The sequence below is a fragment of the Coptis chinensis genome, chromosome 5, assembly GCF_015680905.1.
Source record: "Coptis chinensis isolate HL-2020 chromosome 5, ASM1568090v1, whole genome shotgun sequence".
Taxonomy (NCBI): Eukaryota; Viridiplantae; Streptophyta; class Magnoliopsida; order Ranunculales; family Ranunculaceae; genus Coptis; species Coptis chinensis.
The window spans coordinates 10608439-10680527 of NC_141460.1; the positions used below are offsets into that span (position 1 = coordinate 10608439).

General features: G+C 38.0%; 3 protein-coding genes across 9 annotated transcripts; all 3 read left to right on the forward strand.

Moving 5' to 3' along the window:
• Nucleotides 1–20322: 20322 nt before the first annotated feature.
• On the forward strand, nucleotides 20323–31181 carry LOC147496636 (uncharacterized). 4 transcript variants are annotated; one of them, XM_086559580.1, is made up of 3 exons: nucleotides 20323–20673; nucleotides 28969–30223; nucleotides 30885–31181. In XM_086559580.1, exons 2-3 carry the CDS (start codon nucleotides 29553–29555, stop codon nucleotides 31033–31035), a joined length of 822 nt encoding a protein of 273 aa, XP_086415706.1. In that variant the 5' UTR covers nucleotides 20323–20673; nucleotides 28969–29552; the 3' UTR covers nucleotides 31036–31181. The 4 variants fall into 4 exon arrangements, with proteins under 4 accessions (XP_086415706.1, XP_086415705.1, XP_086415704.1 ...); XM_086559579.1 differs by having other exon boundaries at nucleotides 20323–20604; XM_086559578.1 differs by lacking the exon at nucleotides 20323–20673 and adding an exon at nucleotides 20681–21763.
• An 8058-nt stretch (nucleotides 31182–39239) lies between these two features.
• Nucleotides 39240–40275, forward strand: LOC147496637 (uncharacterized). The gene is made up of 3 exons (XM_086562621.1): nucleotides 39240–39338; nucleotides 39471–39581; nucleotides 39676–40275. Exons 1-3 carry the CDS (start codon nucleotides 39240–39242, stop codon nucleotides 40273–40275), a joined length of 810 nt encoding a protein of 269 aa, XP_086418747.1.
• Nucleotides 40276–43129: 2854 nt separating this feature from the next.
• RMI1 (recQ-mediated instability protein (DUF1767)) lies at nucleotides 43130–51333 on the forward strand. Of its 4 annotated transcripts, none has more exons than XM_086559583.1 (12): nucleotides 43130–43678; nucleotides 43766–43936; nucleotides 44081–44226; nucleotides 44991–45127; nucleotides 45636–45836; nucleotides 46016–46216; nucleotides 46416–46616; nucleotides 46789–46860; nucleotides 46954–47339; nucleotides 48391–48501; nucleotides 48575–48703; nucleotides 50741–51333. In XM_086559583.1, exons 1-12 carry the CDS (start codon nucleotides 43199–43201, stop codon nucleotides 50903–50905), a joined length of 2400 nt encoding a protein of 799 aa, XP_086415709.1. In that variant the 5' UTR covers nucleotides 43130–43198; the 3' UTR covers nucleotides 50906–51333. The 4 variants fall into 4 exon arrangements, with proteins under 4 accessions (XP_086415709.1, XP_086415710.1, XP_086415711.1 ...); XM_086559582.1 differs by having other exon boundaries at nucleotides 43131–43678; nucleotides 46687–46860; XM_086559584.1 differs by lacking the exon at nucleotides 46789–46860.
• The last annotated feature ends 20756 nt before the right edge of the window (nucleotides 51334–72089 follow it).

Below are 72089 nucleotides of genomic sequence, written 5' to 3' on the forward strand. Positions count from 1 at the left end.
GTCTTCCTCATAGGATACAATGGTTTAGCAGGCTGACTTGCACTCGAACAGGCTGCTCTCTAGAACGGCGGTATAACTCTCTCTGGCGGCTAAGGTCACAGCTAGTCGGTTTCCAAAACAGATAGCCGAAAACAAGTTTAGGCAATTGGCCAAGCCACTACCCACACACAGCCCAAGCCCGACCCGGCGCGTGCGCACGTGTGGCTTTGTGTGAGTCCTCCCTCTTAACACAAAAGCCTTTGTACCCTATGGGCACGCCCTTATGGTAGAGGAAGTCCTCATATACTTACATATATTGCTAGTGGTGGATAACCAATGTGGGACTATCTTCTATGCACAAAAATGGAGAGAACACTTTATGTTCTTCTCCTCCACTTTGCACACACACACACTTAGCACTTTGAAATACAAGAGATTCCAACACCATCCACATTCGCCTTTAAGCACTTCTCTCCAACTACAACACACAGGTAATTTTCTACATGTATATCTTATTTTTCATGAACACCCCTTAGGGATCCATTATTTCCAGTTCCTAGCTTACAATCTCTATATTTCTCTTCATATATTCATGATCTATCTAGAATTAAAGATCTAACTAGAAAAAAAATTCATAGGTCTCCTCCTTGATGTGCTTCCTAAGACTCTCGATCACACGTGGTAGAGCTTTTTAAAGATTTATCCAACTTGCTCCTTTCTTTTTTTTCTTTTTTTTTTCATCTTGTCCTACCAAAGTTAAATATATTGATAATAGAAAATTGATATACTGACCGTTTTTCTTGCACATAACCATTTTTTTTTTTCAGTGTGTGTGTGAGAGAGCAGAGGGGGATTGCAGACCTAGTTTTGTGTTGTTAGTGGATGGGTTGGAGAAGATGTTAGTAGATTAGATGAAGATGAAGAAAGATGGAGGATGGAGGATGGAAAACTAGGGTTAGAGTTCATTCCTTACTCTACCCAAAATTCATATATATATATAGCAAAGTTTGATACAATAGAAACACAAAAAAAACACATTCTATATCTATCGTACTGACAAGAGGGAGCGCACACCCTCAATAAGCCCATACACAAAGGGTACGCACCTTATGCTTTAACACCACCCTTCAAGCTGGAGCATACATATCACTCATGCCCAGCTTGCTGTAAAGACGAGCAGATACTGGACGAAATAGTGGTTTGGTGAAGATATCCGCCAACTGATTACTTGATGTTACATGAAGAGTAGATATCTCCTTTGCTTCAACTTTATGCTTGACATAATGACAATCCACCTCGATGTGCTTAGTCCTCTCATGAAATACCGGGTTGGAGCCAATATGAATGGCTGCCTGATTATCACAATATAGTGGCATAGGCATCTATACTGAGAAACCCAACTCATGTAATAGATTGCGTATCCACATTAACTCACCAGTACCTTGAGTCATAGCCCTATACTCAGCCTATGTACTTGACTTGGCAACAATTGTTTGCTTTTTTGCTCTTCCAAGTAACCAAATTACCTCCCAAAAAGGTACAATACCCAGTAGTAGATCTTCTGTCATAAACTGACCCTGCATAAGCAGCATCTGTATATCCAACAACATCAAGATTGCCATTTAAACGATAGACAAGTCCACGTCCCGGAGAACTTTTCAAGTATCACACAATGTGAATAACGGCCTGAAAATAAGGAACTCTGGGCACATGCATAAACTGAGATACTACACTGACAACAAAAGAAATATATGGACGAGTGATAGTGGCATAAATTAGATTTTCCCACTAATCGACGATATCCCTCAATATCTGCATACAACTCTCCCATATCTGACTGGAGTTTGTTGTTCGGATCCATAAGAGTTGCCACTGGGCGTGCTCCTAAATTGCCAGTCTCACTGAGCAAGTCTAGTACATACTTTCGCTATAAAAGATGAATTTCACCAGGAAACCTTGTGACTTCAATGCCTAAGAAGAAGTACTTCAACTCTCCAAGGTCTTTGGTTTGAAAATTCTTCGAGAGATTAACTTTGAGACGAGCAATGCCTTCTTTGTCAGAACCAGTGACAACTATATCATCGACATACACAACCAAGATAATGATGCCTTGCTCAATCTTCCTATAAAATACAGAGTGATCATACTCACATCGAGTCATGCCATTAGCCATTACCACCTAACTAAATTTTGCAAACCAAGCTCTAGGAGACTGCTTGAGCCCATATAAAGACTTCTGAAGGCGACATACTTGCCCCCCTTGAACAAGAAAACCAGGAGGCTGCACCATATAGATTTCTTCATGTAGGTCACCGTGTAAAAAGGTGTTCTTCACATCTAACTGATACAGAGTCCAGTTGTGATTGACTACAAGAGAGATCACAATACGCACAGAGTCTAACTTCGCCACAGGAGAAAAAGTCTCAGAGTAGTCAATACCATATATCTGAGTGAAGCCTTTAGCAACCAACCGAGCTTTTAAACGAGAGACAGACCCATCTGGATTGTGCTTGACTGTGAAAACCCACTTACAAGCAGCCACTTTCTTCCCATGGGGGAGAAGAGTAAGCACCCAAGTCTGATTGGAATATAATGCACTCAACTCCTCTTCCATAGCTTGCTTCGAGCCAGGATGAGATAAAGAGTCCCTGTAATTAGTAGGAATAAAGACAGAGAGCAACGAGATAGCAAATGCCTTGACAGGCGGTGGTAAATGATCATGAGAGATAAAATGAGAAATAGAGTACTGAGCATACCGATAAGGAATACATGTACTACTAGAAGGACGTTCAACTTTCCGGAGAGCAATAGGAATATCAAGCTCAGAAAGAGGAGCAGGCGGATAAGCAGACAAAGGCGCATGAGGTGGAGGCTGTGGAGAGCATGGAGGCGATAGTAAATGATCCTGGTGGGCGGCATCAAGGGGGCGCACGCCCTCAATTTGTGCTTCAGGAAGGGGCGCGTGCCCTCCAGGCATGAGTTTGATACCTGTGTCCTCTTCCAGTACTGGAGGAGAAGAATTCAAAGCTTCCTCGAAAGGTTCTTTAGACACCTGTCCCTGGAGAGAATAATACGGTACATGCTCAAAGAAGGTTACATCAGCACAACAAAAAACTTGCGAATGTGGGGATTGTAACACTTATAACCCTTTTGTGTACGAGAATACCCAAGAAAGACACACTTAGTAGCACGAGGGTCTAACTTGTCACAACCAGGTTGAAGATTATGAACAAAACAAACACACCCAAACACCCTAGGAGTAAGAGAAAAAGATGGTTGACTAGGAAAGAGGACAGACATAGGAGTTTTTCCATCTAAAACTGAAGAAGGCATGCGATTAATCAAATATGTGGCAGTAAGGACTACCTCAACCCAATAAAACTTTGGAAGGTTGTTTTGAAACATTAAAGTACGGGCAACTTCAATAAGAGGACGATTCTTTCTCTCAGCAACTCCATTTTGTTGTGGGGTGTCAACACAAGAGGTTTGATGAGTAATACCGTTATCAGCAAAGAAACGTTTAAACATAGCATAATCATAATCCCTAGCATTATCACTCCTAAAGACTTTTAACTTTGCAGAGTACTGATTAGTGATTTCAGCATAAAATTTCTGGAAAATAGAAAAGACTTGAGAACGATTCTCCATTATATAAACCCAACAAACACGAGAAAAATCATCAATAAAAGTAATAAAATACTTGGCTCCCAAGAGGCCAGTGGTTCTACATGGACCCCAAACATCGAAATGAACTAATTTAAAAGGATCACTAGAACAATTATTTAAACTAGTTTTGTAAGTAGCACGACAATGTTTAGCTAACTCACAAACTTCACATTGAAATGACTGGACACTGGAAGGAATACTAGAAACTAAACAATGTAGACTCTTTAGAGGAAGATGACCAAGCCGCCTATGCCATAGAGAAGGAGAGATATAGACTATAAGAGCTTGTTTCTGTTGATGCTGCCCAAAAGCACCTTGAAAGAAGTAGATGCCGCCTCGCTCATACCCCCCACCAACTAGTTCCTTTGTCTACAGATCCTGAAAAACAACACGAGTGGAGGAAAACATGACAGAACAATTAAGTGATTGTGTGAGACTATGAATGGATAAGAGGTTAAATGGAAAATTTTGAACAAGCAAGACAGAGACAAGAGACACGTGGCGAGTTAGCTAAATGGTGCCTCGACCAAGGATATTAGCCTTAGCACCATTTGCTAATGTAACATATGAGACTTTACTAGAATAATCAAGAGTAGAAAACAACTGGGGATTACTTGTCATATGATCAGAAGCTCCTGAGTCAATGACCCAAGAGTCGGTTCCACTAGTATGAAAACATATATTACCTGGTTCGACTAGAGTTGTCGTGGGGGTATTGGACGAACTCGAAGGACTGGCTAGAATAGCTTGTATTCTTTTCATTAGGGCTGCAAGATCTTCTTGCACCTTTTGGACTGAGTCTGTATCCATGTGATCAGAAACTGTGACATTGTTGGCTTTGGACAGTGATGGTCGTCTAAATGCTTCCCAACAAAAATTAGAACCATGGTTTGTGCATCCACAATGATCACATAGTAGCCAACCGCCCATACCACGACCTCGTCCACTCCCCTGGCTACGACCTCCTCCACGTCCACGACTAGTTCTGCTACCTCTACTTCGACCAAAGGAGAAATTATTGTTGTTGTTACTTGGAGGAACTATTAAGGCTGCACTATCAGTGGTTTTTTAAGGAGAAGTAATACGAGAAATACGAGAATAAGCTTCAGACAAAGTTGGGAGTTTTGATTCAGCTTGTACTTAGGACTTCACATCAGCAAACTCAGGACGTATACCAGATAGGAATTTAGAGACCTGGAATTCTTCTCTTTGTTTCTAGAACTGAATAATATCTATAGTCAACGGATGATAAATATTTAATTCTTCCCACTTACTGTGAAGAGAATTATAATACTCAGAAATAGACATATCTCCTTGATCCAGATCAAAAATATCTTCATACAACTGAAAGATACGAGATGTATTTTGGGATTGAGAATATGATTCTTGTAGATACTCCCAGATTTCCTTAGAAGTCTTTAAAAAATGAACAGTATTGTATACATCTTTTTCCATAGTATTCCACAGGAAGTTCTTAACCAAGGCATCATCTTTTGTCCAAGTCGCTTTTGATTTCTCATCTGTGGAGACAGGTGGATCTATAAGATGTGTTTCCTTACCTTTACCAATGAGGTATACAGTAACTGCTTCTGCCTATTGAAGGTAATTGTCAACACCCTCCAATTTCACAGAAGTCATACTAACAGAGAAAACCGGCGTGTTTCCAAACTCATCGGTCTTTGGAACAACTACTTTAGACATTGTAAATCAAACTTGAATACGAAGAGATAGATAATTGTGCAAAAGCGAGACAATGAGTTTAACAGAAAGCAAGACTAAAGCTTTAAGCTTTTAAACTTAATGTACCTCTAACCATGCTCCGATACCATGTTGTTAGTGGATGGGTTGGAGAAGGTGTTAGTAGATTGGATGAAGATGAAGAAGGATGGAGGATGGAAAACTAGGGTTAGAGTTCATTCCTTACTCTACCCAAAATTCATATATATATAGCAAAGTCTGATACAATAGAAACACGAAAATAGGAAACACATTCTGTATCTGTCATACTGACGAGAGGGAGCGCACACCCTCAATAAGCCCATACACAAAGGGCGCATGCACCTTATGCTTTAACATTTTGTGAACAGAGTGGAGAACTAATACTCCACTTATAATAGGTTCATTTCTTAAGTATATGTAATGTTTGAGAGTACTATATAGGTCTCTCACTTGATGTAATTGTAACATTTTTCCATTTTTTGCTATAATAGCAATTACCTTTCAGCAAAAAAGGTGTGTGTGTTCTTTTGACAGAATGTACGATATGGCTATATGATTTGTGGAAAATGGTCTAAAACAATTATAGAATTTAACACCTAATTAAAGAGGCAAAACACAATGATTTATAGTGGTTCGGTGCCAATGCGGCAACCTACGTCCACGGGAGAAGAAAGGTTTTATATTGCTTAATTGATTTTGGTTTTATGTTACAGAGGTGTTTATATAGCACAACATGAGTGCATATTCGTGTCTTTTGTTTCTAAAAGGATTGGAGACTTTCCTTTATAGAAAACATACGAATCTATCAAACTTCTATCAAAACCGACTAGGGTGCGACCCGCGCTCTTGCCTTGACGAACCTCCAGGCCATTTAGCGCGCCCCGCCCTCGACTTTGCCTGTCCAAGGGTGCAACCCGCGCTCTTGTCTTTCTTCTCCCACACTCCCCCTCAAGTTGGTGCGAAGATATCCAGTGAACCCAACTTGGAGAGAATATCATGGAACTTGGAAGCTGGAAGTCCCTTGGTAAAAATGTCTACCAACTGTTGGTCACTTCGAACAAAGGAGGTAGTGACAATGTTGGACTGCACATTTTCACGCACAAAATTACAGTCAACTTCAATATGCTTAGTTCTCTCATGAAACACCGGATTTGCAGCAATGTGCATAGCAGCTTGATTATCATAGTAAAGTGTAGTTGGCATATGTAAACCAAAACACAAATCCTTCAGAAGAGCGCGAAGCCATATGATTTCACTGGTGGTGGAAGCCATAGCCCTGTACTCAGCTTCAACACTAGAATGAGCCACTACATTCTGTTTCTTGCTCTTCCAAGTGGCCAAATTTCCTCCCACAAAGGTACAATAACCGAAAGTAGACCGCCGATCAACTAGACATCCTGCCCAATCAGCATCTGTATAAGTAGTAATAGATATATGCCCATTTTTCCACATCCAAATACTTCTGCCTGGCGACCCTTTCAAATACTATAGTATTCTAGAAACTGCATTCATATGTGAAGTCCTTGGGGCATGCATAAAACGACTAACCAAGCTCACTGCATAAGAAATATCTGGTCTGATAATAGTTAAATATATTAGTTTACCAACTAATCGCTGATACTGACCAATGTCAATAAGAAGATCTCTGGTGTGATCCAACTTGGCTCCACTGTCAGTTGGAGAATCAGCTGGTTTTACCCCCAGCTTTCCTACTTCACTCAAAAGATCCAACACATACTTTCTTTGATTAAGAAATATGCCTCTTTTTGAATAAGCAATTTCAATCCCAAGAAAGTACTTCATAATACCCAGATCCGGAAAATTTCTTGTGCAGTAGATCCTTGAGCTTAGAGATTTCGACATGGTTATTACCTGTGATAACAATGTCATCAACATAAATAAAAACAACAACCAAGCCTAACTTGCTAGACTTAACAAATAAGGAAAGATCAGCATCACTCCGCTTAACACCGGTCATAGCTAGAACATAACTGAGCTTGACATACCACGCTCATAGAGATTGTTTAAGTCCATAGATAGCCTTTTGTAACTTGCATACTAATCCAACCTTAACCTCCTTTGGATGTCCAGGTGGGATGCTTATATACACTTCTTCTTTAAGATCAGCATGTAATAATGCATTTTTAACATCCATCTGAAACAATTTCCAGTCTTGATTAACAGCTAGAGATACAAGAACTCTAAATGTGTTCATCTTTGCAACTGGTGCAAAAGTCTCCTTGTAGTCCTGACCATATGTTTGGGTGAATCCCCTTGCAACGAGTCGAGCTTTAGACCTTTCTAAGGAACCATCACTATTGAACTTGTTTCTGAACACCCAACGACAATCAACTATTTTCTTTCCATAAGGCAGCATAACAATCTCCCAAGTTTTATTCTCATCTAGAGCACGAAGTTCTTCTTGCATCGCCTTTCTCCATATTGGACAAGAGTTAGCTTCTCTAAAGTTCTTGTGTTCTTGTACATCATCGACTGTACTCAAGAAAGCATGATGAGATGAAGTGATATTGGCATACGTTATATACTCCAGTAGCGGATATGAAATGTCATGTAAGGAATAAAAATTCCTGTGAATCACTGGAGGATGCAGTTCTCAATCAGATTTATAGTAATCCTTGAGAGTTACTGGAGGCCGTCTCTCTCGTTCTGATTGTCGAGACACTGGAGGAGCTGGAGGTGCTGGAGGAGCACTGGAGCGCGCCCGCACCTCTTGTAGCTCATTTTGGGAGCGCGCCCGCACCTCAATCACTGGAAGATCATGAGCACCAGAGCGTGTACGTGCCTCGGTTAGCTCAGTCACAGAGCGCACTAGCGCCCTCTCTTTAGTAGCACCCATATCTTCAGTGGGTTCAATAACGTCTTCGGCAGGAACTATATCTTCACCAACTGCTGAGATCGGAACGATATCTTCACCAACTGCTGGGAGATGTGCCAAATCTGCCAAACACTCCCCTGGGACCGATTCCCAGGCATAGTTAGATTTTGAAAGAAGGCTTCAGATTCCACAAATCGGACATCACAAGAGACAATCAGTTTTTTTGTTGCCGGATTGTAACAAATGTAGCCTTTCTGAGTGGTAGAATAACCAACAAAAACACATCGAGTAACCCGAGCATTGAATTTATCTCGATGGAGAGCTTGCTGATGCACATAACAAACACACCCAAACACTTGCAGATGAGAGAGATCCAGCGGCCTAGATTTGAGCACTTTCAATGGAGATTTAAAACCAAGAACCCGACTGGGAAGTCGATTAATCAAATAAGCAGCAGTTAAGATGCCATGAGACCAGTATTGCTTAGGAAAATTCATGCCCAACATAAGAGCACGAGTGGTCTCCAAAATGTGTATGTTTTTTCTTTCAGTCACGCCATTTTGTTGAGGTGTGCCAACACAGCTAGTTTGATGAATTATCCCCTGGCTACGAAGGTACTCAGGTAACAAACCTTTGCAAAACTCAGTGCCATTGTCAAATCTAACAGTCTTGATTTTTCCAGCAAATTGATTAGTAATCATATTATGAAAATCCTTGAAAACATTCACAACCTCAGTCTTTGATTTCAACAAATATAGTCATGTAGCACGAGATTTATCATCAATAAATAACACAAAATACTTATGGCCATCATAAGAATTAACGAGGGCAGGTCCCCATAAATCAGAGTGAATTAACTCAAACAATTTATTATACATAGAATGCGAGTTTGGAAATGGTAAATGAGTTTGTTTTAAAAATTGGCAAACGTCACAAACATCATCAGTGTTTATAGAAACATGCGGAAACAAATTTGACAGGACATGACTAGATGGGTGCCCAAGTCTTTTATGCAAAATGTGACTCTCAAGCAAACCACTAACTTGACACGCCTTCTTATTCGACTTCAACAAATAGAGTCCATTGGAATAAATTCCTTCACCAATCGTCCTCTTCGACTTTCAATCTTGAAAGACGACAAAATTAGGAGAAAAAAATGACATCACAATTTAAAGAATTTGTAAGTTTGCTAACAGATAAAAGTTGGACAGGGAAGGAAGGAACAACTAGAGCATCACTCTTGAGACTTTGATTAAAAAATCCACTTGACCACTACCTAGAATGGGAATAGTGGAGCCATTGGCTATGGAGATATTATGTTTTTTAGTTTTGGACACAAAATTATGGACAGAGGCAGGGCAATTAGCCATATGATCAGTAGCCCCCGAATTAATTATCCATGAGTTACTATTTTCTGGCATAGTAAAATAAGCATGTAAATTACCTGACACATGAGTTGAGCCATACTGACCTTTGCTAGATGGCATGGACTTAGTGAGTTGTTGAAGAATTTGACTCAACTGATAACTAATATCTGAGTTGAACATTAATGTCTCGGCTACTGCGGCATGCTCTTTCTTGGACAGTTCATTTTCCTTTTTAAGATGCGGATATAATTCCCAACAATTAACGGTCCTTGGTGTGCCAGTTCTTTCCACAATGATCACAATGAGACGGTTCCCTTTTTTCCCTTACCTTTTTCAAATGTCTGTGACTTCTTTTGAAAGTCGTTTTCTGCAATTAATACAGTAGATTCAGAGATTGAGGACTTCACCTCGGAATTCATGGTTTTCTTCCTATTTTCCTCTCTCTGAATAGTAGTACAAACAACAGCAAGTGATGGAAGAGTGTTTTCCATTAGAATATTGCTTTCTAGATTTTCATATTCTGGTTTAAGCTAGACTACGAAAAAATGTAAAGATTTTATCCTCTTCAGCATGTTTCAAAAGAGTCTTAGCATCTGTGGTGTGTGGACGATAAATATTTAACTTATCCCACAATTTCTTCAAATTCCCAAGGTGTTTTGTAAAAGTTTTCTCACCTTGTTGCAAAGCACTGATTGCAAGTTGAAGTTCAAACACAAGGGCAGAATTGTTCTGGTTTTCGTATAAATCTTCAATTGAATCGTACATCTCCTTTGCAGAATCAGAGAAAGTAAATATTCCAGCAATAGTTGACTCCATCAAATTGAGCAACCAGGATCGAACAAGCTGATCATTGGAAACCCAATTCTTATATTCGGCATCATTAATGGCAGGACACACCTTTGTACCATTAACAAATCCTAATTTTCTCTTACCACCCAGAGATAGCGAAACAGCCCTAGACCAAGGTATATAGTTTGTTCCATTCAAAAGAATTGATTACAACTTCCAGCCGGGATTAAAATCAGTCTCTGTTGTAACAGCAGACTTTGGATTTGGTTTTGGATCTGTCATAGTGTTTTATTTATTTAGGTTGGATTAGATGAGTGATTAAGAGCTTCGCTCTGATACCATGTAGAATTTAACACCTAATTAAAGAGACAAAACACAATGATTTATAGTGGTTCGGTGCTGTCGGGGCAAAACGTTAACCCGACACTCCCGATGTGATGGTGCTTCTGAAAGCTCGAAAGATATGGGGGATTGGGATTTTTGAGGAAGTGAGACTACACCAACGTTCTGGTTGCCTACGTACCCAGTGAAGAATTCGGGATCAAGTCTCTTCAAACGTAGTTCTGGAGAATGCAGAAGCCTCCGTATATATAGCAATCCCCTGCCTTGGCGGCCAAGAAAGGGATTCTCGGAGATGATGAATCCTAGTAAGATAGGATCATACCCCAAGATTTCATTCTATCCTTGCGCAAGATCTTATCGGATTGCACTAGGATTTTTAGCTTCCTCGGATCGGATTATTGGATCAGAATCATCCGAACGGATTGGATCCACGGATATGGGCCACTCGGATGGGCCCTGGACCTGTTCTGAACTTTGATGGATTCGAAGACCAAACGATCCGAAAGTGTTTATTTGGACAGCCACTGGACTGGTCCGCTGCTGGGCCCATATCCGGTCCATGGTTCGAGTACACTTTAGACTGAAAATGTATAGTACACACATTGCCCCCTCTTCAACAGAGGAGCAAACGAAGATGAAGGTGGTATGTTGAAGAAAGAAAAAAATTATAATGATATAATAGGGAAAGGGGAACGTGTAACGGGAAAATATAATGTATGTTATAGAGATGGACGAAGAAATGTGAGATAATCAAAAGAAACAAGAGTAGAAAAAGTGAAGGGTATAAACAGAAATGACCGTTTTAGGTAAATAGTAAAGAAATAAAAATGACAATGAGATGTAATCTAAAAATAGAGAAGTGGGTGTAACTCAATAAATGACAAGAAACATAAGAGGGGCTAAAATCAAAAGGTGAGAAAAGTAAAAGGGGTGGGGGGGGTAAATAAAAAATGTTTGTAATAAATGGGTGGTTGGATAAGTTAAAAAAAATAAGATAAAAATTGTGTGGGTGGGAATCAAAAGAAAGAGATAAGAAGATAAAGAAGAATAAGGAGAGAAGTGAAGAACTAAGCCTTACCATGTAAGTGTGCTTCAATTTTTTCACTTAATTCACTTGTGTAGTTGTCACTAGATGTTAAATAGGTAAAAATTTGCATGTTTAGCTTATGAGGGTTAAAGAATCATATAACCCATAGCTATAATACTTTATTGAGCAAATTGAGTGACCAAATTAGTGATATGGTTATGGGAGATGCTAACTTGGCCTAAAAATAAACCAAATGAGTTGAAATAGAGCTGACCCGACAAGGAAACACACTGACCCGGCTGAAAAACTAACTGACCCGGCCTAAAAACTAATGACCCGGATAAGAAATAGTCTGACCCGGTACGAAAATAGATCAAATTCACCAGATCTATATATAAGTAGGCCTGAACCGGCTTGTAGACCGCCGGAACCAGCTTGTATACCAGTGACCCGATAGGGAAAAGCCAAAATCAGCAAGAAAAATGCCTGGACCAGCTGGAAAATATGTGACCCAGCTGTAAAAACTCCCAAACCAACTGAAACCGGCTGAAAAATACAGGAACCGGTGGTAAAAATGCTAGAACCGGTTGAAAAATTGTAGAACCGGTGGAAAAAAAGCCTGAACTGGTTGGAATATACCCAAACCGGATGGGAAACTGCTGACCGGTGGTGAAATGCCTGAACCGGCTGGTCGCCGGTGCCGGTCGCCGATCGCCGATCGCCGGTGGTATAGGATTAGCAAATGGGTTTTGAGTTTGGGCTTTGTGGATTTTGAGTTTTGGGCTTTTTGGATTTTGGATTTTGGGCTATTGAATAATGGGTGTTTTGTATATTGGTTTTGGATATTGTAAATTAAATATTGGGCTTTAAAATGAAATCCGACCAAACTAAGGAGACGAAGTGGTTGGGTTAGGACCACCTAGCAATATTTGAGGTCAGGACTCATAGTAAGCCTTGACCACACTAGCCCATATCTCGACCAAACTAAGAAAACGAGGGCGACTTCAAGAGTGCGCCTGTCGAGAGTACGACGTCGGTCTAATAGCATGTTAAGTAAGCGTAACATGCATTGCATTTCCATATTCATTATCTCCATCTTTAATTACTATATTGAACACGCAATGCACGTCCATATGCATTATAGCTTGTGTACTGACCTGGTCGTGTGAATGCAGGACGACTCACGCACCACCAATTCAACGATGGGTGCGAGGAGATAACTTGATAATGAATCGGGCGGTGACGAAAATTAACAAACAAAGGCGACCGAAGGAGATTCGACATACCGTTACATTGGGATTCAAAACCACGATGATGGGAACGTCGTTAACGGATGCAGTGAGACCGGGTGAAGTTATTGTGAGCTACTATCAACTTCTCTTCGGTCTACGGTTTCCATTAAACGAGCTATTGGTCTACTTGCTATCCATGTGGGAGACTTCACCAGGTCAAATGTACGTTACATTTTATATGATCATCTCTCGGCTAGAAACGATTCGCCTAGCGTACAACTTACATCTGAACTGGGAGTCCATCTACTACCTCTTAGTTCCGGAACCTGTTCCTTCCAGAGGCCGTACTTGCCTTCGGGTGACATCACAGGTGGGGGGGATCGAGTTTACTGGATTTCTTCGTAGCCATAAAGGATGGGACACACCGTGTTACATACGATATGAATCGGAGGCGTTCGAATCTGAAGAATTCATCCCATGTACATTTAAAGGTAAACCGACCCTCAAAATGAATTCGAATTAATCATTCAAGTTTGATAACTAACCGAATTTATCATTCCGGATCAGGTGTAGATGAGATTCGTGCGCCCAAAGGGGAATTGACTGAGGAAATGTGGAGTAATCTGAACGTACTATGTAGCCTACCGCCAATGGCGTATGACTTGTCATATCCAGACGATGTGGTCTGGTGGATACGTGATGTAATGCCAACGCCGGTAGGTACCGGTCATGGTGTTGGTGGGGTGCCGAGAGCACCAGGAAGCGCAACCTTTAGCAGTGACCCTCCTCGTGGCGCTCGAATTCCAAATGTAGCAAGGGAGGCCACGCCAGAGATGCATGGAAGGCCTCGCCGGAGACTGGCTACCCGTCACGTATCATATGTGCCACCGGTTTACTCATGGGAGCACACCGAAAGTGTGAGTTCTCGGGTTGCATCCAGTGCCCATTTGAACTCGGAGAATAATGCTGGAACTACGCGTGGAAATAATTTTACCACAGGTAAAACTCATATATTGACGAGCAATGCATTTTCGCGAATCGGCTTTACTTTGCGACTTCGAAATAAAACCGATGATAATTCTACTTGCTAGAAGCGATTACGGTCCATCGCGAAGGAGGAATCTTATAGTCAGTAGTTCAGAGAATGAGGAGGAACCAGATGCCCCTAGTAGCTCAGAGGACGACGAGGAACCAGATGCCCCCAGAAATGATCGAGGGAAGGGTGTGCAGTTGGGAGAAACCCCACCCCATACAATTTCGGCTTTTGGGTCAGCTACAACTAGTTCCAGTGATTCTGGGTTCCGTGCTAGGAGTGGTAGGCCTTCAAGAGTACCCTTAGAGATAGTGCCTATCAGTAGTATGATACCGACCTTTGTAGCAGATATGTCGCGTGGATCGGATGGGCGTTCGGCGTCACATAGAGAGCAAACCCCTAATGTATCTGAGACAGGAACGGAAGTACTTAATTCCGCATCATCTGGATCTCGTGGCCGCCGATCTGCCTTTAGGCAATGTCCAAATCCTGATCCTGCTCCCCGAGAGTCATCGCCGGTACTGCCATCGGAAGATATTATGGAAGCGATTGACGCGTTACAACGGGATTTAGACAAGGTAAACAACAACACTGGAATTTGTAACTTTATTAGTAAAGAAGCGAATTAACACGTGAATTTATATATGAACTGCAGGTACGGGTGTTAGCCACACGATGCTATGAGAGCCATCAGAAAGAGACTGCTCGCTTATCCAGAGAAGTTGCCGCGCGAGACGCGGAGCTTGATGCACTGAAGGGGGAGTTAGCCTAATACCGTACCAGTGGTTGAACTGTTCATATCATAGTTTAGGTATGGAGTTTATGTATAGCGTAGCTTGTGTTAACTCGACAGAGATAAACACTCAGGCAATAAGTTGAATATTTGGAATGTGTAACCGTCCTTAAAACCAGGCAATAAGTTGAATATTTGGAATGTGTAACCATCCTTAAAACCAAGATGAAGATGATGTGTTGAATATTAAAGTACCGAAAAAACCAAGGGGCTAGAAAACCAGTTGACCCGGCAAAGCACACCTACGACCCAAAGAAAAATGATGACCGGCCGAAAATGTAGGATACTCATCGGACCAAGATCTAAGTAGGCTGAACCGGCCGGCAACCTGGAACCGCATGTATACCGACTGAATCTGCTGGGAAGTCTTTGGACCAATGAGGAAAACCGCCCTAGATAAAGGTTTGAAAACGCTGGCCGGCCGGAAGGAGAGGGAACCGGCTGTAAAAATGTCGAAACCGGATGGAAACCACCTGATCCGGTTTGAAAAATGCTTGACCCGGCCGGTGCCGGTTGTCGGTGGTAGAGGGTCAAGAGTTGAAGTGCACTGTTCAAGTACTGTTGGTTTGGTTTTTTTTTTTTGGAATGGGCCCTTTGGATGGGCCTTTGTTGAATTTCGGATGTCTTGAACGACCGGGCTTGTGGTTTGATCAATTATTTGATAGTCAAGCCTTAAACTATATATATGCTCCATGCGACAAATCTAGCCAACCTGGCTGACTTCGTAAAGGTCATCAACTAAGATGCCCCGCTTGTGGTACACGGCCCGGTGAATAGCTCATCATTAGAAATAACATGGGGTTTGTGATGCGGAATAACACCAAAATGACATAATATCTAAAGAACCGAACGCTGCATCCGTGTTGTGTGAAGAACAAAGTCAGTATCAGATGAAAGTATGGAAGCCAGATCAGGAGAAACAGACGTGGAATCTTTGGAATTGGGACAGCATCTCCAATCGAATCGACACTAATCCGTAAGATTCTCTTCATAGAACTTGCACAAGTGGACGTAACACGGATAGAATATGTGCAATATCCAACCATCTTTATAAAATATTATACGGTGGTCTACCGTTGCCGCGACGATAACAATGCCACTAAGTCACTTGACAAACAAGCGTAGTTACATTGCCAAGATTCTCCCACAGACGATCCTTGAGGAGACCAATAGACAACTCCGAAGTGCCTTAGTAGTTGGGTTTAAATCAGAGTGTAGCTTAGACTCCGCCACCAAGGGTATACGCTTGATGTACTCTAAACAATCGCACCCAGACCAAAAGCGAGATATTATCGTTCTTGGGTTTTCATTATCGAACCATGATGCCAGGCGTATGCACACTGCACCACGCAAGCCGAAACTGAAGTGCAGGATTGCCTTCGCCACCTGGGTTTAACAAATGTAAAACTAAATGACCAATTTGAAATTAAAACACAACATAAATGGACATGAAATTTATTGATAAAAAATGGAAGAAAAGTCCAATGTATGTGAACTTTATTGGTGAAACTAATGATAACTAATGTAAGTGACATATCTGTCTTGTACAGTTGTACATAAGACCCAATTGCCTGGCTTGGAATCTTGCACGCAACTTCTTGTCCTAACTGCGCTCGATATTCATCTCTGTAGAGGTATCTGGTTATACCCAGAGGAAGCGTCCATGAACAACAAACGCTCAAATCTTAAGGTTACACTGACTAGATCTGAGATGCGAGATAATGGGTATGGATGCACTGGGCAAGCTTTGTTTAGTTTGTGGAAGTCAATGCCACCCCTGAGCTTCTCAGCAGGACCATCCCCGATGTGTATTATGGTAGCTCTTGCGCTCCGCACAGCGTTGCGGTGAGGGACACGGGAATTAGATCCCCGAATCCCTAGTGGTTCCAGAGTGTGTGGAACCTCTTCAGACCATCTGTTTCCTCCGCTCTGAGAAAAGGATCTACGACGGCTCGATTGCCCCACCTCTGTAGTGGTGCCTGGAACATTCTCCATGTTCTGTTGAATCGCGACATGCTGATTGGCAACTTCTGCATCAATCATCGTAGTTTGTTCAGCCATGGTAACAAGGACGATCGAAAAATAAGGTCGAGGATATTACGCTCGGAAGACCACGTGTTTGTGGGTTCGTTCCCCACAGACGGCGCCAAAGAATGTCGGGGCAAAACGTTAACCCGACACTCCCGATGTGATGGTGCTTCCGAAGGCTCGAAAGATATGGGGGATTGGGATTTTTAAGGAAGTGAGACTGCACCAACGTTCTGGTTGCCTACGTACCCAGTGAAGAATCCGGGATCAAGTCTCTTCAAACGTAGTTCTGGAGGATGCAGAAGCCTCCGTATATATAGTAATCCCCTGCCTTGGCGGCCAAGAAAGGGATTCTCGGAGATGATGAATCCTAGTATGATCCTATCTAAAATAGGATCATTCCCCAAGATTTCATTCTATCCTTGCGCAAGATCTTATCGGATTGCACTAGGATTTTTAGCTTTCTCGGATCGGATTAGTGGATCAGAATCATCCGAACGGATTGGATCCACGGATCTGGGCCACTCGGATGGGCCCTGGACCTGTTCTGAACTTTGATGGATTCGAAGACCAAACGATCCGAAAGTGTTTATTTGGACAGCCACTGGACTGGTCCGCTGCTGGGCCCATATCCGGTCCATGGTTCGAGTACACTTTAGACTGAAAAATGTATGGTACACACAGGTGCCAATGCGGCAACCTACGTCCACGGGAGAAGAAAAGTTTTATATAGAGGTGTTTTGTGTTACAGAGGTGTTTATATAGCACAATATGAGTGCATATTCGTGTCTTTTGTTTATAAAAGGATTGGAGACTTTCCTTTATAGAAAACATACGAATCTGTCAAACTTCTGTCAAAACCGACTAGGGCGCGACCCACGCTCACATTAGTCTTGCTCGAGGCGCGACCCGCGCTCTTGCCTTGGCGAACCTCCATGCGATTTAGCGCTCCCCGCCCTTGACTTTGCCTGTCCAAGGGCACCACCCGCGCTTTTGTCTTTCTTCTCCCGCAACAATCAACATAGTTTAGACAATGTATAATTTTTTCTTTTTTAAACCGCAATAATTATATTCTTCTAGTATGTCATTACATTTTGAACCTCTGATTGTCTGTTTGTTGTACAGGGATTTGGATGTGAATCTGCAGGAAACATTTCGTGAGTACCTAAAAGCAAGAGGAATCACCGAATCAATGGCAAAGTTGTTGATCCACTACTGCGCACAAACTCAATCCAGAATACTTGACAAGGTTCAAAACCACTAAGAATTTGTTGAGAAGTAAGACGAGGTTGGCATTCTATATATATTGACTTGCTTATCACCTTTAAAATGTTTGTCTAACGGGCTACAAGGAGAAGAGGTGCCAATTGAACACAGATTGAGTAAGCAAATGCAATGATACAGGAAGTCAACTCTGCCTAAACGCTACAAACTTGAGAAGAGGTGCAACAAAAATAGAACCTGACATAAATTTACCAGAATAACCCAATCTATTGGTGCAAACCCTACGTTTTTCCTCACATCAACCAAAGTCCAAAGCCCTGCAAAGTTTAAAACGAATAACCTTAAACCCTGATAACGATAACAATAAAAAGAGAGAAAAGAAACTATAATCACGTCTTCTTTCTTCTCCTCTAACTTCTTCTCTTCAGATTGATCATGTCTTGTTTAGTGCACGCATTTCTCACCCCGTTCCCTCGCCGCATCTTTTATTCTTCTCCAACGACCAAATTCCACCGTATTCACTCTTCCTTCTTCCACTCACCTTCATCTGCTTCGTTGTCTTCTCTTAATATTTGTAGTAAACTTTCTCCATCCCACTTTTTCTCCTCTGTCTCTGCGTACAATGCTTATGTCGAGAAGAAAAAGCTGGTCGACGAAGAACTCAAACGAGCCATCGAATTGGAAATCGAGAAAGTCCAAGATGACAAATATGTTGGTCCAAGGATAATAACCCAAAAAATCAATACGTATATGATGAAAGTCCATACGTGTTTCCATTTGAAGAGATAATCGACAATCCGGGTGAACAGGCAATCACAATAAAACGAGAATTGAATGGTGAGAGCATTAAAGTTGTGGTAGAAATGTATGACACCGACCTAAGTCATGATACGAGAGACCTCAATCTCATTGTGACCATAATCAATAATGCAGACGGTCTTCGCATAGAATTTCGAGGGGAGGCATACTGCGGTTTTACTGGAGATATAGAAACTACAAAGATGGAAGGACAGAAGAAGTCTAAGAAATTGGAAGAGATAATGTAAGTTCTTTTCTTCTTTTTCTTATGCTTGTACCATTACTTTTCTTCTTATTGTTACACTTGTACGGTTGTACCATTACTTTTTCGTTTGGTTATTTGATAGCATTACTCCTCTTTAGTCCCAAAAATTTTAAATAAAAATGTGTAGGTTAGTTAAGTGATATATGTAGGTCAAAATTATTAGGATATATTGGAAAAAGTTTGCTAAATTTATTAGAGCAATAGGGGGTTTGTTATCTCTGTTTTTTATATACCTTCCGATTTTAGCAACTCAAACGTTTACGCTCCACTGACTGCCAATTGGTTTGGTGTTCCTTTTTGGCTGTTAACTTCACACAAAACCTTAACCCTATTTTTGTGAGGTTAGAAATTTTGAAACAATCTGATACCCAAGTGCGATAATGAACAGTCCTTCTCTGTTACGGAATCAAGGTATAACTGTATAAGGGCTATTGAAGCAGGACTACATGGCTTGTGCAAAAATATCTACTATCATTAGGATTGGATCATATTCACTTAAGAGCAGTTAGAGTCACCTAAGGAAGAGTGTCACCACCATGTGTTGGGGATTACACCAATACCAATCGGTTCCCCCACTACACAGATAACTTGTATGAACACACTTCAACTCCAGATGAATTCTAAATATCAACTACAACCTATACTAACATGCCCAACTCATTAAACAACTATTAACAATGATAATAATGTAAAAGCGGTAAAAGCAAACCCACAACACAAAGATTTACCGTGGTTCGCCAATGATGCCTACTTCCACAAGAGCCGCTTCTTAATAAAGTGGGAAGGAATATTACAATCTCTCCTTTCGGTCTCTCCTTACTAGATCACTCTTATCTTTCTTTACGGGGTTGTATCTCTCAGAAAGGTTCTCTCTCTTTTGTTTTAGTCCGGATTCCAATCCTTCCGACTTGTTAGGTTAGGTTTTCCAAAACCTTGATTTTGGTTTTTATCTCCAAAAACCAAATTTCACGCGCATCTTGTAAAGCAAAGCCCAAAAATAGACCGAGGCCTTGGCCTTCCAATGTATCTTGGATCGAAGCGGATCGCCCCCCTATATGAGCTGGGTCGCCTATTCTATCGAACTCGAGGCCGAAGTCGCGCCCTTCATCCGAGCCTTGGCATCGACATTTTTGCCGAATTAAGCTCGTTTCTCTCCAGCTCTGTTTTCTCTCCTCATGTGAGGGATAACTCCAACACCATGGCCTACTATAACTCTCTGCATCTCTGGCTGCGTAAACAATTAAGATATAACTCTCTCTCTCTCTAATTATTATTTACTAATATTAAGATTATTTGTTTGGTTGCACATGTTCAGTTTCGAATCAAATGTGGACTTAGAAAAGCGAGGGATTGACTCCTCGTTGGAGTATTTCTTGCGGGATTACATGATCAAGAAGCATAAGAGAGAGTACTTGATGTTGTTGAAAAAAATAAAAGAATTTGTCGAGAAATGAAATAGAAGCTCTTTCTTGGATATTATGTATACTCGAGCTTTGATAGACTAAGGTACGCATTCAGTAGTTCTGGTGGGATTTTGAAGATCCGATATAGAAGTACGACTAATTGACTATGGAGGTTCTTTTCTTTAATTTAAACCTCTTTCATATATCTTTCTTGAGCAAATGAAATTCTTATTGTTTCTATTGAAAACTTAGGCGATTTGTTTTTAAGACAATCTTTAGGTTCTTATTATGCCATCAATACAACATGTCCTTAATAGATGATCTGATTCTCTAAACATTCTGAGTTTCATGGTTTATTTATCTTTGAGCTAAAGATGAAAATTACGAAGAAATAAAGAAGTCAGATTTCAGGGAGGAATCATATCTCAAAAGTCAAAACGATGGGTTCTGAGTTGTCCGATATTTGACAAAGCCGCCGTTGAACTCGGGGCAAGGCTGCACAAGAAAGCAAACTTGATACAAAGATTAGATTGAAATGAGATTAATCTAATACACATACGGATCCATTAAATTGTAGCAAAGGCCGGCATATTTCATGCAATCTTAGGCTTCATGAACCAGTTTTGGCACTTTGGTTTTAGCAAGGTAGAAGCATCAACATGACGGCCATTCAGTTGTGAAAAATTGTCTTAGAAAAAACACCATTATATACATTCTTCTCAGCTACAATTGTCATCTCAGAAGAAGGATTTTTCGTTAAGAATGATAGTCATTAGGCACAAAGAAACCCCACGCGAACAGGAGCACAAGAGGTGAATACTAATAAGTAATAACCAAGGAGAACTTGATCGGAATTCACCACAGTTAGTTTACCAGTAAGGGAGTTACTCAATGTTCTCTTTCTCCTAGTTTGAATCAAGGATGAATGGCACAAGGTGCTAGAGATGACCACATGTGAAACTCCATTTTTTTTTATGTGTATTTAATATAATGATTAAAGTATAATTAATTTCATTTTCTTTTGTTAATTTGTTTTGTTATGTGGGCTACCCATGACCCATGTAGGACTAACCCGGCCCATAAGTGAAATAGAATTAAAGCTTAGCTTCACTGTTCGAGAGAGTTCTCTTTCTCTTCTTTTACCGACTTAGTACCGACCACTTTAAGAAACCAAAAGTTTGTAGCTATCATGGGTTGGCTTTGGGAGCTGTTAGAGGTGGATTTCTCACTGTTTTAGGCTGTCCATAACTATACTGCTTAAGGTAAGTGATTTCTTACTTACACTTCTTACTTTAGATAGATGAATACTTACTAGAGGTATACCAAACCAATCAAGTTATTTGGATGTAGTAAGAGATGGTGTTAGGTATTTCGAATTACTCTTTATGATAGTTTAATTGATATCTATTCTACAGGCTTAGTGATTTTGGGTATTGATATATCTTAGTGTGATGTTACGTGTAGTGAAAGAATTATGGCAGATGATTTAACGGACGGAATTGGTTTCTTATCCTGGATATATTGGCTATATGAATATATATATGATAAGGTTATATGGAAATATGTGATTATGGTATATATGGTTTAGTGGGAGGTAATGCGTGTGTGTGTGCAGGGTCGCACCTCTCAACTTCGAGGGGAAGATGATCGCTTGTGAGGCCATAGAGGCAAGTGACCCCGAAAAGCTTTGTAATATTTTCGGGAGGGTGTATATTATTGCGGTGCCACTTGCGGCCCATAGGGCATTACCTCATTGGAGGCTGCAAGTGTGGTCCCCGAAAATATCTAGTAAAATATATATATAGATATATATATAATTCGTATGTGTGGATGGTTGGTTTAAATTTTATTGCATTGCGGTTATTTACTTGGGGCTATGCTATTGTTAGTTGAGGTTAAGACCTATTTATGAGGCATGATATTATCTATTCACTTCTTATATGCTTTGGGCTTTGGTTATTACTATTGAGACTTTTGTGCGCTTAAGGTAAGCATTGGCGTGAGGTTATCACTTACACGGCCCGTGGCTTATGTTTGTTGTTCTATTTCTTTTTCGGGGGAATTTGCTATAGATGGATGACGGAGTGCCGTGAGTCCCAAAAGTGTTGAAGTTGTAGGTTAGGGGTTGTCTATAGTTCTTTTTGTGTAAATGTGGTTGGGATGGGTAAACGTTTTGATGGAGTTGCAGTCATGTATAATATGGAAGACAATAGTGTCTTTTGTTGTTTATAAATGTATACTTTGTTTTAAATCTATTATGTTATTGTGCATGTCTTAGGTTATTGTTTTGAGTCCATTATATGTATACCGTTTGCTCGATTGTTCTGGCAATTGTAGAGACACTCAAGTAGGCGAGTGCTTTCCAGCTTAATATATCCTGGAGTGGCCAGCTAGGTTATATCAAGTTGGAGGACGTTACAAAGTGGTATCAGAGCTCTAGGTTTTTAGGTCCTTAAATTGATTAGGGTAATAAGTTTTGGGACTCACAATTAGTATTAGTAAATGAGTGAGGACGAATAGTGTTGTGTTGTCATTTTTTTTTTATGTTATGTTACTTGTAGGTCGGGACATCCATAATTCACTAACTTTAAATGCAGGTATTGATATTTATTTATTCTTTTCTTTATATTCATCCAGAATGTCTAGTAGAGGACGAGGAGGTGTTAGTCGAGCAGGTCGAACTGCCCGTCTTTCTGATATAGGGACTAATGTTCCGGCTGGGCCTGCACCTACGCAGCCTATACCTGCAGCTAATGACAACAGACCTGTTTGGGTAGATGATATGTTGGGATCATTTCGACAGATTGCCCAGAGGGTTACGCAGTTAGAGAGAGGAGGCCAAGCAACTCAAGTAAACCAAAATGTACAAGGTGAACTGAACAAGACATACCAAGGTTGGAACGAAAGCTTGGGAAAAGATGTTGGAGAGGTTCATGAAGTCAATCCTCCTAGATTTGGAGGCATTTCAGATCCTAATAAAGCAGAAGAGTGGAAGGAGGATTTAGAGAATATATTTGATGTCATGGACTATTCCGAGGTACGTAAAACAGAGACTTGCGTCCCTTTGTCTAAATGAAGATGCTTCGATATGGTGGAAATCAAGAACTAGAGGGGAAGTTAAGCCATAATATCACTTGGGGAGAATTTTGTAGGCGTTTGACTTACAATATTTTCCTAGCAATGATAGAAGAACTGGAAGACGCGGGAGTTCCTTAACTTGAAGCAAGAGAGGATGTCAATTTCGAATATGAGACCAAGTTCACCAGGTTGGAAGCTTTTGCCACCGACTTGCACTTAAATGAGGATCAAAGGGCTAAAACAGTTTTGAAGAGGGTTTGCAAAATGATGATCTTAGGATTGTGGTTAAGGGTCAGAATCTTTCAACCTTGAGAGAAGTAGTTGATATTGCTAGGAAGTTGGAACAGGATTACCAGGAGCACCGGAGGCCTAAGGATTATCCAAAAACCGAGAGTAGTGATACAGGGAAGCGAGTATACAATAAGTATGATAGTCAGCAACAGTATATTCAGAAGAAGCAGAGGATCGGATCTTCATCTAAACCTTTCTTTGGACGGTGTCATAGATGTGACAGGTACGGTCACAAGCTCGAGGACTGCAATGTGCCTGAGAAGTTAACTGGGTTTTTTGGGAATTGCTATAGATGCGGCAAGTTTGGTCATAAAAGTGAAGACTGTAGAGTTCCTGAAAAATATATTGGGCAGGAGTATCGACGACCTGATCAGAGACGATATGAGCAGAAACAATCAGACCAAGGACACTTTAAATCGGGAACTCAGGGATCCCAAAGAGCATGGCAGCAGGGACCTCAAAGAGGACCACCATCAGGCCAGAAGCAGGGTTAAGAAGTTGTTCAGGAGAATAAGAAACCAGCAGCTCCACAAGGCCGTGTCTATGCAATGATGCCTCGAGATGGGGAAGCTAATGGTGCAGTAATCGAAGGTATTTTTCTTGTTTATTCTAGACCTGCGAGGGTTTTGTTTGACTCTGGAGCCACTCATTCATTTATTTCTCATGCTTTTATGCTTGTAATTGGTGTTCAATCCGAGTCTATGTTGGTACCTTTAGCCTTAATCACTCCACTAGGAGAGTCATCGATTCTTAATCGGATGTGCAAGTGTTGTCCAATTGTGATTGATGACCTCGAACTTCCCATTGATCTGATTGTGTTGGATATGCACGATTTTGATGTGATACTTGGGATGGACTGGTTGGCAGCGTATCATGTGAGATTAGATTGCTTTGCAAAGATTGTCTCATTAGATATTCCTGGACACGAATCAATTGTTGTTGCGGCTGCCAGGGGTAATTCCATAGTAGAGGCTTACACGGCACATTTAGATGTTGATGAGAATATGGTCAGTGTGAAACAGGTGGAAGTTGTGGCTGAGTATACTGATGTTTTTGGCAAGATTTTATACCTACCTCCTGTAAGAGAAGTTGAATTTAGCATTGAGTTAATTCCGGGTACCACTCCTATAGCTAGAACTCCGTATCGTATGGCACCAATTGAGTTGAGAGAGCTGAAAACTCAACTCCAAAACCTCCTAGATCAGGGGTTTGTTCGTCTGAGTACTTCTCCTTGGGGAGCTCCAGTTCTCTTTGTCAAGAAGAAGGATGGTTCATTTCGCCTTTGTGTTGATTATCGAGAAATGAATAAGGTGACTGTACGTAACAAATACCCATTACCTCGGATAGATGATTTGTTTGATCAACCGAAAGGAGCTAAGTGGTTCTCGAAGATTGATCTAAGGACCGGTTATTATCGGATGCTTGTTAGTGCTAGTGATGTACCTAAAGACTGCATTTGTTACACGCTATGGTTCGTATGAGTTCCTTGTAATGCCATTCGGGTTAACTAATGCCCCGCATTTTCATGGACTTGATGAATCGAAAGTATTCGAGATTTCTTGGACCAGTTTGTTATTGTTTTCATTGATGATATTCTGATTTACTCGAGGACACGCGAAGAGCATGTAGAACATCTTAAAATGACGCTTCAGACACTTCGAGAACATAAGTTGTATGCTAAATTCGAGAAGTGTGAATTTTGGCTCAATGAGGTCAAATTCTTGGGACATGTTGTATCTGAGGAAGGTATAGCTGTAGACCCTGCTAAGGTAGAGGCAGTTTTAAGTTGGGAACCGCCTACTTCCGTTTCCGAGATACGAAGTTTTCTTGGGCTGGCAGGTTATTATCGGCGTTTTATTGAGAATTTCTCGCGGATTGCAGCACCTATGACCCGATTAACCTGCAAGGGTGACCTTTTGTGTGGAGTGAGCAATGCCAGCGAGCTTTTGATGTTTTGAAGTCTAAACTAACTTCGGCACCAGTTCTGATCATGCCCGAGAGTGGTGTAGGGTATGCAGTATACACAGATGCATCTCACCAAGGTTTAGGTGTTGTACTTATGCAGAGAGGCAGAGTGGTGGCTTATGCATCTCGACAACTAAGACTCCATGAGAAAAATTATCCCACACATGATTTGGAGTTGGCTGCGGTGGTCTTTGCACTTAAGCTTTGGCGACATTACTTATTTGGTGAGAATTTCGGGATATTTACTGACCATAAGAGCCTCAAATATTTATTTTCACAAAAGGATTTGAATCTAAGGCAAAGGAGATGGTTAGAATTGATTAAAGATTATACTTTATCGCTTCAGTACCATCCAGGGAAAGCCAATGTCGTGGCTGATGCTTTGAGTAGAAAACCATATGCTCAAGTAGCATTCTTGATGACGTATTGGTGGAACTTGATTAATACCTTAACTGAATTTGAGATTAGCCCTGCTACACGAGAGTATACAGCTTACCTGGGAACAATAACAGTTCAACCGACTCTTGTGACTAAAGTAGTAGAAGCACAGGGTAGAGATACTTGGGCACATGCAAGAATTTCTGAGATAGCAAGTGAGCACCCATCAGATTGGGCCATTGATGGAGATGGTGGTTTGAGACTTAGGGGACGACTTGTTGTTCCGGATGATCCAGAACTGAAAAGAGATATTTTAGATGAAGCTCACAAGAAAAGATATACTGTACACCCCGGGAGCACCAAGATGTACAAAGATTTGAAGCGTCAGTTTTGGTGGAAGCGAATGAAATATGACATCGCTGATTATGTGTCCAAATGCTTCACTTGTCAACAAGTAAAAGCAGAACACCAAAGCCTTCTTTGAAACTTACACCATTACCCGTGAAGCGGAATGGAAGTGGGAACATATAACCATGGACTTTGTGGAAGGGTTACCGAGATCGCAGCGGGGTCATGACACTATCTGGGTAATTGTGGATAGACTAACCAAGTCAGCTCATTTCTTACCGGTCAGAAAAACTTATGGTGTGAATGATTTGTGTAAGTTGTATATTAAAGAGATTGTAAAGCTACATGGAATACCGGTGTCTATAGTATCGGATCGTGATAGCCAGTTCACTTCTCATTTTTGGAGGAGCTTCCAGAAGGCAATGGGTACACACTTAAACTTTAGTACCGCTTTCCACCCACAAACAGATGGTCAGACCGAAAGAGTTAACCAGGTACTGGAGGACATGCTTAGGGCTTGCATCCTTGATTTCATTTCAAGGTGGTTGGGAGGAGCACTTGCCTTTAATCGAGTTTTATGCGTATAACAATAGCTATCGGGCCACAATTGGTATGGCCCCTTCGAGGCCTTGTCACGGTAGACCATGCCGATCACCCTGGTGTGTTGGGTGAGGTCGGTGAGGCTTCTCTTTTAGGACCAGACTTGGTTCATGAAACTACCGGGAAAAGGTGGCGAATCCGTGATAGAATCAAGACGACTCAAAGTCGACAAAAGAGTTACGCAGATAGGCGTCGTAGAGATCTTGAATTTGAAATAGGAGACATGGTATTACTTAAGGTGTCACCAATAAAAGGAGTGAAACGTTTTGGAAAGAAAGGGAAATTGGCACCTAGGTATATTGGACCTTTTAGAGTGTTGAAAAGAGTTGGCAGCGTGGCATATCAAGTGGAGTTACCAGAGAAACTTGCTGCAGTACACAACGTTTTCCATGTTTCCATGTTAAGGAAGCATTTAAGGGATGAGGAGCATGCAAGTGTCATTAATCTCGATGACTTGGATTTGCAGCAGGACAGTTCCTATGTCGAAACCCCATTGCGAATAATTGACAGAAAAGAACATGTACTAAGGAAGAGAATTATTCCCTTGTTGAAAGTACAGTGGAGTCATCATGGCGAGCAGGAGGCCTCTTGGGAGCGAGAGGATGATGTCCAAGCAACATATCCTCACCTTTTTGACTCACACGTAAGTTGGAATTTCGAGGACGAAATTCATTTCTTAGGGGGGGAGAATGTGAAACTCCATTTTTTTTTATGTGTATTTAATATAATGATTAAAGTATAATTAATTTCATTTTCTTTTGTTAATTTGTTTTGTTATGTGGGCTACCCATGACCCATGTAGGACTAACCCGGCCCATAAGTGAAATAGAATTAAAGCTTAGCTTCACTGTTCGAGAGAGTTCTCTTTCTCTTCTTTTACCGACTTAGTACCGACCACTTTAAGAAACCAAAAGTTTGTAGCTATCATGGGTTGGCTTTGGGAGCTGTTAGAGGTGGATTTCTCACTGTTTTAGGTCATCCATAACTATCTTGCTTAAGGTAAGTGATTTCTTACTTACACTTCTTACTTTAGATAGATGAATGCTTACTAGAGGTATACCAAACCAATCAAGTTATTTGGATGTAGTAAGAGATGGTGTTAGGTATTTCAATTACTCTTTATGATAGTTTAATTGATATCTATTCTACAGGGGCTTAGTGATTTTGGGTATTGATATATCTTAGTGTGATGTTACGTGTAGTGAAAGAATTATGGCAGATGATTTAACGGACGGAATTGGTTTCTTATCCTGGATATATTGGCTATATGAATATATATATGATAAGGTTATATGGAAATATGTGATTATGGTGTATATGGTTTAGTGGGAGGTACGTATGCGGCGTGTGTATTACCAGGTCAGTACCCTCTCAACTTTCAGGGGGGAAGATGACCGCTTGTGAGGCCATAGGGCGCAAGTGACCCCTGAAAGCTTTGTAATATTTTCAGGAGGGTGTATATTACTGTGTGCCACTTGCGAGGCCATAGGGCATTACCTCATTGGAGGCTGCAAGTGTGGTCCCTGAAAATATCTAGTAAAATATATATATAGATATATATATAATTCCGTATGTGTGGATGGTTGGTTTAAATTTTATTGCATTGCGGTTATTTACTTGGGGCTATGCTATTGTTCGTTGAGGTTAAGACCTATTTATGAGGCATGATATTATCTATTCACTTCTTATATGCTTTGGGCTTTGGTTATTACTATTGAGACTTTTGTCTGCTTAAGGTAAGCATTGGCAGTAGGTTATCACTTACACGAGCCTGTGGCTTATGTTTGTTGTTCTATTTCTTTTTCAGGGGAATTTGCTATAGATGGATGACGGAGTGCCGTGAGTCCCAAAAGTGTTGAAGTTGTAGGTTAGGGGTTGTCTATAGTTCTTTTTGTGTAAATGTGGTTGGGATGGGTAAACGTTTTGATGGAGTTGCAGTCATGTATAATATGGAAGACAATAGTGTCTTTTGTTGTTTATAAATGTATACTTTGTTTTAAATCTATTATGTTATTGTGCATGTCTTAGGTTATTGTTTTGAGTCCATTATATGTATACCGTTTGCTCGATTGTTCTGGCAATTGTAGAGACACTCAAGTAGGCGAGTGCTTTCCAGCTTAATATATCCTGGAGTGGCCAGCTAGGTTATATCAAGTTGGAGGGCGTTACACCACATGCACTAGCAACATCCCTAAAAATTCTTGTTTATTCTCATCTCTAAAAATATCAGAAGGGGCTATTAGAAGATACGGTAGGACATGAACCGCGTGATTACGTTCCCTGATCGATAAAATCCGTAAACCCTAGTTATGGCGAAATATTATTCCTGTTTGATAAAAACTTCTCAAAACTAAGGGGGGAAAAATAAAGAGCAACGCGCGTAGCATCAGCATGTATTCTGTTGTGCGCCCGGCTCTGCGTTTAGTCAATCCTCACAGTGTTTATACTTCTCAAGAAACCTCAAAACATCACCATCCTTCTTCCTTTTTCAATTACTTCTCTTTCCGTTTGTGGTCTTCTTTCAGTAATAGTAGTGTACTTACTTTAAAGCCTTCAAATATTTTGTTCCATCGTCCATTTCGGTTCTCCTCTTCCATCGCCAATGCTCACAATGCTGATTTCGAAATGTCGGACAAAGCAGAAGACGGGAACAGTGAAGGAGACGTTGAGGAGTCGCCAATCAAGCAGCTCCAAAACTGGCTTAATCTTCGTCAAGCGAAATACAAGTTAATTAAAAAGCTGACAGAAGATGGGCTTCCATGGGAGATCATCAACAATCGTGGCAACCAAGAGGATACAATTATCTTAAAGAGAGAAGAAGTTGGTGGTGAGAGCATACAGTTTGTGGTGTATGACATTTGTGACAGAGGTAATGGAGAGCTCTACTTCTCTTTCACTCTGACTGTAAGCAAGGGAGATGGGTCTCGTCTGGAATTCTACTGCCATGCTGATGATGGGGGATATTTTGAAATTCGGACTATGCTGGTGAAAAGGCCAGGGGAGGAGTCTTCTTCGGATCAGAATGATGTCGAGTGCAAACCAGAATACAAGGAACCGTTTTCGCAAGTTCCATTTTTTTTTTTCACCTTACTAACTTTCCAGTTCTTACTATAGGGCATAGAATGAGCCTAACTTATTTGAGTACGCGTTGGTTCGGTAGACATTTCTCAATAGCCATAAAAACACCTAACATATTCTTTGTTTTATTTTATTTGTAGTAGTGACTTTAGAGCAAGTATGATCCTAGCTAGTAACAAAAAAGAAAACAAAAAAATGCTCCTAGCTAGTGCCTTTAGAACATTTTATTAGTCTTTTTTTGCTGGGTAAGTTAAATTGTATTAAAATGAAAACAAAAAAATGCTCCTAGCTAGTATGATCACATTTTGTCATAGTCTCATAGAGAATTAATTTCATCACTTATCACTTGAAGAGTTGCCAAAGCCATTCTTACTACAATGGTCCACCAATGAGATCTTGGAGAGTTGCTTAGAAGTTTCGATACTGATGGGTGCATTTTCCGTGCACAAATTGTCACAATTTTGGTACACATTACCATTTCCTTTTTCTATTTGGGTGAGATATAGATAGAATGTCGGCATGGTAGCTGTATGATGGGTGAGAAGTCTAATTAAAGGAGGCAGTAGTAAAGGGAGTTTGGTTTCTTTTAGTACAATGCTCCTAGCTAGTATGATCACATTTTGATTGTCTGTTTTGATTGCACAGGGATTTGGATCAGAATCTACAGAAAACATTCAATGAGTACCTTAACGCAAGAGGAATCACCTACTCAATGGTAAAGTTGTTGAGCGGCTTCATTATACAAACTCAATCTAGAGTACTTGATGTTGTTGAAAACCAAGAAAACGTTTGTTGAGAAGTAGGCATTCTGCATAGTTCATATAAAAATTGCTAAAGGGTGAGGTTGAATTGTCACTTTCCATTAATTAGCCCCTCTCGTGCTTTTGTCTTAAACACAGGAGATCATTTTATGTATTGGAAACTATAAGGGTGTTGTTATTCTCACTGCTGTTAAGCCTGTTAAGCTCACTTCTAATGTATTTAACCACCACCCAACTAACACTACTACCTCCTTTTCTTTGTTGCCAACGGATTTGCAAGTTGCAAACCTCCTTTGTTTAATCTCTATTTTACCTAATTTTCATGTTTTTCTTCAATTCAATGGATTTTTTAAATAATTAAAATCCCCCACCCTCTATTAGGGTACTTACATTCTCAAGTATGCTTTCTTGTTCTCTTCAACATTGAAATTAAGCTCAGGATGAAGAGGAGGGGGATAAACACAAAGGTAACGCAATCTAGAGAATTACACATTTTGTAAAGTAAATCAGCTGCCGGCCTGATTGCTTTCACTGTAGATGTGGATCACATTCACATTCTCAAACTACCTTAGTACCTATAGCTGCTACCGTGTTAATTAGAACAGTACCTTTCCGACCTCCTGATGCTAACTGCTTGTAGAGAAAAAGGGTGTTTTTCTCTTTCTCGTGTAAGGCACACCCTGGGCTTGGATTTGCTTGGCAAAGGGCGCGGTGCACGCTAATGCCTTGGTCGAACTCTAGGTTCTTCAGCGCACCCTGCGCTCCCTCTTGCCTAGACAAGAGCGCGGGTCGCGCTCCATCGTATTTCAGCATGAAAAGGTTGTTTTGGAAGTTTTTTCTGAAACAGTAAAAATATAGGTTTTTTCTATAGAAACCTAACTTAACCAAAACCAAGAAAGAGAGAGATTATAAGAGAGCAATTATTTGTGAGTTGAGTGTTCATTCTTTGTGAGTGAATTGAGAGACTTGTAATCTGTTACTCTGGACATCTAGTAAAGCTTGGAACTTGCAGTGTGGACGTTGGCAAATTGTCGAACCACGATATATCTCGTCTTGTGGTTTGTTCTTCCTTTACATTAATTGTTTTACTTTAGATACTTGTTTATTTGATATTGAAAAGTGTTGGGATTACTTTGGAAGGTGTTGAAGTCTTGTCTAGTGAGAAGGATCGATCTTTGAGTAGGATTGATCTATTTGTTATGGGTAATGTTGTTTTCGTATTGTACTATTCATAACAATTGGTATCAGAGCGTAGGTTTACGACCTAGGATTTTGAGTTTAGTGCTCGAAATTTTTGTAGACAAGGTGTTCGATTAAATTTCGAAATGAAGTTGTTTTTTTTTTTTTTTTTGGATTATTGTGTGTAACTTGAAAGATGGCTCCCAAGATGTCAAATGCTAAGTTTGAAGTAGAGAAGTTTAATCGGAACAATAATTTTGGGATTTGGAGGATCCAAGTTAGGGACATCCTCATCCAACAAGGTTTGTATAAGGCTTTAAAGGGGATTAACTCAAAGGCTGCGAGTATGAGTAATGATGATTGGGAAGAATTCGATCTTCAGGCTTGTTCATCAATCTGATTGTGTCTTGCTAATGAGGTCATGTATAGTGTGATGGGAGAAAATACCGCTGCTGGTATTTGGCTCAAACTAGAGTCTATGTGTATGACCAAGAGCATGACGAACAAGATGTACCTTAAAAAGCGTCTTTATCGAGACATGATGGTCGATGGTTCAACGATGCAAGAGCACGTTAGTGAGTTCCGTCGACATCTAGCGGATTATTTGAATGTTGGCATGAAGATGGATGATGAGGATCAAGTGGCATGTTTAATATTCTCTTTGCCAGAAAGCTATGAGCATCTAATGACTACATTTATGAACAGAGAAGACGTTAATCTTAACGAAGTTCAGAGTGCACTTCTTTCTTATGAGTTTATGAAGAAGACACGTGTAGAGAATAGCATTGATGCAGGTCAAGGACTAGTGGCAAGAGGAAGGTCACATGAAAAGGCTTCTACAAGCAATGATAAATCTAGGTCCAAGTCAAAAAAGCCTTTGGCACATGTGAAGTGCTACAATTGCGATGAAAAGGGACATTACGCAAGTAATTGTCCTCACCCGAAGAAAGAGAACAAGAGAGATGGTAAGAAGAAAGGTAAGGCAAAAATTAAGGCAAGTTATGCTTCAGGCTCACCCGAAGAAAGAGAACAAGAGAGATGGTAAGAAGAAAAGTAAGGCAAAAATTAAGGCAAGTTATGCTTCAGGCTTTGAAGGGGACGAGTTGAGTCTTTGTGTGTCCACAAAAGACTATATGGCCGAAAGGTAGATTCTTGATTTCGGATGTTCCTACCATATGTGTCCGAATAGAAAGTGATTTACTTCTTATGAGAGCATTAATGGTGGTTCCGTTTTGATGGGTAATGATGTTGCTTGTAAGACGGTAGGAATTAGAACTATACGGGTCAAGATGCATAATGGTGTAGTGAGGACTTTAAATGATGTAAGGCATGTTCCTGAGCTAAAGAAAAACCGTATTTCTCTTGGTACCTTGGATTCCAAAGGCCACAAGTTTATAGGCGAAGGTGGAGTCCTAAAGATTGTCAGTGGCTCTTTAACTGTTATGAAGGGTCAAAGACATGAACTATGTATACTTTGATGAGTAGTACGGTGATAGGCGATGTAGCAGTGGATGTTGTAGTGATGATTCTGAATGCACTAAGATGTGACATATGCGACTAGGGCATATGAGTGAAAAGGGTTTGTCTGAGTTGTGCAAGCGAGGGTTCTTGAAGGACTTGAAGAAGCCAAGTATGAGGTTCTATGAGCATTGCGTCTATGGGAAGCAGTGTAGAGTCAAGTTCAAGTCAAGCAAGCACATGACAACATGCATACGGATGTTTGGGGACCCTCCAGAGTGGCTTCAAAGGGAGGTAACCGCTATTATGTCTCATTCATTGATGATCATACCCACTATGTGTGGGTGTATATGATGAAAATAAAAGATGAAGTGTTTGAGACATTTAAGAAGTGGAAGGCAATGGTTGAGAATCACACAGATAGGAAGGTAAAGACACTATGGTCTGACAATGGTACTGAGTATACCTATGGGCCTTTCCAAGAGTTTTGTACGCAATAGGGAATTGCCAGACACTAGACAGTCAGGGGGGCACACCTCAGTAGAATAGAATGGCAGAGAGGATGAATAAAACCTTGCTTGAAAGAGCGAGATGTTTGTTGTCTAATGCTAGTCTAGGCAAAGAGTATTGGGCAGATGCAGTGTCCATGGCGTGTTACCTATATAATAGGTCACCAGTTCTAGCTATAGATTGCAAGACACCTTATGAGGTGTGGTCAGGTAACCCAGCTGATTATAGTATTTTGCGAGTGTTTGGATCGACTGTTTGCTATCATGTGAGGGAGAGCAAGCTAGATCATAGAGCTAAGAAAGTCATATTCTTAGGCTTCGTAAATGGGGTAAAGGGATACAGATTGTGGTGTCAAGAAGACCACAAGTTCCTGGTCAATAAAGATGTTGCCTTTGATGAGACTTTCGTGTTATCTTTCAGTAAGCCAAAAGGAGCTGGGCAGAATGGTGAGTCTATAGAAGTTCAAGTCACTGAGCTTGAGTTGTTTGATGCAGCAGATGACTGGTTCGTTCATGATGAGGTACCAAATCATGGAACCACACAGCAACAGGAAGAAGAGCATGAACATCCACAACTTGTAGTAGCTGACCCTAGGCCAAAGAGACAAGTTAAAGAAGTGCACAAGTATGGGCACGAGAAGCCGGTGAAACACTATGGTCAGGTGGATTTAGTAGCATATGCATTGAATATCAAAGATGATGAGCTAGATAGTTTCAAGGAGGCTGTTAGAGATATTCATTATAGAGATTGGTTGGTTGCTATGCAAGAAGAGATGGAGTCTCTTGATAAAAATCACACATGGGACCTAATTTTATTGCCAAAGGGCAAAAAGACTATCGGCAGTAAATGGGTGTTCAGAAAGAAAGAGGTCCTTCCCCGAACCGACAAAGATCTTGGGTACAAGGCAAGAGTAGTAGCAAAGGGTTTCTCACAGAAGGAAGGAATCGACTACAATGAGGTATTTTCCCCAGTGGTCAAACATACTTCTATTCGTGTGTTATTGAGTTTAGTTGCTCACTTTAACTTGGAGTTAGAGCAACTTGATGTTAAAACTGCTTTTTTGCATGGGGACTTGGAGGAAGAGATCTATTTGAGACAACCTGAAGGGTTTGTTGTTGTTGAGAAAGAAGATCATGTATGTAAATTAAATCTGTCACTGTATGGGTTAAAGCAATCGCCCAGGCAATAATACAAACGCTTTGACATATTCATGATGCAACATGAGTATACTCAAAGTAAGTATGACTGTTGTGTTTACTTTCGTAGACTTCGAAGTAATGACTTCATCTATCTCCTGCTTTATGTGGATGGCATGCTTATTGCTTCCAAAAGCATGGTGGAGATAAACAATTTGAAATCTCAACTTAGCTCTGAGTTTGAGATGAAAGACTTAGGTGGAGCCAAGAAGATACTGGGCATGGAGATTGACAGAGATAGGAAGAAACTACGGATAGTTGTTTCTCAGAAGAAATACTTTCAGAAAGTAATTTCTCGTTTTGGTATGGAGAATGCAAAGTCAGTTTCTACACCTTTGGCTGGGCATTTTAGGCTTTCAGCTAAGTTCTCTCCTAGTTCGGTGGAGGAACAAAAACATATGGCTAATATTCCTTATGCAAGTGTCGTGGGAAGTTTGATGTATGCTATGGTGTGCACATACCCAGACATTTCACAGGCAGTTAGTGTTATAAGCAGGTATATAGCAAATCCTAGGAAGCAGTTTTGGGAGGCAGTGAAATGGGTATTAAGGTACTTGAAGGGTACCTTGGATGTGGAATTAGTTTATGGTGGAGGCATTTGTTATGTCAGTGGGTATGTGGATTCAGATTATTCAGGTGATCTAGATAGATGACGATCGACTACTGGTTATGTGTTTATGATGCATGGTGCACCGGTTAGTTGGAGGTCTATGTTACAAAGCTTCTGATTGCTCTATCTACTCTTGGAGGCGAGTATATGGCAATGGCAGAGGCAGTGAAAGAAGCATTATGGCTTCGAGGTCTTCTGGATGATATGGGTATTGAGCAGAACAGTGTTGTTTTGTATTGTGATAGTCCGAGTGTTATTCATTTGGCGAAGAACCAAGTTCATCATGCTCGGACCAAGCATATTGATGTCCATTATCACTTTATACGGGATGTCATTGAGGATGGTGATGTAGCACTTGAGAAAGTGGACACCTATGACAATCCTGCTGATATGTTGACAAAGGTTGTCACCGGAGTTAAGTTCCAACACTGCTTGGACTTGCTCCAAATCTTACATGCTTGAAAGAGCCCTTTGTGGGCATGGCCCTTCGAGGCAGTTGACTGCGAGTCTTCCTTGCTGGATGTGTTCAGCTCGGTTTTATGTGTTAAAACCTCACCAAGGTGGAGAATGTAGAGAAAAATGGTGTTTTTCTTTCTCATGTAAGGCGCACCCTGCGCTTGGATTTGCTTGGCAAAAGGCGCGGTGCGCGCTCATCCCTTGGTCGAACTCCAGGCTCTTCAGTGCACCTGCGCTCCCTCTTGCCTGGACAAGAGCGCAGGTCGCGCTCCATCATATTTTAGCATGAAAAGGTTGTTTCAGAAGCTTTTTCTGAAACAGTATAAATATAGGTTTTTTCTGTAGAAACCTAACTTAACCAAAACCAAGAAAGAGAGAGATTATAAGAGAGCAATTATTTGTGAGTTGAGTGTTCATTCTTTGTGAGTGAATTGAGAGACTTGTAATCTGTTACTCTGGACATCTAGTAAAGCTTGGAACTCGCAGTGTGGACGTAGGCAAATTGCCGAACCATGATATATCTCGTCTTGTGGTTTGTTCTTTCTTTACATTAATTGTTTTACTTTAGATACTTGTTTATTTGATATTGAGAAGTGTTGGGATTACTTTGGAGGGTGTTGAAGTCTTGTCTAGTGAGAAGGATCGATCTTTGTGTATGATTAATCTATTTGTTGTGGGTAACGTTGTTTCCGCATTGTACTATTCACAACACTACTCTTAGAGAGTCAGTTCTCACTTCTGGCTTCTACTACATCCTTAAAGCCTTCTTCTATAGCCTCCAGTTCTTAATATATAACAAAGTTGTTGCTTAATTGCTTGAGCTGCCTGTGAAAGCCTTTGTTACATTCTCCTTGGGATACCTCATATCCATAGCCAGCTATCCTCCATAAAAGATCCATCATCCAGGACTCTACCGTTATTGGCACCACTAGGGATCTTTTTTTTTTTTTTTTTTTTATAGCAGTTATATTCAATCCTAGTTTCTGAGAAAGTGTTCTTACCTCATATGTATCTATAGTTTAAGGTAGGCATTGCTGCAGGTACAGTTTCATAGATTGGAAAAGTTAAAGCTGAGTTATAAAGGTTAAGGCATGGTAACCGGTAACCCTCTTTCACACACGCTTTTTTCTCTCGAGGACACACAAAGGGCTTGGTATTGCTAAGATCCTAAGACTATGACAGTAGCAAGATGATTCTAAAACCAATTCCATTTTCTTTGTTTTTAGTAGAAGTGCTCGATCTTTGGCAAAGCTGTTGAACGCTGCGCTACTGTAGTCAACGTCTTTAAATAGTAAATTCCCACAAGGAAGCAAAGTTCTTGTATACAATATTACATGCAGAATTTGTTTGGCCCTGTTTGGCAGTGTGGACAAGGAGTCCCTATCCATGAATAGGTGACGTGGTATACATATTTTAGTTGTCTAGTGTTTGGTTGGTAACAAACTTGAATACCGTATATAACCCGATGGATTGCGCAAACACAAAAGCGGGTATATGAGAATCAAAGGGGATATGAGAGATACGGCTAATCTTGTTTCCATAACTAGGAGAGAGAAAATAAAATAACGAAAAAAGAAAAAGAAACGAAAGGTTTTTGATGGAAAGTGGAAACCCTTGCCTCTAGTCGTCTTCTCTTCTCCACACTTCCAACTAGCTGTTCATCTTTTGCAACTCTATCCTCTCAGGTAAACCTTTGTTTCTAGTTCATAGTTTAGTTTATAGTGCGAGCACTTGTTTTTATAGGTATGGGAGCGAGACCATTGTCATTATAGTTTTCTAGTCCACTTGACATGCTTATAGTTATATCGTTTGATGTGTTTTTAGTTAATGTTTATGCCTTTTTCTAATTATTGAACTCCTGTAGGTGTCCCTAGTTTTCACCAAGCCAGTGACTCCACGTACTTGTACTAATTAGATGCCAGTACTCTTGTTTCCCTTGGAAGGTTTTGTAAGGACTGAGGACGCTGCCAAAACATAAGCACTAAAATAGTAATATATATATATTTTTTAGGAACTGATATTATTCAAAAAGTGTTCTTTGGTCTTGCAAAAAATTCGAGTTGACCTCAGATATGGCATCCTAGTCTTTTTTGTTTTATGGATCGGAATATAAAACTAATAACAAGATTGTTTCTGTTTAACCAATTCAATGTAGTAAGCATGCATGGGTGATGCAAACCAGATTCCAGTTTATGGTCTTGCATTTGATTATACATTCATACTCGTGGTATCATGTCAGTACTGACGTAAGCTAGATCCTGAATACTTCCGAAGACAGTAATTGACTGAAAAGTCCACTATTTTATCCATTTGGTGTTATGCTTTCTGAAGTTGTTTGTGTGCTCGGCCTGTTATTATTATCAATCCAAGCCTGCCGAAAGATTAGATCAACCTTGCAGAAAAGTCCACTGTTTTATCTTTTCTTCCGTTAAGTTAGAATTTATTATTTCAAAATGGTGTAGAATACTTACTAAATGGAAAAAGATAGTATGTAATTAAAACTGCCACTCTGCTCTCTCATTTTGAATTGACAAAGAAAATTGATATTTTGGTACTGTGTCACATTGCTTTGGACTTTTGGTGATCGCATATTATCTTAGTCTCACATGGAGTTAGCTAGTATTATTCTTATTTTTTAGCAGATTGTTTAGAACCTTATCACTTGACTTTTGTGTGTGTTATTGCTTCATGTATAGTTTAGTTAGTTATTGATTCTAACTTATTGGCAGTTTGCTCGTTTATCGGTGTATCGTGCATCTTGCATCTTGTATTCAAATTGATTTTGGTTTAGAGTCATGACTATGATAAATATTTCTTTAATTTAGAACAAATGGAAAAGGAGATGAAGAATGTTCAAGTCCCTTCAAGTAAAAGGACCAATTGGACAACACCAATGGATCGATATTTTGTTAAGCTGATGGTGGATCAAGTACACGATGGGCAATACCTTGATAGTCAGTTTAGCAAACATGCTTGGAGGCAAATGGAGGAGAAATTTAAAGCTAAATTTGGGCCTTCTTTTACAGCTGAACTTCTAAATAATCATTATTGAGCTTTGAAGAAGAACTACAATTGTATAAAGACTCTTCTAAGTGAGAGTGGATTTGGTTGGGATAATGAGAGAGAAATGGTTTATGCTGATCATGATCATGTTTGGGATGATTATATCAAGGTACTTTCCTAGTCCTTTAATTCAATATAAGAACCTACTATTTTTTCTTAGCAAAAAAATAATTAGAGACCCTTATATACTTATAATTATGCAGGCCCACCCAGAATTGAATATGTGGAGAACTAAATCTATGTCTGGCTATGAGGACTTATGCATTGTTTTTGGTGATGGGGGTGCCACTGGAAAGTACAGTCGTGCGCTTGAAGAGAAAGATGTGACCAATGAAAAATCTAGTGCGACGAATGCGGAAAATTTGAATGGAGAAGGGTCTCAAAGTCCAATTCTTGCTGGTGGTGGTCTAGGTTTTGATACTCAAGAACCTATAGACTTAGATAATGAAGTTAAAACTCCCAAACCGCCCAAAAGAAGTCGATCAACAGCGCCATCAAGCTCTCATAATGCTAAAAACCCACGAAAAACCACTGGAGAGGGTATGGTAGAGGCAATTCATGGCATGACAACTACAATTACTGAAATGGTTCGTAATAAGAAGAAAGAAGTTCCTGATTCTAGTGTTGAACTTACACAAGAAGCAAAGTTGATTGCTGAATTAGAAAATGTGCCTGGGCTTGATAACTTAGCTTTCATGCAAGCTTTAGAGCTCCTTGAGGAAGAGAAAAAAGCAAGGGTGTTCATGGGATTAAGGGTGGAGAGGCGAACAGAATGGTTGTTATTTCATCTTCAGAAAAACTAATTTAGGATGTATGTGGGAACTAAAGTGGTGATCCATTTTTATGTATGTTGCTGAAAATGTGTATTTTGTTGGGGATCATTAGGTGCTTTAGTTTTTATAAGTGAGATTTAGAACGTGGGGACTAATGTGGTGATCTATTTTGTATGGTGCTGAAAAAATATATTTTGTTGGGATTATTTGTTTAATATATATGAAGAATGTAATAGTGATACTTATTTTGAATGGCTTATATTGCCAAGTGCTTTTGTTTGTTTAGATTTATATTTATTTGAACTTTTCTTATCGTGTGCATTTCATTTCATATTTATTTAAAGTATATACGTAAAATGAAGAAAGAATAACTTACTGCTAATATGTTGTTCATGATAAACAAATTACAGTGTCTACCAAACACTATACAAGTTAGAACTGTGACAGAATAATTGAGGACCAAACAGCTTCAAGATTAATCATCTTTATGTAGTACATCTGCATAATTGGAACACCTAATCAATGTTAAGCAGTACAAAATCTTCTGCGGCCAAACAGAGCCTTTAGGTGGCTTGCATGACCAGTATCCGGACAAGATTAGGAATATAGTCTACAGCAGGAAAACACAATTGTAGGTGCAAATTATATATGATCAAATGACAAATCCACTAAATTAACTTAATATTTTGAATAAATATATAATCAATAAAGCACACTTGCACGTTAATGAGCTGTCACGCATTGTCACCAAATTCGGCATTTGTTTGAAAAAAACGCGTTTAAAACCTATTAAATTGGCCAAGCGTCTTGTTCCAGTTTGAAACCCGGGTTTTACAAAATATCACGTTTTAAACGCGTTTTAAACTTAGATTGAATTGGTTTTGGAGTTTACCTTTTTGAAGAGTAGGCATTAGATTGAATTATTGAGACAGTTCTATTTTGCTTTGAACTATTAATACTTTAAAATTTTAAAGTTATTCACTTATTTGTAGTATTTGATTATGCAATTATGGTTGGTAATTAGTAGTATCTTATTTAGGATCGTGTTTTGGTATTGAATATAATCTAAAACTTATAGTATTTGGATAAGTAATTGATAATATGATATGATACTTTCATGTAGGAGTGTAAAAAAAAACCGTTGACCCATCATCCGATAGGGTACCCAGTCTTCACCCGCCACCCAAACCCGCACCGACCCGAAAATAGACCCGCCCCACCCCGCCACCGTTTTTACGCGGTCGGGCTATGGGTGTAGGTTCTATGCTGAAACCCGACCCATCAAGCCGCCCGACCTGCCCCGTGTCAAAAGCCGTTGACCCAACTCCGTTGACCCGCACAATTTCAAAACTCTAACTCTAATATTTTTGTATTTTGTTTATATTTTCTTTTAACTTTTGTATGAATTTGGGAGATATGAACACAAACTTATGAGTTCAACATCAATTTCAAATAATCAAGTTTGAACATTTGACAAATATCAAAAGTTCAAATTCAACGTTCGAATTTTGGAAAAGATGAATCATTCATGTTTTTATTAATTTCGAATTCTTTTAGTTTATATTTTATTTTTTTGTACCATAGATCTTCGCTCCCATCTTCATTTTATCATGCTATAGAAAATAATCAATTTACAAATGGTAAATCACGAGAAAAAAGTTTTAAATTTACAGATATGATTTTGGGTTCAAGTTCAAGTTTTTTTATTTTAGTTTATTTTTTATTAATTGATTCCATTTTTTTCTCTATGTTGTGGATTGGAAATATATTACTTGCATAATTAGAAAGTTATTTTTTTTTGGTGAAATTGGGTTAAAATGATAATTTCCATCCAACCCGGATGACCCGCCCTATAAGCTGACCCAAAAGGCCAGGTGATGGTACTAAGACATGACACTTCAACCCACCCCGCCCCGTCGGGGACCACTAGATTTGTATCCCCTAGACCCGCCCCACTCCACCCCATCACTGTTTGACCCGCGGTTGACCCAGCCCGCCCCGTATTACACCGCTACTTTCATGTATTTAAATTTTCTTTCATTTGTATTATTATTATTTTTATTTTGTGTGTTTATTTTTTTTTTACTCTTATAAAAAATTAATTTTTTTTATCTATTGTATTCTTTATCTTCAGTTTTTACCCTTTTTTTTACTTACTATACATTTTAAATCCGTTTTTTTTTATGCCGAACATATTTTTTCCAGGAACTATGTTTTCCGTACATGGTGACAATGCTGTCACGTGGATACAATTATTAACACACTTCCCATTTTCCAAAAACATTTCGTCGGGCCCGCTCGGTTACACTAGGGGTGCAAACGGATAGGTTCGGATGCGGATATGCCTGTATCCGAATCCGAATCCGAAAATTTATACCGATATCCGAATCCGAATTCGAATCCGACGGATATTAAAAAATTTATCCGAATCCGATTTCGGATATCCGAAACGGATATCGGATAATATCCGATCCGAAAATTAAAATTAATTAAAATTTTATTTGCTTTAAATAATTCATTTTACCATTATAAAAACTAGTATAAATATATATATTTGTCATTTATTATTATTATTTTGTTATTATAGTTTTATATTATTAGTTTATGATTTTATATAATATTTTATACAATAAAAAATGAATAAATTAATTATATATAATAACTATTAATTTTTTAAATCGGATCGGATATTATCGGATGCGGATATGGCAGTATCCGAATCCGTATCCGAAACCAGTTCGGACATAAAAAAAATATCCGAATCCGAATCCGAATCCGAAATTTTCGGATAATATCCAATTTTTCGAATACGAATTCGAATCGGATTCGAATATTTGGATATCCACTTGCACCCCTAGGTTACACCCATTCCCGCTTACTCTTAAAAAATGTGTCAAACTGGAGGGAAAACCATACACACCCAAAAATAAATCAAAATCAAACAACAATAATAATGCGGCGTAGGCGTCTCAGGTTACGCTATTCCTCCTCCTCCGAAGAAGAAGAACAAGAACAAACAATACCTAATCCCGAATCCGTAAACCCTACTCACCCTACTCCCTTAGAAATATCAGATGACGACTTCCTTGACGTCACTGAAAATCTCTCCCCAACTTCCCCTCCTCCTCCTCCTCCCTTTCCAAATTACTCATCTACCCTTCCTTCGGCTCCCTCCCCTCAAATCCCCGACTCTCCAATAAATGTCCTTTTTCGTAATCTCGGATTAAATATAAAAAATGAGTGGTTAGATTCTTGCATTTTTGGTTTAAACAGAAATGTACCTGGTTTTACAAATTTAGATGTTACTGGAAAATCTAAACTTTGTTTCCAACAGTTTGTTTTTTCTGACATGAATTTAATTGGGTCTGGTGTTGTTCCGAATAATTTACATTCTTTACATCAAGTTGTTCTCCCTGGGCCATTTGTTTTACAGGTGTGTGATTTTTTTTTCATTTCAATTTCAATTATCATTTCAATTTTATGTAACGACATTCTTTTTGTTTTGTTTTGTTTTGGGCAGGTTGATGAGATAGTGAATATTGGATGTCCACTTAAAGAAAGGTATAAAAATGCGAATGCAGGGATTAAGAGGTGTTTGAAATTGTCAATGACGGACGGTGTGCAACGCGTGTTTGGTGTGGAGTATAGACCAATTAAACAACTTGAAGTTCTTGCACCTGCTGGTTTGAAGGTCACTTTTTTTTATACCCTTACTCTAATTTTCACTTTACTAGGTTATAGGACCAATAGGTTGTTGCCACGTGTGCACATATTAGTTTTATTTGAGTTGAAATGTTTGAGCTGTTGCTGAGAGGTGCATTGTTACAAATTGTAGGTTGTAATTCACAACGTGCATGTTCGACGTGGACTTTTTTTGTTGGTCCCTGAAGTGATCGAGGTTTTAGGAGGTTTGGTTGAGGATTTGGATGCTGCACGCCAAAGGCTTGTCATTGAAGTAAATAAGCCACCAAGGGGTAAAAGGTAGTTCTAAGGATTAGTTGAAATGTTTTAGAGCTATTTGGCTGATAATGGGAATACTGGTAAAGTAACATGATGTGAAATGTTGATGTGCCGCCTATCTAATTTGAAACGTAAATCATTTTTGACAACTTATCGTTTTTTTCGTGTTCAACATCTCTTCTTTTCTTCAGCCTTTTGATTTAGAGGAATAAACCAGTAATTGCTACACTTAGCTACTGAAAATAGTAGAAAATGGATGGTGAAGACCGTACGTTTGAGACGACACATTTGGTGGCTTTTCTCAAATGATCATATCTTTGTTATGTTATTTTGGTGCCTTTTAGATGATTTTATCTTTGTTTGGTTGTTCACCAGATAGTTAATTTGGGAAATTTGACAATTTGTGAGCTGCTAAACTTGTGAAAAACCAATTTTTCTTACAACTTAAGTTGATTTAGAGTTCTTAGAAATCACAATCAGAAAAGGTTGCTTGTTTTGGAGAATGTTCACATATTACATTGTTCAAAAGCTAAGTGATACGGACACGGGTACAAAGTATCAGATACGGTGAAATACCGAATGTTGAGGTATTCAACATCCAGCCCGTGTGTCCTATCCAACATGGAACATCTCCGAGAAGGATCTTCTTTCTTTTCTTTTCTTTTCTTTTTTTTTTTTTTTTTTTTTTTTTTCAAATGTGGAGTGTTACATAGTTCAAAAATTATATACAAGGCAAAAGTTTGTGTTTAATTTAGTTTGCCTCTGTTTATTTCTTTCTGGTGCAGAAAACGGACAGGTTCTGTCCCTTCATTGTCTTCCAGGGCTACTCTTGCTGCTTGGCCATCCAATAACGTTAATGAACATGCTAATGCCAACAATGCAACATCACAGCGTACACGTTCTGTTGAATTGCCCAACCAAGGTATGATTTTAATCCAAGAGAATTTGTATCAAAAGAATTTGGCTATCTACACCCATGCTGCCATGCATGGTGCTTGCTGTATATTTTATTAAGATGGTTAGCTTGGGTGTACATGAAAGTTGGTATTGTATGACAGTAATGACTACTTTAGACCAATTTAGATATTCTTTGGGGGAATAACCAGAAAGTTTAAGAAAAATACATTACAATACATTTTCCACTCTTTCTTAAAGTAACTAGAATTTAGTCGTGAGTTATGAATAATGCCTAATTCATGATGATAAAGTTTTCAACAGTGAAATGTTTTTGTTAACTTGGTTAGGACTTCAAAAGTTCAAATATTTTATGTTTTTGTTCGCTGGGTTAGGACTTAAAAAGTTCAAATATGGTTTTGTAAGTATCAAAATGATTGCACAAGTCATTTAGTATGCCATCTTTATTAACCTCAAATATTATTCGCTTGTGCATGTTTTTGAAGTACCTTACCCATATTTATCTCTGAAATTAGATGGTACATTTGGTAGTACTGGTGTCGATATGGGAGGAAGGACTGGAGAGGAGCAGTTTCTTCCTAATGTTAGGTCAAATGCTGACTCTAATCCATCCTCAAATTCTGCTGAGGACCTTGATGAAAATATGGTTGATTCTAGCATACCTAGACATGGAGATTACAGAGAAAGGGTTGCAGATGCGAATGTGGACTCAAGTGGTAGGCCACGTTCTGAATCTACTAGTGTTGATACTATTTGCTTGTGCATTCCTTTTAAAATATTGATTTTCTTATCTAATTGTGTGCACACCCAAGTGGTAGGACACTTGCTAAACTTTGACTGGTGTGCATGCCTTTAAAATTACCAATTTCGCTTACTTATTTGTGTCCCATGCTAGGTGCTGCATTTGGTACTACTGGTGTTGAAACGAGAGCAAGGGCGGGGGTGAACTTTTTTGTTCCAAATTTCAGGTCAAATACTGAATCTAATCCATCATTAAATGCGGCCATGGATCTTGAGGAAAATATGGTTGATGCTACCATACCTAGCCATGGAGATGGCAGAGAAAGGGTTGCAAATGCAAATGTAGACCAAAGTGGTAGGCAAATTGCTGAACCTTCTGCTGTTAGTACTATTTTCTTGTGCATTTTATAAAATATCGATTTTTCTTGCCTACCAGTGTCAGCTCCTGCAGAGCCAAGTGGTAGGTCAATTGATGAACCTACTAGTGCTGACATTATTTAGTTTTGCATGCCTTTTGAAATATCGATGTTTTACCTAATTGTGGCTCATACTAGGGGCTACATTTGGTACTGCTGGTGTTGATACGAGAAATAGGATTTCAGAGGACCGGTTTGTTCGTAATGGTAGGTCAAATGCTTATTGTAGTCCAACATCAAATGCTTTTGTTGACCCTGAGGAAAATACAATCGGTGCTAGGATTTCCAGCCATAGAGATAAAACACTACAGGTTGCAAATGCAGATGCTGAACCAAGTGGTAAGCAAATTGCTGAGTCTTTGCATGACTTTTAAAACATCAACTTTCTTACCTAATTTTGCCGCAATAGGTGCTATATATGGTACTATTGGTGTTGATATGAGAGGAAGGAATGCAGAGGACCATTTTAGGTTGAATTCTGAATCTAATCCACCCTCAATTGCTGTCATAGATCTTGGAGAAAATAGGTTTGGTGCAAGCATACCCAGCCCTGGCATTGCAAATGCAAATGGGTATTTCGGTGGTATGGCAATTGCTAAAACTACTGGTGTTTATATTTTTACTCTTGTGTGCAGTTTGAAACGTCGAGTTTTTACTTAATCGTCTTTCTCTCTAGGTGCTACGTTTGGTACTACTGGTGTTGACATGAGAGGAAGGATTGTGGATGACTGTTTTAGGTCAAATGCTGAATCTAATTCATCATCAATTGCTGTTGGTGATCTTTATGAAAACATGACTGATGCTAGCATTCCTAGTGATGGAGATGACGGAGATTGGGCTGCAGAAGCGAATGCAGTGCCAAGTGGTGGGCCAATTGCTGAACCTAAGCTGCCCAGTCATACTGTTTCAGACTTTAGAGATACTGAAATGGCTGATGAAGTAGAACATCCGCTCATACTAAATGGTGACAGAGAGATTCCTTTCACATACTTGGCTAATCTGATGGCAAGATTTACAGCGAAGGAGGATGATGAAGTACCATTTGTTCGGGGAAATATCAAGGTATTCGTTTGTTTGTTATTTCCCATCATTTTGGTTTCTTGGTGATGGTTATGAATACAGTAAAATTATATTATTTCTAATGAAGAAGAAAGTTGGGGGAGAAAAGTGAGTGCGGCTTAGTTAGTTTTGGCCTTCTCTCACTAATCTTCTATAGGAAAATTGTCTGTTTACAATATGGAAAACCTCAAAAAAATCCGAGTTGTGGGGTTATGGGGTGAAGTATCCCACATATCTAACAATTTACAAAGAACTCTAACAAATACCTTATGATACTACATATCCTAATGCATTTACTAACTTTCTCTATGTTTACTATGGATCAAGAATTGGAACTTGAGCCAATTCTTGCGCTCTGGAATTTTTATTCCATTTTCTGATGCATTTGAGAAAATAAAGGGTATCGTTAATAGGTGAAAATATTCATGAAAATTGTTTGACATCTTTTGGTATGTAAAATGTAGATCAACAAAGACCAAATTAACAGGAACGTCATCTTGATGGTTCTAAAAGAGAAGACGAGAAAGTCTGCGAAACAGCGAAAGCATGATTGCATATTTCATGACACTTAGATTATCATAAAGCTATAATAGTGTTGATGTTGACAAATTTAAATGAAAAGACAACAAAATATCTTAGGAACCTTACTGTTCAACTAGTTCAGTTGTAAGTCTATGGTGGTATCATTTGTCGTGTCATCACTGGCGAGGCATCTCTGAAACTACTTAGTCCTCCTTGGCTTTTTACGAAAGTGACTGGATTGGGGTTGTGGCCTTACAAATACTCAGGGAGGCCCCTGTTCTCCCGCAAGGTTGCAGTGTCCTGGTTTATCGTGTTTGCTTCTTTTTTCCCATGAACTGTAACTGTATATAGTATCCAAACTTGGAGACTTGGAGTATTAAGATTTAAGAGTATACCTCGTTTTTCTTTATGCTTTTTCTGTTTTGGTTGATAATCGATGATTGTGTAGTTCTGAATTATTGCTATAGCATTTGCTTTAATTTCTTGTAGGATGAGTATACACCATTTGAATGTTTCTAAGTGAATTTTGTAGTGCTTCGTGACTGGTGTAAAGGAGTTCCAATTTAAGGGAAGAACAACATTCAAGCTTCATGTCTATGTTGATGATGGCAGTCTCATCTCTGAGGTCCTCATTGATCATGATGTGAGTTAAAGTTAGACCTTCACATTCTCTTTTCTTTTCATATTTGTAGTGTTTAATGTTAGATATCTATCAGGTTGTGCAGAAGACGATAGGTCATTCTCCCAAAGAGGTGACCACTGCTCTCTCTTCCCCAGATGACAGTATAGTCACTGGTATTAGGGAGACCTTGAAGCTGTTCCAGTTTTTCTTAGTAAATTTTGAGGTAATTCTGTTCGCTTGCAATGGATTTTATGCATTTTTTCCCCAAATATTAATATCCAAATTCAAAGGTCAGATATATGAGCATTACAACAAGCACATATAGTCAATTTTGTGAAACACATCGCAAAAAGGAATATATATATATATATATATATATATATATATGAGCATTACAACAAGCACATATAGTCAATTTTGTGAAACACATCATAAAAGGAATATATATATATATATATATATATATATATATATATATATATATATATATATATATATATCCTGATTTTGATTAATAACGAATTTAATGAATTATGAATATAAATTGGGACCTGTCTTTGGGATCTTGACATATCTTTGAAGAATCTATTCCTTTTATTTTTATTTTAACGAAAAAATATTCTATTTTTATGAAGGGGCCCTTTTTACAAAATTTAACATTTTGATTACATCAGAAACAGTGCACATGTGCCATATTTTTATGATGTAGAGACTAGAAACACAAGAAACACCAAATGTGATGCTTTGCTAAACACTATTGCCAATATCTAAAAAAAACGCATAGGGCTGTGCCCAGGGACGAACTGAGGAATCTCATTGAGGGTATTCAAGTTGACATGCAAATACAACGACGATGATAGTAATTTAAAAAAAAATAGTTAATAATGAAAAAGAAGTTTGAAAATTGCAGGTTGGTTAAATTGTGAAAATGGAAAAAGATTTTGGTATAACAAGTGGAGAGAACTGAGAACTATATTTTTGGAAAAGAATGATTTTTAGTTTTGTCTACTTAGTTACTTGGTAGAAGATTATAACTCAGCCGTCAGCCTTTATTATAGCCTTGTAGGTGAATATAAGCAAATGATCCTATTTTCATTTGGACATGTGAATCCATGGCTTTGTTGCTACTTGTCTAGGACTTTGGGTAAAGTATACAATGGTTGAGGACCCATCTTCTTTTCATGTAGGTAGTGAAACTGCTACTTACCAGCCACTTCTTATAACTACTAATGAAATTTTTGACTTTGGTATTCATCAAATCCCTCAGCACTACGTGGGTCTGTCCTTGGCTGTGCCTCTGTGACTGAGGCTTGAGGATTAAGCCTCAATAAAACAGAATGAGGATAAAACAGAATGAGGAAAAATGGGGTTTGATGACGGAAGTTTGTGATTTCTTATAGAATGAGGTGTTTTGATGCTCAGAACATAACCTAGAGGGAGATTTTAGTCTTAAAAGAAGTTATGACACTGAAGACTGACGATAGAGAATCTTCTAAAACTCGTTCCCCAAAGTCATCGACCCAACGGAAAGCCCTATGGCTCCCAACAAAGGCCCTCACTATCTTGTATGGCACTGAAGACTGACGATAGAAAATCTTCTAAAACTGAAGAGTCATTCTTCAAATCCAGATAAATGATTCTCATGTGTTCCTAATCTTTCCTTCCTGAGCTCTCATCTTTCACTATCTCAATCTCTTGATCTTATGAGTGATATCAATGAAATCCAAGCAATCTCACAAGGGTTTTATGACCGTGAAGAAGAGAGTGAAAGTGCAGAAAGGGAGAGAAGTTTCAGAGTCTTGTAGTTTGTTTCACATAGATGCACTGATTGAATCTTAAGAAAAGGCTTTAAGTTACAGAGAAAATGATACACTTGATCCTACATTACTATATTTTCTGTGTTGAACCAAACATCCAAAATGCCGGATGTGGTAAATAAATACTGTTGAAAAATATTTCAAGGGGAATACTATTCGATTAGAATGATCAAAACATAGTTCATATATTTTTCAAAAAGGGTAAACAGACAGGTGTCCTTTTTTGTTATGGTTCACTGGACAACTATTATGATGTTTAGCCCCACCTATTACGGTTCCTCGATTTTAGATTTTTGAACAAGATAAAGTTTAATTGGTAGTAATTGTTATATAGGGAGTACCGGAGCACTGACCTTGTCTAAACAAGTGACCTTGAGGGTATTCTTCTATTTCTACTGTGTCTTCTGTTCTCTCACTCTAAAATTGGTATACTTGTATTGCAGGGTCTAATGCTTATTGAAATAAATAATAGCTCTCCTCTTCCAGTTGCCCTTGAGATGAACCAGGGCTGTTCATCATCTGATACATGGTTACTTTTAAGAAGACTGAAGATGTTTACATCTCCCCAAACCCCACAACACCAGCGGTCAGGACCTGTTACCTGTTAACCCCATTGATATATCACCTTAGTAAATAGGCATACTTTTGGTTCAGAAAGTTTTATAGACTTGCTAACGAAGGAGAGATGTGACCATGGATCAGCCACTCTGTACGAACCAAGTTTTCTTCAGGTGAATGCTCTGTTAGAATCATTTAGCTTCATGGATCTTGATTTGTTGAACATGAAATCTAAAAACACCGATGACTGTGTACCCTCTCCGCCTACTGATAGTTTTTGGTTGACGGTCTAGCACATTTTGCTAGCCAAAGATAACAACCAGGGGGAAGAAAGTGGTTCTTCCTTCATTTTGCACTAGACAAAGGCTAACATGTTACAGTCGAGAGATTTGTGTACATCAACATCAAAGTGCTAGAGGTGCATCTTCTATTCTTGTTTATTCATGTTATTTATTTCCTTATATGTTTCCGTGGTGTATTTGGTAGAACTAGAATCTTTTTGAATTTCACCTATATAGCCTTAACCCCCTAGGTGAAGGTAGTAAATCCGGATAGTCATTTTACATTGATGGAGAAGGTGGCCTTTGTGATTATCTTGTGCGTCATACAACTACAATTAGGCACTGACATGTAATATTTGAGGTCATGCATAAGAGTCGGTATGTGCTTTCTGCCTGTTCTTCCAATATGGAGGAGCTTGGTCTGTGCATGTCTGAGTGGCTTATGATGTAAAGGATGAGAGATCGAATAGTATCTGTCAGCAAATGTAAAAAGAAGTCACCAAGAATAAAAGCTTACTGAAATGCAAAATAAAAAGAGATTTCTGCAGGAGTAAAGATAAGAATCAATGAACCGGCTTGTCAAGTTGATCATTTATCTTATTTTATTTTCTGGCAAATGGTTGTCTTCTTTAGATATATATTATAGCTGTCCCTTTTGGCTTTATTTTTCAAGGCTTCACAGAGTCTCTAATTTTTTGTGAACTCTAATACTAATTATGAAAAAAAATGAATTCCAAATTCTTAGATATATATTATAGTTATACTTTTACCAATTTATTTTTTGGAGCGCTGATAGACTCTAGTTTTTTCTAAATTCTATTATTAATTACGAAAAAATATATGATATAAAGAAAGAAACAATCTCATCTTGAGTTTTACAGATTTTCCAATTTTTCCTAAGCACTATAGCTAATAATGAAATAATAGGAGACAAACTAAATTGCTAAAAACAATAGTTTTTACCTAAAACGATTTTCTTAAAACTTTTACGTCACGAAGAATAGTTTCTACACTAATCTTAGGTGAAGTTTAACAAAATTTCTTTTTAGAAAAAAACAATGAAATAACGAAGGAAAAAATGAATTGAGTTGCGTGAACATTTACTTTCTACATTTGTTAACCACACGTGTGACTGGGGAAAAAAAGGAAAAATAAAAATCAACTAATCATAAAATAAATAACAGTGTACACTCAAAATTAAGCGGACAACAAATAAAATTGTATTGTATGCACTATATGTCTATATGGGCCTAAACAAATAAAGTTGAATAGATTTAATGCATCATCCACTTTAGGATTTAGACATTTAGTCATCGTTAAGGATTTAAAAAACCACAGTAATTACGACATATTCCAATTAAATTTCTAAATTTATAAAAAAAAATTAACACTATAATATAATTTCCAATTTTATAATATATTAGTGTTCATTTTTTAACTTTTCATCTAACGATCCAAAACTTTTGTGAGCAAGTTCTAAGGTTAGACTTCTTTGAATGAGTTGAATTTTTGTGAGCATGTTCTCCATAGTGGGTAGATCCTGTCTACAAAAATTCAGCACCTCATTCAACTTTTAAATTCACAATTTTGCTTGAATTCATTTACAATGTGGCTAGAATGTGGCTATATTGAATTTGCCCCTATCCATCCCCATATATATATATATATATACCAAACTAAAACAAATTACAGTGGAAAATTAAATTATACAAAAAATAACATCACAAAACATATAATAGAAAATTTTGCATTCTTTCTAATATAAGCTTACATGTATAAAAAAATAAAAAAATAAATAACAGCAAATCAATAATGACAAATATTTTAAAATATATATAATACTACATAAACTAAACTCAAAGAACAATTAATGGGAAATCGAAAACTGGATGCAAATGCATCGAACTAACCTCAAATAATATTTAACGGAAAATCGGAAACTTGATGCAAATGCAAACATTAAACTAATCTTAAAATGTAATTGATTGGAAATTGGATTATGGATACAACTACATTAAACTAATCTCAAAGAATAATTAACGGGAAATCAAAACTTGGATGCAAATACATCGAATTAACATAAAAAAAAAAATTGTCGAGAAATCGAGAACTGGTTAGAAATGCATTGAACTAACCCTTAATGATTAAATTAATGGGAAATCGAAAACTGGATACAACTGTATTGAACTAACATCAAAGAAAAATTAACTATAAATTGGGAACAGAATGCAAATGTTTAGAACTAATTTTAAATAATAATTAATAGGAAATCGGAAACCGGATGCAACTGCATTGAACTAATTTCAAAAAATAAACTGGATGAAAATGCATTGAACTAACCCCAAGAAATAATTAACAGAAAATCGAAAACTAGATGCAAATTCATTGAACTAACCTCAAACAATAATTAACGGGAAATCGGCAACTAAATGCAAATACAACCTTATCGAATAATAAACGAGAAATAAAAAAAATGGATACAAATGCATTAAAATAATCTCAAAGAATAATTAATGGGAAATCGGAAATTGGATGCAAATGCATTGAACTGACCTCGAAGAACAATTAATAGGAAATTGGAAATTGGATGCAAATACATTGAACTAACCTCAAAAAATAAATAACGGGAAATCGGAAAATAGATGCAACTGCATTGAACTAATATAAAAAAATAAATAACGGAATTAAAAATCAGAAATTGGATGCAAATGCATTAAACTAACATTTTTTTTTGCTCGGTAAGTGTAAATTGAATTAAGGAAAGAAACGAAATAAAAGAACTGTACAGGAGTGGTAGAACCTACATGCTATATGATGTAGGCTTAAGATATTCTAAAATAGCAACCATATGGAACCTCCCATTCATATAGCCATGGGGGTTTGCCATTTGATACAAAAGCCTCATTCTCAACTAAGAAAGATCCAAAATTTACTGCCTGGTCTGTGGCTAGGTTAGCCTCTCTCCAATTATGCGACACTTTCAAGTTTTGCACCTTCGTCGTGCAAATTTTCCATCTACATAGGAGTTGCCAAGGGATGCCCCCTGAGTTAAAAGCGGTGACAGTTGTTGCCGAATCTGATTCCACCCAGAGATTGCTCCATCCTTTTTGAAAAGGCAAGCTCCACACTCTCCAGTATAGCCATGCACTCGACTGTATAGTTGTCTGCAATTCCGATACCCTTGCTTAAGAGTAAGACAAAATCACTATGAACATTTCTAAATGATCCACCTAACCCAGTTGGACCCTCTAGAAACCCCATCTGTGTTGACCTTAATTTGATCACCAATTGAAAGAAGTATTAAACTAACCTCAAAACATAATTGTGTTATATGTTGTGGGAATGTCTCGATAAGTATAGTTTTGCATTTAAAATAGTGTTTATCTTATCTTTTTTCATATGATTAGGAACGCCTTGCTATTCAAGTAGTTTCAATATGAACTTCGTCTTATTAGGCAATCTCACAAAACCTCAATCAAACTTCTATTATTAAACAACAAAATGAAGTTGAACGGTTTTATTAAGGGTGAGTTCTTTTTTTTTAATGGATAGTGGGGTTTTCACGTTATAAGAAATTTGGATGAGTGATCAATATAATATTAATATATAATAGTTCTGCATATATAGTTACAAATATTTTTCAGAATAATTAATATAACATCACACGTTCGTAGATAATCTTTGAAGATTCCACATAGTGAGTCATGTATAATTTAAAGAATAATTAACGGGAAATCGGGAATTAGATAATTTTTTATGATCCCACATAGTAAATCAAACATAATTTATTTTTATGTCATGTTTGAAGTTGATATTACACACCATATTTGATAATTAAAAGGAGATCGGAAACTGGATTCGAATACATTGAACTGAGCTCAAAGAGTAATTAACAGGAAATCAGAAACTCTATGTAAATACAATAAACTAGACTCAAAAAGTAATTAACTAAAAATCAAAAATTGGATGTAACTGCATTAAACTAACGTCAGAGAATAACTAACAAGAAATTAGAAATTGGATGCAAATCTTTGAAAAATATTTAATGGGAAATTGGAAACGGTATGCAAATACATCAAACAAACTTTAAATAATAATTAACGGGAAATTGAAAACAGGATGCAAATGCATTGAACTAATTTCAAAAAATAATTAACAGAAAATCAAAAACTAAATGGAACTGTGTTGAAGTAACCTCATAGAATAATTGGCGGGAAATCAGAAACTAGATGCAAATGTATTGAAATAACCTCAAAAAATAGTTAACGAAAAATCAGAAACCGGATGTACTTGCATCGAACTAACTCAAAGCATAAATAATAAAAAACTAGATGCATATATATTGAACTAACCTCAAAGAGTTATTAACGGGAAGTCAGAAATTGTATGCAATTGCAACGAACTAATCTCAAAGACTAATTAACGAAACATCGAATGGATGCAACTGTACTGAACTAATCTCAATGAATAATTAACGGGAAATCATAAATTTGATGCAACTACATTGAACTAACCTCAAAAAATAATTAACGGAAAATCGAAAACTCGATATTGAACTAACCTCAAAGAACAATTAACTAGAAATCGAAAATTAGATGCAACTATATTGAGCTAACCTCAAAGAATAATTAACGGAAAATCAGAAACTGGATGCAACTGCATTAAACTAAAATCAGAGATTAACTAATGGTAAATCAGAAATTGGATGCAATATCTTGAGAAATATTTAACGGAAAATCAGAAACTTGATACAAATGCATTGAAATAACCTTAAAGAATAGTTAACTAGAAATCAGAAATCGGATGTAACTGGTCGAACTAACTTCAAAGCATAAATAACCAGAAATTTGAAACTAGATGCAAATGCATTAAACATCAAACTAACCTCTAAAAATAATTAACTGGAAATTAGAAACTGGATGCAGATGTATTGAACTAATCTGAAAGAGTAATTAATGAGAAATTGGAACCTGGATGAAAATGCAATGAACTAATCTCAAAAGCTAATTAACGAAACATCGAAAACTGGATGCAACTACACTAAATTAACCTTAATGAATAACTAACGAGAAATCATAAACTTGATGCAACTGCACTGAATTAACCTCAAATAATAATTAACGGGAAATCGAAAACTTGATGCAATTGCATTGAACTAACCTCAAAGAATAATTAATGGAAAATCGGAAACTAGATGCAATAATTACATCAAACTAGCCTCAATGACTAATTAACAGAAAATCGAAAACTTGATGCAAATGCATTGAACTAACTTCGAAACATAGTTGTATTATTTGTAGGGGGAATATAATGTCTCAACAAGTATAGTTTTGCATTTTAAATAGTGTTTATCATAATTCTTTTATTATGATTGAGAGTGTCTTGCTATTCAAGTAGTTTCAATATCATCTTCGCCACATTGAGTATTCTCATAAAACTTCAATCAAACTTCAATTATTAAACCTAACAATTAAAAGAAGTCAATAGGTTTTATCAAGGTTTGGTGTTTTTTTTTTTTTCTATTGAGAGTGGTGCAAAAAATTTGAATGAGTTATTAATATAATTTTCATATATATCTCATAGCTCTGCATAATTGCTAATATTTTTTAGAATAATTTAATATAATGGCACCCGTTCGTAAGACGGGTTCGAAAACTAGTCAAGTTGTTTATGACAATCGTTAATTGCTTTGTTATATATGTTAGTGCCCAGTTTTTATGGTAGTCTTTTTGGAGTCCATACTAAATATTTTCCTTGGTCCATATATGTTCAACCTTACCCTGTGTGATCTATAGCAGTGTTCTAAAAAACGCTAGGTGGTAGTTGGGCGGTGGGAGAGCGCCTAGGCCTTCTAGGCAGTGCCTAGACGGGCTAGACGATTTTTTTTTTCCTAATATATCTTATAATATATATAATAATACACACCTATACTACAAGAAATGAAGAAAATCATTTACCATAACTCAAAAAATAAACACAAACAAATATATTTATTACAAAAATGCATAATAGTTGAAGAATATTGATTTCATATAAAAACATACCCTTTCTTATAGTGGCATATAATTTACATTAGACTTTAGTCTTTTAAACTCATTCAAATCTTAAGCCTACACGGGTCTTTAATTTTCGATATTTAATTATTCAAAAAAAGAAAAAAAAAAAAAACTTGACTGGACCGCCTAGAGCCCGCCTAATCGGTCCACCGATTTTTTAAACAACTTGGGCCTAGGTGAGTCGGTTGGGCACTGCCTAGGCGGCCGCCTAGACCGATTTTTAGAACAGTGATCTATAGTAGTGGTGTCAAATAGGCCGGGTTGGGCTAGCCTGGCCTTCAAACAACGAAGCCCTCATGTTTTGAGGGTCGGGCCAACCCTACTCTCATTTGCCTCAAGGGCCGGGTCGGGCTAGTGCTTAAATCTCGAAGCCTTTACCCGCTCCTCAACTTTCTCGAGAGGGCTTGAAGGGCCGGGCTTGAGGGCCAAACGTGAAAGCCGGGTACTATGTTATACATTTGATTTACAAAATAAATTTAGAAACATTAGTTAAAAATGATAAAATTGAATGCACTTCACAATTATTAAACCTTCAAACTATTAAAAAAAACTTGTTAAAGTTGTATTAGTCAATTAATATCAACTAAATTCATTTAATAAAATATTATAATGAAATTATAAGGTTGGAAAACTTAAGAGATAAATGTTCTTTTAAGTGATTTTTAGCGTACACTAGTAGAAAAAAGGTTTTTTGTGACTGTTTTAGAATGTTATTTGTGACTGTTTTGTTCAAAACGGTCACAAATGGCATAAAAGGGTTTTTGGGATTTGTTTTAAAAGTTTTTTGTGATCAAAATCACAAATGTTTTTTTTATAGGAAAAGGTACATGTGTGTGTGGAGTATTATTTGTGACCATTCCCCAAAACAAAGAATATATCCCCCGCACTTTATGTCACAAACTTATACCCAAGTATTTATCGATCCCATGAGCCCACTAAATAAAACTACTTAGAAACACAGCCCACGTTAGGGGCAATGGGCAATGTCGGGCTAGCCGCCCTAAACATTTAAAAGCCCGGCGGGTCGGCCCGACCCTAAAGTCGACATAGGGCGGTCACAAGTCTAAACCTCAAGCCACGACCTCGACCACAGCCCCTTTAAAGGCTTTTAGGGTTAGGGCTTTAGGGGGCCTATATATTTTTTTTTTTTTACTACATCAGCTTTTAAAACTCATTTATATTACAAAAATGTACAATAATCTACAAACTCAAAGTCCAACCAATCTAGTAATAATCCTGTATAAGTCCAAAAATTTAAAATGCACATCCACAATCTAATGAACTGAAGTACATTGAGAGTTCGAAATTTGTTCTTCCTTGTACTCAAACTTCACTAAAATTACATTTAACATTGAAATACATAGACAAATAATTATATTATCATTTTAAAGGAAGAAGTAATAGATATAAAGAAGAAACATAATAGTTTTGGTTAAGAGTCATGGAAGTTGTTAAACTATTTGTAATATCATAAATTATTTCTATAATAGATTCAAACAAATATAATATTACCTTTCTTCTAATTTAAAAGTGATTCAAGCTTTGTATATGAAAATGAAAATATTGGCTTTTGAACTAGTGATGGAGAAAGGTTTGAGATTACAAATGTCATTTTTCTGACAAAAGTTGTTTTTTGGTTTCTATGTTACAAATGTCTGCTCTGTATTTTGCTTTAATGATGTGGAAGGAAACCTTTAGTTTTAGACTTGGCTTGGATGTGAATAAAAATATAATTTATAAGAAATAAGTGAGAAAAGAAATTGAGAATAATAAGTTATGGACTTTGACTTGATGATCAAAGGAATAAAGTCTTATTTTTTATTAGACTAGTGCTCATTGTTCTTCATGGCTGCTAAGCTGACAAGTTTTTGTTATATAAAACAAGTTATTGGAAGTACCCTTGGGTGTAAGTGATAAATCACAAAGGACAATATTATTTTAATTGAAAATATTTAACAAAGACTTGGACAATTATGGTATGTGTATTTATAGTGAAAGTATGAAAACAGGGGCGGTTAGGGCTTGGTTAGGTCGGCCCTATGTTTTAGAATCTTAGCCCTAGCCCATACTAGAAGGCATTAGGTCGGCCGGCCCGGCCTAAACTCTGTGAGGGCTTTAGTTGTGGGCTTTATAGGGCTTAGGGTCGGGTCGGTCGGGTTAGGGTCGTTAGGGCCAAATTCCCACCCCTAGCCCACGCCCAACACTTCCGAAACACTTCAAGCATCGTGAAAAACAAAATGAAAAAACTACTCGCCTTTGTTTGGTGAAAAGTTCAAATATGCTACTCGGTTTTCGAAAGGGAAAAAGCGAAATTTTTAGAGGCGGAACAAATACCTAAATTTTTTAGTCTTGGTTTGATATCTTTTAGAGACAAAAAAATCGGATTGATCTTTGGTTTGTTTTGTTCCGGGGTTATAGTTTTCATCGATCCGGTACTCTTTTTCTCCCTTCCTTCTTTTTGAATCAAGTTGTTTTTTAAAGAGATTTCTTAACTACGAATTTTTATTTATTTTTGCTAGATTTTGATTCGGGTTCTTTGAGAGATTCCTTCACGCCTCCCTTCCTTGCTCAATCTTCCAATTAAAAGGTACTCTTATCCTTTTCATTTATCACCAAAATGGCAGATTTGTTCACTACTAAAAAAGGGTTTTTTATCTTGGTTTAAATTTCGCTTCATCTCTGTTTTTCTCCCTCACGAACCAAAAATCCCCCGCACGAAATAGAAACCCCCTCCATCTCTCTTCAATCGTGAACTGAAAATGAAAAAACTCCCCTTTCCTCTTTAGCCACCATTATTTCTCGTTGAGGCTACACTGCTATAGTCATCGTATCTGTTCCCAAGTAAGCTTTCCTTCACCTTTTTTGTGTTAGTAACTTGTTTCTAGGTTAAGAACTATACAATGGAAAAGTTTCAATTTTTGTGTACATTGAATTTTGTATTTAGCTTGGAAAATGATTGTATTGATCTTCTAAGAAATCCCCTTTTTCTTGCATTAATCTCTTTAAAATAGTCATAAATTCACTGCTTAAAAGTTTTTTTTATGTGTGATTGCAAATGATAAATCATAACCGCCATTTGTTTGCTGAAATTCCTTACAGAAGTGCTTATTATGTATTTGTTTACTTTTGAACAAATTACACTTGATATTTGTTTAAAAAACTTTTCCACATTGTCTTTCCTTATCACTTTTTTGGCTATGTAAATTTCTTGTCACGACTAAAAAGAAAAGAAAGTTATGGGTCTCTAAGATCCCACAATCTGCTTCATTATCTAGTTTCTTTGGACCCTGTATTCTTTGTCTATCTTGTTTGTTCTTGTGTGGGTGGGTAATTGACTAAACTGGTTCTTTGAGGTGGTTCGGTCCTAAAATGGGATTAGTTTTGATGATTATTGAACTAGAAAATCTCTTTTAATTGAATGCTTTGCAAAGTAAACTCGACTCGTTTGCTTGGCCCCATGAATTGGTCAAGAATTTGTTGTTGTTGGGTTCAACTTTGTAGCTGACCCTTCCCCTTGTCAAGAATTGGTTTGATTTGCTTTGTTCTTGACAAGTCGGTGGTATAAGAATTAATCTAACCACTCTTTCAAACCTTTTGTTGGATAGACCTTTCATTCCCATGTGTTCGATTTGAATGGAGAATGGACCAAAGACGCGGTCTTACTCAGCTGCACTTAGTAACAAGAGTCTTGTACATAATAAGAACTTGAATGTTATCAAGCAAAACTCTAGCAAAAGATGAGTATTGTAATTAATTAACACCGTTACACCGAGCCTTAATATAAATATGATCATTCTCTCAAGTACACATAACACATAACATTAGCTACTTCCTAAACATGAGTGTTCTTTGCTATGCAGTCTTCTCATACTTCTATTCTTATCAACGATCATTAGGAGCGAAATCCATTGAAGAAGCTTTATTGTGGCTGCGTTTTTGTTGGTTGTGCCACGCTTTCAATTTTTCTGCCTAGATGCATTAACTTTTAAAAAAATTATTTATTTAGGCCACAAAAAAGTTTTCTTGGGTTTTGGTTTTACATAGGCTTGTACTTATTAAACTTATTAAATCTTCAACTCCCTGGATCACTCCATTGGAGATGCTTTACTATGTGTTGCCTTATTCTAAGTTTTCAAGTTTTATGCCTAGACTTCGTGCACTTTCAAAAGTACATAAATATCAGCTAACCAAAATTTATGTCCTTGATTGTAGTGCCTATCATTGTAATACCACTTCCAACTTGATAGGGAAATAATCCTTTTGTTAATAGTTTTAGTTACGGTAACCAAACTGATAGGGGTTTGTTCAACTTCAAACCGAGGAGGGGTAGCAATAGCTTTAGCAAAGGAGTTCTTGCAATTGAATGTGAATCCTTTAGTTCAATGCGGTCGTGGTGGCAGTGACCAGATTGCACGTGTTCATGAGAAGTGAGAAGTCCTCTATTGACTTTTCTAATGCTTGTGTTTTAATTTGTAAGAAGAACCTAACTCGTTGGATTTTAGAAATATTTGCAAATCAGTGTACTTGAGAAAACCTTATGTCGTTAAGTATTCTAGAACCTCAATGAAATTAAATTAGTATTTTCTATTGCATAGCGTACTTTCTTGTTTATTAACATCCTGATTTTAAATTTCACTTCATTTCTAGTTAGTTTATTGCCTTTGTTATTTTACTTTCATTTTTATTTTTATTTGATTTTTTATAATGCCATTGTTACTTCCAATACATCAACTATATGGATGGTTTTGACAATTGAATTACCGTGTAAACACTACAAATAATTTTACGCTCTTTTATCACTTCATCTATCAATCCTTGCTTGTTGGAAGCCAATTGGAACATAGTAATTATTTGTTGGATGATCCTTATTGCATGGTGACCTTTTAGTTAGCCTTTGTACAAGTCAGTTGAGGTTTATTTTCCAAGATGAAAATCTACTTATCTTGTTTTGGGCTTTGTGATACTCACATGTCCATTTTGAATAGTATTTGGCACAACTAGTCTTGCTACATGTGGTTGGTATGATTCTGTTTGCATCCGGGAAGTACTCCACAGGTATGAATTTGAATGTGTCTAAGTGTTGCAAGGGCATGCACATTTGTAAAGATGGTTCAATGGCATCCATTTGTGGATGTTTTGTTTCGTAGGTAATCGTAACACATTTTAGGTATAATGTAATCGGTAATGGTCCGGCTTCCTTTTATTGTCTTAAGGTTATTGATCCCGATGTCAAGTAACTTTTTATAGGGTCTAATGCATTCTTTGTTTCTTAATCTAAATTTGTGAGGGGCTCCAACTTGTTTGACTAGTTGGACTTCTTTTGTAATTGATGAAAGACGTGTTGGCGGTGCCTTACATGAAATGGCCGGGTTAAAATCCTTTTTGTTGTAAGGCCAAAATAGAGAACTTGTTTTCATATACGCTTCAAGCTTTTGGACAAGACAAGTATGGCTGAAAATAGCTTTCCCTGTTCTAGCATTCAAATACTTGCACATTATTCTTCATATAGGTTTGTATTTTGCTTTTTTTATTATTATTCTGAACTCATGCCTCATACGTGTCTAATTCGATTTTGTTGCCTCCTCGTCACTGCGGATAAATTCACTTGTTCTTTACAAACTTTAGTGGCTATAGTATACCTATAACTCCTATAAGGTTTCCCACTTATGTAAAATGTTAGCATAGGAATGTAATACTTTTCACTTACTGAATAAGTCTTTTGGTCATGGATTACTTCAAAACCAGATCTTTGCCTTTACATGACCTCTCTCTCATCGGTGGGTGTGGCCCGGGGAGGATTCTCCTTCTTACTTTACTTTTGGCAGAAATTTGATGCATGAGCTTTGACTCATAATTGTTGTACTTAAAATTTTCCTCCTTTCATCACCCAAGGATCAACCACCTAGCCAATATTGTAGTCTTGCACCCGATTCCCTTTGGTTTGCATCAGTTACATTGACTTGAAATTTATGATCACCGTAAATTTTCTAAAATAGTCTTGCACCCCTTTGAATGCAACAATCAATTCAAAGTTTGTATTATTTGAAGGACAAGAGTAAGGCTTCGATTTGGCTTTTAGCTTATTGATATTAATTCTTATTGTCACTTGAAAGTCGATAGTTTGGATTAGTTATATATGTTTGTCTTTAATCTTTCTCCTTCATTGGGATTTGTTATACACTTGGGCTGATGCAAACATGAACCTAACTAGAACCGGGCCTATGGTATTGGTTGTCTTTATGTTATAACTAATTTCCCCCTAAGGAACTAATTTACAAAGTCAAGTGTTGATACAAAGTTTCCTGGTTAGTATGTAACCTTGGTATGCTAGGTTTATAAAGTCAAGAAAGATGATGTGGGGACATGACTCCATGCAGTTTTACTTCCCCTGTACTTGTCCCCTAACCCAGAAAGGGAGGGAATGGGGTAATAAATAACTGTAAAAATCTTGGGGGGAAAAATAATCATAAGTTGTCACTAGGTTTAGCCCTTGATGTATTGATGCATTACCTTGGCAGTCTCGGCCTTTTTAGTCTTATAAGCATTTTCTCTGTTGTTGTGTTCTGCGTGTTTATTGCGCAATCGCGCTTCATATATTTTACTTGCTATATTCTACGTAAAGCATTTTTGAATAATATCTATTAGTTCTTAAATTAAGGCAAACTTGCTTATTGGCATTATCTGAGTTGTAGTAGACTTGAAACCTAGAATCACCTAATATGTTCTGTAATACTTGATTGATGCCAGATTTATTATCTGTTGGTATAATGTGATCTAATTTGTGTAGTGATAATTGAGAATCTAAAATTATAGACGCATTGAAGCAACTGTTTGTTTTTGATAATGCATTATGAAATGTACTATCTGAATGAAGTATATTCTTTTGTTTTTGTTTTTTGGTTTTGATTCATTGCTCTAGGTTTTGAAGTTCAACCTTACAAATGCATGCTTATGTTTTTTTACCTCGGCTTACAATGGCAGATCCGCGAAATGTAGGGAGGGTGGATTGCAGACACACTTGCTAGTAACAGAGTACCTGTCACCAGAGTTTGCAAGGTATCATTATTCAATCTACTCTTTAATATTTAATCATTGAAGATAAATCATAATAGGAGAGGATAATAATGACATCTCAGCTATGATAAACTTGGTCACCTGTCCACTGGTACATAAAAGAAATGTTGTCCAAGGTGTGAAAGGGTGTCATTAGCATATAAAGTGAAAGGGTGTCATTAGCATATAGAGACAACACAGTAATCTAAAACTATTTATATGGAGAAAATTATTTTCAACTTGAGATGAGAGTTTCTCTAAGGCCAATGGTAACAGTTGATCTCATCAGAGTTTTCGATGACTCGACTTCCTTTTTCAATTTCATCTTTAGTCCACCTCTTGCTCTTTTGAAACACTCACGAGGCTCCCACCTGGTGTGGGGTGTGGTAAGGCAATGTTACTTATTAAACAAACTAACATATTCTTCTTCACATTGTTTCTTAGGTTATAAGTTAGTAACGTTCGATGGAGGAAAGAGTTAGTAAACACAAACTTGCATTGGTAGCTCGCTTAAGTTTGTTTGTTATGGATTGGTTTCGTAGGTTGATTACTATTTTGGTTAAGTAAATTGGATTATTATTAGATTATGAAACTTGATGTTAAATCAAGTGTTTGAGTTATTTATTATTTTCTTTGTGAATAAATTATGTATTATGAACAAATTCTTGGTATGATTTATGTTGGTAATAAAAATATGATTCTAGTTTTTTGTAAAAGTATATTAAAAGTATGGACTCTTTAGCAACCGTGTTTTATCTTTCATATATTAATGATGTTTCTTATGTTTCAGATAAAAAAATATTAGCAATGAAAAGACTTTCACCGACAAGGATGAAAGTTCGAATGGATTTTGTTATGTTTATTCAAGAATGTATTATGAACTATTCTCAAGATGAAAATGAACCATGAGGTTGAAGGCATATATGTGGGTTATCGAATTTGACAAGATTAGATTATTTTTTTTATTTGGATTTGGATTAGACTGATTATATTTATATGAATTAGATTGGAAATGTGTTATTTATTTCATTACGTTTTACGATTAAGTACAAATATATATTGGTTATCCAATGGGATTGGAATGTTTCAATGAAATTAGCAATATATATGAGTGTTATTTGAAATTTAATGGATCATATCCAGATATGTAGTTTATTCAGGTGTGTAGTTTATTGCAGGTCTCCAAGGGTTTTTATATATATTCACTTTTTTTTTATAATATATATATCACTGTTTTATCTAAACCGTCATGACTAATGGTACTTTTTATGACAGTTAAAAATGATGAATACATAACAGTTTATTTAAAACCTTCACAAATTATATGATTTGTTGTGACGGTTTTTGAGCAGTTGTTACTGTTTTTTATGATTTTATGATCGTTAAAAAGGATGAATGCATAACTGTTTATTTAAAACCGTCACAAATTATATGATTTGTTGTGACGGTTTTTGAGCAGTTGTTACCGTTTTTTATGGTAGAGAGAGGCTAGTATGGAACAAATATTTGTGACGGTTTGGGAAAAAAATAAATGACTCTCACTCCGTTACGGTTTTGGAAAGAAAAAAAAATAGTGACAAAAGACTTTTTGTGACTGTTTTTAACAGTGATATGAAGCCTTTTTTCTTGTAGTGGTATTAATGCTAAAATGAAATATATTGTATGAAGATTTATTATATATGTAATAAATGTTGAGGGCCTTATGAGCGCCGGGCTTAAGGGAGGGCTTGAGTTTCAAAGTCAAGATCCTTACCCTCCCCTAAAAGATTTGAGGGCTGGGCTGGGTCGGCCCATAAATGTGTGAGGCCCTCATTGTTAGGATTTGTTCGGCCCATGGGCCTGGGCGGGGCGGGCAGGCTGAGGGCTTGAGGGCCGTTTTGACACCCCTATTCTATAGTGTGTGTGCATATTTTAGCAAATATATATGTAACACGTGACAGCATCTTCTTAAGGCTCGGATATGGTCTTGGTGTGGGTAGAAAGTACCATAACACACTTCAAGTCTAAATTCTCTCACTTCCTAGGTTCGGAAGTGAGACAAGAAGAGGAGGTTCGTGGGCTTTGGAACTAGTTGGAGTAGTAGGTTAGTATAACCAACGATCCTAACTCCTAATCCGGAACTCAACTACTAGGTTCGAAGCAGGTTCGTGGGCTTTGGAACTAGTTGGAGTAGTAGGTTCGTATAACCAACTCCTAACTATGAACTCCAAATTTGGAACTCAACTACTAGGTTCAGAGCAGGTTCGTGGGCTTTGGAACTAGTTGGAGTAGTAGGTTCGTATAACCAACTCCTAACTATGAACTCCAAATCCATAACTCAACTACTAGGTTCGGAGCAAGTTAATGGGCTTTGGAACTAGTTGGAGTAGTAGGTTCGTATAACCAACTCCTAACTATGAACTCCAAATCAGGAACTCAACTACTAGGTTCAGAGCAGGTTCGTGGGCTTTGGAACTAGTTAGAGTAGTATGTTCGTATAACCAACTCCTAACTATGAACTCCAAATCCGGAACTCAACTACTAGGTTCGGAACAGGTTCATGGGCTTTGGAACTAGTTGGAGTAGTAGGTTCATATAACCAACTCCTAACTATGAACTACAAATCCATAACTCAACTACTAGACTCGAAGCTCTAACTACTACTCCGAACCTAAACATGTTTTTCTGTTGTTTAAGTCAATAAAGGAGACCTATTTGACTTGGGAAACATGGGGCTTCTAGAAGAGTCAAGATGAGACTTAACAAGAGACGGTTTCCTAGTTAAACACTAATTGGGAAACCTTATCTATTCTTATAAATAGAATAGTTAAACTACGCTTTGGGTTTGATTCCTATACACAGAATACGTAGGCATCCATTAAAGAACGTAGTTCAACTCATCATCTTCTACATCTCTTCTTCTTCTTGATCCAATACTTCTCATTGTTCTTTGATCATCAACAAAATATTTGTGTTTCTAGATTAGGAAAAATCATCACACATAATCCGTCACCGTGGGGAACACCATACAGAATTGATTTGATTTCTTGGTTGAATTTTTTTCGGTTCTAGGTTCTCCTACCCACCAATTTTTCTTGGGTTTGTTGTTCTTTAAAAAAAAATAATTCTTATCTTCACTTTGATTCAAAATCATAGTTACTACAAGAGCCAATGTGAATCAAAGTAACGAGGGGAATAACGAGATCAATAACCCACATGTTACTTCTCAAAGACAATCTGAACGTAGAGGAGATCATCGTTTTGGATAGGGTCGTGAAGAAGATGAGCCTAACAATGATACTCCCCAATCTTCCATAACAACCAAGCCATTATGGATGCTGTGATGGCCGAACGTGGTCGACAAGAGGCTCATTTGCATTTTTTACAAGACTACTACCGCATGCAGGAGGGTCGTTCACCCCCAAGAGTGTTGCGTACTGATGGAAACTCGAGTGGGCAGTTCCGGCCACCAAGTCTCGACCATGGTGAGGGTTACGTCCCTACACCTTATATCCCTTACTTCTTTGGGTATCATAGCGACTAACCAGATTCGGATTATAATCCGGAATTAGATTCAACCTGACACTCGAGTTCACACGGAACTGACTTCTCTTGGTATTCAAGTTCTCGAGGTATGAGGGATGGACGTCCGAATGTGTTTGCCTAGAATCCACAACTATCAATGTCACCCTTGGTACGAAGAAGACTTTCAGTTCCAAGGGAACCTTCATTGCCTCAGAATCCCCCAGTTCCCCTATCCGGTTTTGCAAACTCCTCCACTCGATCTTGGGAATCAGAACCACGTTATCATCGAGATGAGGACTATGAGAGTCCAGGTCCGAGGTACAACAATGAGAGAACTCCAATTCATGAACCGACTACTCTTGCACAGCTCAAGGCGCAAAGGAGATCCAATCTTTCATGTGTTTGGTTATCATCAAGCAATGGTGGATCTTTTTAAAGAAGATCATTATTTGTGCCGATATTTTGCTTCAAGTTTGACGGACTTGGCACTCATCCGGTACCACGGCGGGCAGCATTCACAAGTTTAAGGAGCTATAAATCAATTTCATTGCAAAATTCAGTTTGCAACCGAATTCTACATTAAGACCGATGCAATCGCTTGACATGAAGATTCGAAAGACGAAATGCGTGATCGTGGATTTCACCAAAATATTCAATGAGGTTCAATTGCATGTTGACAACGTCGATGAGACCCTCGCCATAGTGGCCTTTAGGAAGGGTTTAGATCTCGCTTTTGGTCTATACACGTCCTTGAAGAAAAAGAAGCCTGCGAACATGACAGAGTTGCAGGCTAGTATTGACAAGTATGAGGAGTTAGAAGAGGACCAATTGAATAGGGAATCTTCTCACAAAAGAGTGATAACCAGTGTCACCTCTGCTCCTACCGGTAAGAGCTCTAGTAATCATTATAATTACAAGAAGTCTGAGGAACCATAGTCGGACCAAAAGTCATTCGATAAGAATTCTTATAATGATAAGTCCAAGAGACAAAAAACTGGTGTCACGTTCGGAAGTAGTACATTACTCCCACCGGATAGGGATTTTACCACTTTAACTCATTCTTATGAGGACGTCTTTGAACTTAACCAGGAACAAGATGTTGATGGAAGATCCAACAGCGATGAATCTCGATGCAAACATGTACAATTTCCAAGTAATGTTACACTACTTTTAGCTTCTAAGAGACAAAATTTTCACAGATTTGGATCTACTTCTACTATACTGGGGGCATGATCTATTCCAATTAATTTTCAATAAAAGTTATATTTCTCTTTTCAAAGCATTGTTTCTTTTATAATTTTCTGATGGGATACTTTTTGGATGTTGGGTGAGAGATCCCATATGTTGGCTAAAGTTGTATCAGAACCTTTAGAAAGCTTTCTCGGATGATGAGTGAAAGATCTCATGTGTTGTTCCCCGTGTGATAGGGAAAGTTGAACTTAGCTTGGATTTTATCCTCCTAAGAGCAGTTCTAATGCCTTATGTTTATAAGTGTCAATTTATGCATTAGATACCAAATCATTTAATGACTTTGCAGGAAATAATAAAGGGCACACCCTACGTTCCTACAAAGCTTTTTTTCTTAACAAAACTAAGGTATTTATAGGAATTGACACAGGGGCAAACCCTATTTTCCTACAAAACCTTGTTTTTCTAAGACACTTTTGTCATTTTTCCTCGATGGTCGAATGTGCGACAATCTGAGAGAAAATAGGGGCATATGTGTATACATATTTATGCAAATAGGAAGTAGACACGTGACAAAACTATTTATGCAAATATGGAGTAGACACGTGACAACACTTCCGTAGCAATTGGATAGCGTGTAAGTATGGGTAAGAAGTACCAAAACATACTTTGAGCTCACTTCCAGGAACTCTACGTTCAAAACTTGTCCAAGTTCGAAACACCACTTCCTAGCTAGTCTAGAACTCCACGTTCAAAACTTGTCGAAGTACGGAACTCCACATTCAGAACTTTTCCAAGTTCGTAACTCCACTTCCTAGCTAGTCAGGAACTCCACGTTCGAAACTTGTCCAAGTTCGAAACACCAATTCCTAGCTAGTTTGGAACTCCACGTTCGAAACTTGTCAAAGTTCGGAACTCCACATTCGGAACTTGTCCAAGTTCGTAACTCCACTTCCTAGCTAGTCAGGAACTCCACATTCGAAACTTGTCGAAGTACGGAACTCTTTTCCAAGTTTGTAACTCCACTTCCTAGCTAGTCAGGAACTCCACGTTCAAAATTTATCCACGTTCGAAAATTGTCGAAGTTCGGAACTCCACGTTCGAAACTTGTCGAAGTTCGGAACTCCACTTCCTAGCTAGTCAAGAACTCCACGTTCAGAACTTGTCGAAGTTCGGAACTTCACTTCCTTACTAGTCTGGAACTCTATATTTGGAACTTGTCCAAGTTCTAAACTCCACTTCCTAGCTATTTCAGAACTTGACTAAGTTCGGAATTCCACTTCTTAGCTAGTCATGAACTCCACTTCTTCTATGGGAAGTCCAAGTTCGATACTACCTTGTCACGTAACAAACCCGAAACTGTTTTGTGGACTGAAAAATCCAGAACTACATTGTCAATTACTGAAGAATTTAGAACTGCATTGTAACTTGACATATCCGGAATTGCCTTGACAATTGATCGAAGAAGTCAAAACTGATTGGTGAGACATCGAAATTGGAAGTGTGCAGTCAATTAGTAAAGCCGGAACTGGTAGACCTTGTGACTGGCCATAAAGTGACGACTCGGTTGCCAACGTCGGACATGAGTGTTCAAATTCGAAAGATGGTGAAATGACCATTAATGGCTGAGCTTGAAGTTTTTCTTCTACGATGAACTTTTAGGGTGCAAAAATCTAGCTTGTACAAGATTAAAATTCAAGTTTTGATTCAAAAATCAGCATGAGCAAACCCATGGTTTATGGTCATAAAGATTTGGGTGATAGTAAGGCATCATGTGGTAATGGCTGCTTCACGCCTTCACTTCCAAAGAATTGAAACAAGCTTTACGGTATGCTATAGAACAGCAACTAAAACCAAGAAAAAGTTTTATTTTTTGTGGGCTTGAATTCCTCACATAGCCAGTTCCAGATGGGCTGAGTGTGGGCTTGAATTCCTATCTCTTGAGGAAATACATTCAATTCCGAATGAATGGCTAGCGGACCTAACAAAGATGCCGAAGGGTATCAGGGAAGTATCAAGTATATCAATTTCTTTCATTTTTTGTACTCTAATATTGTCAGTCATGGGCTTATGGCTTTAAAGCTTGGTCCGGATATTCTTAGGTCCGGGTTGTATATTAAGAAATGTTCGGACCGCACAAAGTTTAGTTCCGGGTTATATAATAAACATGTCCGGACCTCAAAAAATTTAGTTCCGGGTCATATATTAGGAACTTGACACTACTCTTGATCTATTTATCCAAAGTTCGGGTCATGATGACTTGAAAAAGTCTTGATATGTCCACATCCAGGTTATATATTATAAGCTAGACAAGTTCGGGTTATATTATTATAAGTCATGACATGTCCGGGTCATGGCCAGCGTATGTCCAGCCTTCACCACATCCAGTTCCTTGATCTGAGATAACGGAAAATTTTGTGTATAAATTTCAAGGAGCAGATTGAGACATACTGCTCGCTGCTTTTTTATTTTTTTTATAAATATAGTTACGCGATGTGATGAACGCCTACCTTTTTAACCCTTTTTACTTAAGGGTTTGAATTACAACCCATGAAGAAAAAAGGGGGGCATTTGTGTGTGCATATTTTAGCAAATATATATATAACACGTGACAGCATCTTCTTAAGGCTCGGATATGGTCTTGGTGTGGGTAGAAAGTATCATAACACACTTCAAATATAAATCCTCTCACTTTCTAGGTTCGGAAGTGAGACAAGAAGAGGAGGTTCGTGGGCTTTGGAACTAGTTGGAGTAGTAGGTTAGTATAACCAACTCCTAACTCCTAATCCGAACTCAACTACTAGGTTTGAAGCAGGTTCGTGGGTTTTGGAACTAGTTGGAGTAGTAGGTTCGTATAACTAACTTCTAACTATGAACTCCAAATCCATAACTCAACTACTAGGTTCGGAGCAGGTTCGTGGGCTTTGGAACTAGTTGGAGTAGTAGGTTCGTATAGCCAACTCCTAACTATGAACTCCAAATCCATAACTCAACTACTAGGTTCGGAGCAAGTTCGTGGGCTTTGGAACTAGTTGGAGTAGTAGGTTCGTATAACCAACTCCTAACTATGAACTCCAAATCAGGAACTCAACTACTAGGTTCAGAGCAGGTTCGTGGGCTTTGGAACTAGTTAGAGTAGTAGGTTCGTATAA

Excerpts from the sequence above, each read along its gene's own strand:
- LOC147496636 (XM_086559580.1), top strand. The coding sequence starts at position 29,553 with ATGTATTCTGTTGTGCGCCCGGCTCTGCGTTTAGTCAATCCTCACAGT. Across the intron at positions 30,224-30,884 it reads GAATACAAGGAACCGTTTTC|GGATTTGGATCAGAATCTAC; the intron begins GCAAGTTCCATT and ends TTGATTGCACAG.
- LOC147496637 (XM_086562621.1), top strand. The coding sequence starts at position 39,240 with ATGGAAAAGGAGATGAAGAATGTTCAAGTCCCTTCAAGTAAAAGGACC. Across the intron at positions 39,339-39,470 it reads TTAAGCTGATGGTGGATCAA|AAGAACTACAATTGTATAAA; the intron begins GTACACGATGGG and ends TGAGCTTTGAAG. Across the intron at positions 39,582-39,675 it reads TTTGGGATGATTATATCAAG|GCCCACCCAGAATTGAATAT; the intron begins GTACTTTCCTAG and ends ATAATTATGCAG.
- RMI1 (XM_086559582.1), top strand. The coding sequence starts at position 43,199 with ATGCGGCGTAGGCGTCTCAGGTTACGCTATTCCTCCTCCTCCGAAGAA. Across the intron at positions 47,340-48,390 it reads TTGTTCGGGGAAATATCAAG|TGCTTCGTGACTGGTGTAAA; the intron begins GTATTCGTTTGT and ends TGAATTTTGTAG. Across the intron at positions 48,502-48,574 it reads AGGTCCTCATTGATCATGAT|GTTGTGCAGAAGACGATAGG; the intron begins GTGAGTTAAAGT and ends GATATCTATCAG.